Source organism: Vitis riparia, chromosome 18 (genome assembly GCF_004353265.1).
Source record: "Vitis riparia cultivar Riparia Gloire de Montpellier isolate 1030 chromosome 18, EGFV_Vit.rip_1.0, whole genome shotgun sequence".
Classification (NCBI taxonomy): Eukaryota; Viridiplantae; Streptophyta; class Magnoliopsida; order Vitales; family Vitaceae; genus Vitis; species Vitis riparia.
This window is the reverse complement of record NC_048448.1, coordinates 24,755,567-24,816,514: the sequence shown is the minus strand read 5'-3', so window position 1 is coordinate 24,816,514 and position 60,948 is coordinate 24,755,567. Positions and strand designations below refer to the sequence as shown.

Sequence of the window (60,948 nt, the reverse complement as noted above, 5' to 3'; positions counted from 1 at the left end):
ATCTAGAAGGGTTGTAATATATTCTTGGGATTAAAGTCCTTTAGGACTGTAAAAATAGGAAAATTGTGTTATATCACCTCTATTAATAAGCATTTGGTGAAGTGCATGATGCAGGACTCCAAGAAGGGTTTGGTACTCATAAGTTTGGGGTTTCCCTTTCTTTGGATAGATGTCCTTAGACATCTATGGAGAGAAATTGTATTTGGATAATAAATTATGCTTGTGTAATAGGTAACCTTATGTATGTGGTGCTATGTACTAGACCATATATTTGCTTTGTTGTAAGGATGATGAATATATATTAGTCCAATCTTAGAAGCCTTGGCTAGAGTCAAACATATACTTAAGTATCTTAGGAAAATGAGGGAATATATGCGTGTGAGTCTTTACAATGAATTAGTACTCCTCAGATGTCGGGAATTAGACTTTCAATCTGATGAATACTTTTGCAAGTCTGCTTTTAGGTATGTGTGTACTCTAAATGGTATTTGTTGATGCTTTTGAAACAATAAAGAAAGTCTTTTGACTTATGATATTTCTTTTGGAACTATGGGCAGTTTCTTTAGTTGTATCATCTATGATCCTATTTTGTGATAACAATGGGATCATGGCACAGTATAAAGAACTAAGATACCAATAGAAGAGAAAATTCATAAAGATGAATTACTACTTTTTTTATGAGATAGTTTGGAGAGGTGATCTAATTGTGGAGCAAATTTTTTCTACAATATCTAGTCCGTTTTTAGGGCTAATAGGAGTTTGTTAAGATAAAACTCTTAAAAGCAAAACATAAAGTAACAAAGTTAGACTTGAGTTTCCACTTGTCTATCTTTTGTATGCATTGATATTGAATTAAGCATTCATGACATATTACTTGCATTGTACATGACTTAGGTACATTAGGAGTTGCATGGAAGATATAAGTCATAGGTTTCTTGTAAGATGATAAGTAGTTCATAGTCAGTTCACGAATTTGGGTAATCCAATAAAGATTGTAGGTAGTGCACTACCTCCTAATTAGAGGGACGACTTGTCTTGGTCATCAAAAAAATGGTTACCATGGTTAGTGTACTAGAGTGTTTGGTTACATATTAGATAGGGCTTACGGTAAATCATGATGTAAGACTATCGAGTTGTCATGATTCACCAAGCTACCATATTGCATGGACTCTCAACCTTAAGAAGATATTGAGTATGTGTTGAAATCAATAGAAGACTTTGACCTATAGGTGAGACCATGCAGTAGTCATATACTCTCTATGAATTAGGTCATTGTTGATGGAGGTTGGTGTCAATGGGTATTCTTAATAAAGGCACCATGATATATCATAGAATTAAGATAAAGTATTTCCTTCGATGATTCAACGAACTGGGCTAATTGATTATGTAGACCCTCTATTTTGTCCATTTAACACATGTCTTTAAGTGCTCTATCAATACTCCATAGTAGTCTCTTGGTAGCCCATGGCTACTCATACAACTTACCTTTTTGAGCCACCTCGGAAACTCTGGTTGTGGGATTTATCTGACCTCTTATTGTGACTCTTGGTAATCTTGAGTTAGGCCTAGGATTTTCCTTTTTTTTTTGGACAACTCATTTATATACACTTTTAGGATAGCATATCTAGACACACTAGGCCCATTTAGATGTATTTGGCTCATTTAGGCCCATCTAAGCTCACTTGGACTCATTTTAGCACACCTTGACCCACTTAGGTTTACTTAGTCTTGTTTAGGTCACCTTTTTTAGCACATCTTGCATGTCTCACATGGCTTGAATGACTTGTATGGCTCATTTTTGTAAAATCATATGACTCAACTTTTTATTATTATATTTTTGTTTATTTTATTTATTATCTTGTCAATTTCCTCATTTATTTTATTTTTCTATTATTTTGTCACTTTTCCGTAATACTTGTCATTACTTATTTATTTTAATTTAATAGTTTTGTTTAAATGTTTTTTTGTATTTTTATTTTTATTTATTATTATTATTATTACTTTTACTCATTTTTATCATTATTATTTTACTTAATCTATTAACTTTGAAATTTTGTAAAGAATGTATGGATGGTGTACCCGATCACATTGAGATTGATATTTGGAAGGTGGGATTTCCGTTTTGGGAGGGTTTTAAGGGATAGACACAATTTAAAAAAAAAAGTAAAAAAAGAAAGACAATATTAAGGGGATTCTCAGGAGATGAAGACACGGTTTGAAATGGATTTATGAAGACTCACGGCTTTGAGAGGGCTCTTGAGGAAAAATCCATGGCTGCATGCGCTTTATATATATATATATATATAGGAGGATTTGAAGCAAAAAAGACTTTGGATGGAAGGTTAGAAAGTGGGGAGTTTCCAGGTTGTGGGAGAGCAGAAAGGAGGCTGCCATAGAGGGGGGACATAGGAGACCATGATTCTCCATTCTACACAGCACACGCAGTAATGGTTTTTTTGGAAAAATCACCCACATAACACCATCTCAAAGAAAAAATGATTGACCGACATTCTTTTAAAGGGAAATCACTTTTGGAATGACTTTTGGAAGCAGATCATCACCAGATTTGTGGACGAGGCTGCATCCATTAGGGCTTCGGACATCACCTTGCACAAACTTCTCTCCACCGACACACCATTTTGTAGCATATCCATCCCATAGACACATCATTCATTGACGATACACGAATGGAATTCATCATCAGCCACTCACCCCTTGAAGGAAAAAGACTCCGCTGCCACTTTTAGGACACGATATGCACCTTGATAAATAGCCAACCGCACCACAGAATTTCTCCACATGATGCACCATAAGATGAAAGGCAGGTTGCGCCATTAAAAAATGAAAATGGAGGTTGCATCTTGGAATGACCACACACATACAAGTTGGAGACATTGCCATAGTTTGTGCACCTATCCAAAAAGGTAAGTGAGTTTCCTTGTTCTTTAGTTTTTGATTTCTCTTTTGTTTATTAGTTTATTAGATTTTTTTTTGTTAGATTGAAAGTTAGAGTTTTGTTCATTAGTTTTTTTATTCAATTTAGTTTGTCTGCCTTTAAAATTCTAGTCGATTAATTTATTTGGTTTTATGTCATTATCATCTTGTTTTTATTTAATCTTAGTTTCCGGGTTCATCTTAATTAATTTGTGTGATGCTTTAGGATTTTGGTGGGTTAATTTATTTGATTCTATATCATTATCACTATATTTGTTGATTTTGTTTTTTTAGATTGATCATATTTGGTTTATGAGTCTTTAGAATTTTAATTAATTAATTTACCTGACCCATGGTCATCATATTCATGTTTTAAGTGTGTTAAGCTCTAGTTCTTGATTGATCCTCATTTAGTTTAGGTGTTTTAGAATTTCAAGCGCTTATGGTACCATATTTTACATAGGTTTGTGTGTTCAATTGATTTAATTTAATTATTGATCATATCCTCAGTTTATATACTTGATTAATCCTTGTTAGTTCTTGATTGATATCTGGTTGACTTTATTTTATCTAAGGTCGTTTAGTTATTTGCTTTGACGTTTGTTCGTCAAATTTAATTCTTGGAGGACATCAGAAACTTGTGAAAGTTGGCTCCTACTCTCACCATATTGGTTTCGTTGGTTGTCAAAAATTTTACTTCGAAATTTTGTCTTCCTCTAGGTTGCATTTGTTTGATCCTTGTGTATTGTTGTTTGTGGATAATGTCTTTCCTTTTAAAAAGAAATATTTTCTCAAAATGTTTTTCATTAACGTGCATTTCAAAAACTCATTTAGAGTCCTTAAAATCAAAATATCATTTTCTTAAATAATATGCAACCATGTCTTAATCGGTTCGCATCTTTCTTAGTTTTCAATAAAAAATCTGGTTTTGAGTAAGACATGAATCCAAGTTTGTGGTCCCAAATAAATGGGATAATTCTAGGCTAGATTTGTGTAATCAACTAGGGAATTGGTGGAATCCCTACATAAAATCATTTTTTCAAAACTCTTCCTTATTGCCAGTTTCCATTCAATCACTGACCCTTTCGCTTTAAAATTCGTTTCAGCAACTTCAGAATATTTTTAAAAAATATCCAAAACTTGTATGATTTTCTTCACTTCTTGAACTTGAATTTAAAATTTCGTTTGTGTTAGAAAGCAATTTTGGAATAGAAGATATAAATGAGTTTTTAGGAAGGCTTTGTTTTCACCTAGTTCTAGATATCTGAAATATTTTTATAAAAATAAAATAATAGATGACTTTTTAAATTTAAATTTATATTTTTTTTTAATTCTAGATTCTTGAAATTGATTTTAGACATATAAAATATTAAAAATATGCTCTTTTTTTTTAGGGAGATATGATTTTTCAAATTCGTACTTACTGTACATGATGGATTCTGGATATCTGATTAGCTGTAGTGTTTTAAAAATATTTTTGAGTACTACCCGATCCTGAATTTATTTTTTCATGATATAGACACTTTAAACAATGTGTGTGATTTTTTGTATGATTTTATGTGATCTCTTATAAATTTTAAAAAATTCGTTTATGCATGCCACTATTTTTTACCTAATCTGGACCTAAAACTTTTGGATGTCTTTGTTGCAATTTATCATTTGAATGAGTGTTCGGTTTTTGGTATGTTGTTCTAGATATGTAGGTGTTATTTCTTAAAAAAATTTGTAATTAAATTCCACTCCAAGACATTTTTTTTTAGAAATTGTTTTGTGATGCTCCCTTTTCTATTTGCATGCTAATGATCTTGTACATTGATTGAATTGGTTATTTATTTTTAGAGTCATTTGACTTATACCAACTCAATTTTGGCTTTGGTACTATATATTAGACATAATAAAAATGTTAATAATTTATACTTGTCCTAACCACTCTAGCATTTTTGGAGGAATCTCATAAATTATGCATATTATCCAAGTACGCTCTCTATCACTTACTTTTCGGAATTTTATGAATATGCATGTTGTTGTGAGCTTTGTCTATGTTTGATTCCATCCTTAGGTGCCTAGATATTTGTTCGATTTGCTCTGATTAAATATATGTCGTGTGCTATATTTCTGTGTTAACTTTAATGTCTTATGATAATGCTTGAGAGGCATTCCAGGTACACATCCTAACCTTCCTTTGCGATTCTGATTTGATTTCTTTTTTGACATGTTAGTTTTGAAATCACCTTAGCCTACCTAGGTACCTTCAATCAATTGATTAATTGTCACTTTTCCCTCGACTTAATCAATAGAGACCTCTTTAGGGCTTAGAGGGGTGCTACCTCTTAGAGGTACCTTCCCAATAGGTAACCTAATCCCCGGACCAAGACTCGGGTTTTTCAAGACTTGCTTTTTTAAAACTATGGAGTCACTTTTTTAGGGTTTTCTTTCTTGTTTTATTTTCCTTTTTAAAATAAAATAAAATAAGTGGAGACTCCAACTTTTCTAAAACTAATTTTTTACCAATAAAAATGAGTCTCGTCGATTGAATGGGGACGCACATGAAAAATGCAAGTCCATAGATTAATTAAAACCAAATAAGGCTAATTAATTAATTACAATTTAAGTAGAATGGATTAAGTGACACAAATCCAAAATGGGCTCAAGTCACCTAAGCCCACTAAAAGCCTATAAAAACTGAATTTTAGGGGTTAAGGCTTCAAGTTTTAGTCTTCCTATTCACTCCAAAGAAAGGAAAACCCTAGCTTTCATCCCTCTACGAGAGGCTTTCACCACCTCAATGCTGATAGAAAATGAAAGAGAGCTATTGGGTAGAAGATTATGAGGTATTCAAGATCCATATCGCTTTCTTCACTAATTGGAATTGACTTGGGAATCTTGATCTTAATTATTTTATTTTGAGCACTTAAATATAAGATTATTAATTTTTGGAATGCTTCTATTGCATAGATTTAGTATCCTTAGGATAGCTTTGCATCCACTACGTCAATCCAAGACTTGGAATGGAGTAATCCAAAGATTCCAAGGCTATTAACCTCTCAAGTTTACCTCTATCGGCCTTGAGTCTCAAATCCTTTTATTAAATGATTGATTGATGTATTATAACTCTCTAAGAGCATAAGCCAATTTCCAATTAAGGAATTAGTACAACCATAAATTCCTTGATTATATATCCTTAGAATCATCTAAGGAACATGCTATCTCAAACCCATGAAATATCATGGTGTCTGTCTTGAGTATACTTATTGTCACTAACCTTCATCAACAATGACTTAATCCATAGGGAATATATAATCACCCTAGAGTCTCACTTGTAGGTTAAAGCCAATAAAGACTTTAACATAAGCTCATTATCCTCTCAAGGTTGTGAGCTCATTGCAATAAGTAGCTTGGTGAGATCATGACTACCATAGTCAATGTCATGACTCACCATAGGTTATCTCCAATTTATCATACATATTAGTGCACTCACCATGAAACTCATCTCAATGGCCAAGAAAAGTCATCCTTTAAATTACAATGTAGTACACTACAACCTTAAATGGATTGCTTAAGTCCATGAACTAGTTGTGAACAACTCCTTTACTTATAAGGAACCCATGGCTTGGATCTTTCGTGCAACTCTTAATGCACCTAAGTTATGTATGATGCAAAAGCTATCAAACTTGAATGCTCAGAGAGTATAATGGAGTAGGATAGATCAATTGAGAAAATAAAATCATTTTATAAACAAAAAAAAATAATTATTGTTACATCATGTCATGTTTTTAAGGGTGATATTCTAATATAACTACCTTAGGGTTTCACTCGTAGGTCGTGACCACTGAAGACCTTAACATTAGCTTAATATTCTCTTAAGGTTAAGAACTCATGCAATATAATAGTTTGATGAAGTTATGACTATCTGATAGCCAATGTTATAACTCACTATAAGTCTTGTCCAATGTATAACCACACATACTAGTGTACTTATCATATGAAACTTATCTCAATGACTAAAACAAATCATCCTTCTAATTAGGAGGTAGTACACTACAACCTCAAAATAGATTGCCTAAGTTCAATTAATCAGTTGTGAACAATTCATCTACTTACAAGAAACTCATAACTTGGATATTTTATTCAACTCCTAATGCACTCAAATCATGTACAATGTAAATGCTTTAGGTTTGAATGTTCAACATAGATAGTAAATGGAAAATTAGAATCATGATATAAATAATAATGAAATTTATTTATCATGACATCATGTCATATTTTTAAGGGTTCTATCCCAACACCAACTCGGTCTAGTCTCCCTCTCCATCCTCTTGCATATAGCTTGGGGTCAGAAAGGTCACCTTATAGTAAAAAAAAGTTTGGAGAAGTTAAAACCCAAAATCCTTATCAAAAGTTAGTGCAATTTGAACTATATCAGTTGATATTATTAATGACGTACAATTTGGACTTAGCCATTCACAAACAAATATGGGATTGTGTGAAGCACATAAGTTATGAGAAATATAGAACTCAATTATCATTTAAAATCATAGTATATCCATAATTGGACCATAAAAAATATTACTAGATCTTTCAAGGTGCAAGCATGGAAGCTTATAAATTAACATTATCATAATAAGATTGTTAAGATATGGATTTGATACCATAGTGGACTTACAATTTGGATCATTTAGATATTTGATGAAATCAAATTTGTTCAAAGAATGTGCAAACACATGAAATTATGTGAATGTAAATTGCATGAATAAGCTTTGTCTGTTAAGAACATGAAAAATGTTTTTCCAAATATGCCCCATCCAAATATTTCTTATTTTATTGTGCATATCTTTAATGGCATGTCACTGCAGGTGAACTTTATCTTCAACGCAACCAACTCTTACAGCTTCACTTTTCAGATAAAACCACCCATTTTCCCTCTCTTGCAGATCAGTTGATGCTTCCCACTTCACACCACTACTCAGCAAAAACCCTAATAAAAGACATGCTTCTCCAAATCCAATCCACTATTTCATCTCCACCACCTCTCCAAAACCACCATCCCCGCCATTCTTCATCTGGGTCTCGCAATTGGAGCCTTACAGACTCGCTCTTGAGGTAAAACCCCTAGTTTGGATTCTTTTTGTCTTTTTTGTTTTGTGTTTCCTCCTTTCTGGGTTTCTGGTTCATGTGTTTTGTTGCTGCTGGGTAGTTTGGTTGGTGGGGAAATTCTGGACTAGAAAGGAAATTAGCTTTCTGGATTTTGGTTTTTTGTTTGTTAAGATAGAACCCTGCTTGGAGTTCTTCCCTACTAATTGTGTGCCAATTTTGTTTTGGTTTTAATTCTCGGTTTGGGTACTGTTAGTCTTGCTTGATTGCTGAGAAAACGAGGGAAAAGAGAATTGAGATTTTGAATCTTGATTTTTTCTATTTCCATCAGAACCCGGCTTTCAATTCTTTACTACTGCTGCTACTCTTCCAGCCGTTGCTACTATTTGAGTATTTATGTACTAATTATGTTTGTCTTTTAATTCATGGGCTGTGGCACTGTTGGGTGTATTAGGTTGCTGAGAAAATGAGGGAAAAGAAGAGATATAAGGTTTTGAATTTTAATTTTCATTACTTTCATCACAGCCCCACAGTCAAGTCTTGACTACTGCTGCTGCTACTGATGTATTTGTGCACTAATTTTTTTGGTCTTTTAATACCCAGGTGTTGATGCTGTTGTTGGTTTGGTTGTTTTCTGAGAAAATGCAGAAGAAGTAAAAAAATTTGAGTTTTATTTCATCACTTGCATCAGCACCCTGCTTTTTACCACTACTGCTACTCCTTTTGCTACTGCTGCTAATTGTGCAAGTCTCTAATTAAACAGTTTCAGTACAGTTGCATTGGTGTGGAAAGCCACAAAATGAAAAAGGAAGGAAGAATTTTAACCTTAATTTCATAATTTAGGAGCAAAGAGAACAGAAGAACACTTCCTATTAAGCTTAATGTGCCTGTTTGGATTAGCTCAGTTCTTGGGTTTTTAAGAAACAGAATTGACAAAAAACATGAGACTGAAAACTCCAATTTTCTTTTCTTTATCTTTGTTTCCCAGCAACGAAATGGAGGTTGGTAGAAAATATTATCTTGATCTGTTGGTTTGATATAGTACAATTATATTCTATTTTGTTTAATCTTATTTGAGGTGAATGCTTTAACAAGATAATAGTCAGATTGTTTTTGGTTTAGTCTTGGATTTTACCCAGATTAGTAGGATATGATGGTCCTAGAAAAAGTAGAATGGCTGAAAGAAATGACTTTGGAGTGGTCAATTTCAAGTGATTGGAGGTTAGAATTGTTCTTCAGTGTGTACTGTATTTGGATCTTTTCATCAAGAAGTATTTTGTAAAGGTTATAAATTTAATCCAAATCTATGACTTAAGTTATTTTGGCTATAAACCTTCATTTTGGTTAAACTGGGTTTGTCAAGAAGGGCATTGGAACTTAGATGTCATTAATTAAGGTATTTAAGAAGAGTTTTTTTGGTTCATGAGTTATCCTGACTGTCTTGTTTTCTGAGAGTGTAAATTTTCAAGTGGGTTGTCTTAACAGGGCTAGGACTGACTAGGTTTGTGCCCTAACAAGATGAGTCCCAATGAATTGGATGCAACTTGGCTGTTGGTCTCTGTGTATAGAATTTTTCCCTCAATTGCTGCAACCATAGGATCTCCAGCATATCACTGGGAACTTCATACCATAGGCCAAAGGATGCATGTTACTGGCTCTATATGACAAAAGAGGCTGTGTATGTCTTCCAGTGTTAGATTTAAACAATGGATAAACGAATTATATTTTTCACTCTAAGAAGGACATATATTTTTAAGGGTTGATTGGCAAACCATTGGAAGCTTCTTCTTATCATCTGTATGGGGAAAAAAATTCAAAAATTTTACAGTGGGGTTCTCTAAAAAAGAATATAGTACATTCTAAACTTCCAAAGAAGAAAGTAAAACCATAGAACAAGCAAGAAGGATTTGGAGACATCTGCTATCTATTACTATAGAACAGCGGTACTCTAGTTTCAGCATTTTGGATTTCATAATTGAAGTGAAAATTTTCCGTTAGAAGGTTAAATTTAGCAACCTAAAAAGATTCATCTTCTTTCACACTTGTGGAAGAAGCTAAAATATGAGTTAGCTTTTTACAAGGTGTATGCATGCTTTCAAGAGAAGTGATGGTATATCACAGCAGATTTGAGATGTAAATACAACGAAAACAGAAAAAGGGAAAATGATTCGTTTTAATTCGTGATGTTCAGTTACCATATTAGACTAGTAACTAGCAACTGATATTTTGGTTCTGTAATTCCATGTAAAAATTAGCAATCTAGAAATGTTCTTTTTCCCCTTTGTAATAAGTTCCTCTCCTAATAAAATCTTTTTCTGAACATTGGTGTGTAATTTCTAACATTTACATTGTACCATTGCAGCATATTCTCTATTTTCCCATCTCTATTTATTTGTTTATTTATTTTGCTTCTGATTTAATTTGGGAAATAATTTCACAATGTCAAATGCAAATACTCAAACCAAATCAAATACTTGTTCTATTCAATAGTGTAAGAATGATGGGCTTTTATGTGTTCTTAATTAGCATGGCGTTCTTAATTAACTACCAGTACCAGTGAATCTTTCTCTGGAGCTGTCATGAATTGTAAAATTTTAGTTTAAGATCTTATTTGTTTATTTATTTTTGACTGAGGAACAGAATTTATTAATGATAAGATGCAAATTTGCAGGGAAGAATGAGATTGCTTAATGAAAAAAAGAAGAAGGAATAAACACAAAACAAACAAGGGAAACAACAAATCCTAACATTCTCAAGAGTGTGAATAGCTTCCTAAAAAAAACCTCTTGCAATCTAGAGTTCTAGACTTCCTCTTGCCAATTTGTGTACCATCTGATTTATCCAACTTAGCACTCCAATGAAAGATAGGCCAAATTATCCTAGAGATGTCATGAACTCCCCTCATTCTAGCACCTTCAGCAGCATTAAACACCTCTATTTCCCATGGTTGTCGAAGATATAAAAACCATAGTCACCTTACTTATCAAAAAAAAAAAAAAACCAACCATAGTCACCTTCAACAATGAGATTTGCAACCCTCAAGAAAGCCACTTCTTTGAGGCCCTCATGCTAGAACTTTGCTTTAGTGACTTGTCTAATCTCACTTCACTTAGATAAGCGGAAGTTATATCACTTTTTGATCTGTAATAGTTTTCTCAGTTATTGAATCTTAATATTTGGTGGCTGTATTTTAGTAACTTAAAAAATATTCCTGTTTGAGATAACATGGCAAAAAGAAAATAAATAATTTGCACATACCTTGAATATGCAACTTTTGCTCATTTTGTATAGGCAGATGAAACCTTTCGGGATATCCAATATTCCTTGTCACCACATTCTTCTGAAATTGAGACTACATCTATCTCTTAATGTTGCTATTTAAACCCAGGTTACTACTCAGCGTTGTAGTGCACCCACTTCAGCAACCTCTGTGACAGATCATGGGCTGGATGTCACTGAATCTCCTATATTGCAGGTATGTGTTCTAACAGCCTCTATAAACTTCAATAAAGACCTTCAGTCAAGAAACAAGCTTTTACTGAAGAAAGCATGGTGATTAATTGTACAAAACTTGTACATATGTTTGATTCTTCTTTAATTGGTAGCAGAAGAATATATCATATTCCATGTTTGTAACTTCTTTAGTTAAAAACTTAGTCAATTCAATGGACAAAAAGAACTGCAATTGTATGATAATCACATCTTTGTATATCGTATCCGGATATTAACACCAAATCAACGTCCATAAGAATTTGGTTAAAGTTTATTTTCTTATGAAAAAGGTAACCTTTTATTCCTTTTTTTTCTTTTTGGTTGAGGTTGTTAAATTGGAAGAATTATTTAAACACCTTGGTAGATCAAAGTCATGATCAATCATAGAGACATGACTTCCTAAAGTGTGACATATTATCTTATGTAATTGGATTCTGTATAGAGGGTTGTAAGTAAATCAGAGCATGAAAATCTATTCCTTATCCTTTAGTTTCTATCCATGCATGAAGAACTTGAAAAAGCATTTTGTTCATCCTTTCTATGTCCAAATTTTTGTTGACTAGAAACTTCTTTAGAAGGTATGCCATACCTATGCTGTTACTAATTTTTTTTCTCTCCCTGTGGATGAAGGCAGATATTTGGAAGGGAAGTAGCAATAAAATCCTTGACTTCAAGAAATCTTAAAGGTAATTCCCTGTTCTGTGTTTTCACAATCTTAGTGTCAATTGAGTTTAGACTCTATTTGGGTTGGTTTCTTAAAAGCCAAAAGCTGTTTTTAAAGCTTAAAAAGAGCTTTAATACCTGTTTTAATAATTTTTTCAAAAGAGCTATGACTTATAAGAGGTTAATATGGAAGTCAAGAAAAATGTTGCCTCACCTTGAAATTTGATTTTGGCTTATGAAGTAAGTTATTTCATGTTTACTAAAACTTTTACAATGCGAATAATGCCTTGTGAAAATTATAACTTTTGTGTTGACTTTAGCTTCTAGTTAAAGCAAAAAACAAAAAACTATCTCAAATGAGGCCTTAGTTGCTTATCTTTTTTGTCTTTGTAATTTATTTCACATGTAGCAATTGTAATACATGGTCCACCGGCATATCCATCCGGATCATTCTAGTCTATAGGCATTTGGAGGCCTCATAGCCCTCAAGCCAGACATCTCTTAATCTGAAACCTACATGTAGTGTACAACACTGTACTTTTGAGAGATCTGAAAGCTTGCTCCATCTCATATTTTTATCATTCCTGTTAGTGTTGTAGCCTATATCAACTAGCTATAAATTGTTAGTCTATTATTACCTAACAACTTAAGCTTTTTGGTCAAATTGATAGGTTAACATAGTATCAGAATTTTGTTATTAGGGGAGGTCATAAGTTTGAACCTCATTGCTTATTTCTTTCTTTCATTTATTGAGTACACATGAAAGCCCAAAAATGTTGCTCATGAGGACAATTACTTAGCAATTTATGCTTTTGGGTTGATTTGGTAGCTTAACAATTCCCAAATCCCATTTTAATTTGTGGTAAATGACCTAAAGATCCAGATGCACCAGTCAGTGAGCGGCATTTGCTGATGATAGGAATGGGGGTTGGTTGATTCCCACTTGACATATTATTATACAATTAACCTTCTTCTCTTCAAGGGGAAAAAGAAATCAAACTTGCTTACTCTGCTGTTTTTGCTGCTATATAATTGTTCATGGATACTGCATCATTCCTATGAAGTAATAATGCAATTTGTGCTTCTTTGTCCAATTCTCTGTTGCTTGTGCTTTTTGTCTAATTTTATGTTACTTTCCAAGTTGTAACATGTTCACAAAAGGCGTATGAAAATGTTGATCAGTTTCAGTGAACAATTCAGCATAAGATGAAGGCAAGACCAAGTAATCAGCACAGTTTTTCCATTCTGAACTGGCTAGACTTGATAATGTTCCCTGCCAAGCACAAAATCTTTTAATTTTAAACACCTTTTTTTGTTGTTGGAACTTGGGATTACATGGATGTCTATTAGTTTCCCGCCTCAGTATTTTATTCTTTAATGTTCCTGAATTGGTGGCCTTAGCGGTTTCAAACCCAGGTTTGGTTGCGATAAAGAGGGGCATAAGCCTGCATGCTAGCAGGTGGATGTGGATGGTAAAGCTAGGGAGTCTGAAGGGCCACATGCTTGGGGTGATGTACAGCATGAAAGGATATGGGTGTCTAATGGAAAGAAATGTGGTCTGTTCCGCATTATGACTTCTCAAATGAGATCAGTCAATGCAGAGATTAGGCCAAGCACTGCACCATAGCCTCACCCCTATGGAATAGCACCTTTTCCTAATTGAGAACAACATTTAAGAAACGAGGTATAATTACCTCTCAAAAGGGTTCAGGACTGTCCTTTCTCTCCACTTTGAAAATGGTTAAGCTGTCTCTTCTTCCTCTATTTTCTCCTTTCCTTTTGTTTTATAGAACTAACCCTTACTCACCACTTTTTGAAAATGATTAAGCTGTCTCTTCTTTCCTTTATTTTCTTCTCGCTTTTAATTTTATAGGACTAACCAAGCAGACTGTAAGCATCTATCTTTACACAAAATTTCAGACCTGCAGCACTTATATAACATGTTTTTAACCTCTCTTCAGTTTTTTCACATTAGATGTTTTTAATTATAAGAGCAATCATCTTATTAATAAATATACTATTGCAGGATTCTTGACTAACATTTTGGCTTTTGAGGATGTTACAAATGCAAAAAGGCCACTGATTGCTGTATCTGCACTTTCATGTGGAGTAGCCTCGTGGTTGACTTCTGCACAAGTTGCACACTCAAGTGAAGATGTCAAAATGAATGTAGTCTACGAGGTTGGGGAGTTGTTTGAATTGGGGATTCAGCTTTCTTACCTTCTTTTACTGTTAGGTTTGATTGGAGTTGGAACCTTTTTTGTGATTCGTCAAGTCCTTGTTCGTAGAGAACTTGACCTTTCTGCTAAAGAATTGCAAGTAAGATTCTAGTCCTTCTTTATTTATTATTTTCATTTATCCTTTTCCAACCTTTTTGAGAATATTGATGAATCTTTCTTTTAGTTGCATTTATAGTTGATAGTAAACAAATTGACTACAAAAAATAAATGGGATGATGTTCAAATGATTTTTGGAATTGAGGATGGTCTTGTAGTAATTGGTGCACTTGCATTTGCAATGTCAAATTTGTCAATCCCTAGAGAAGTACTGTTTTTTTCCCAAAAAAATAAAAAAAAATTAAGTCCCTCTCTTTTTGTTATTCCATTTGCTTTTGATAATTGAGTGACAAAAGTAGCTTGTTCTCTAGGAAATTTCCACATCCTTGTACCAGAAGAGCTATTTTCCTAGTAGCATTGTTACCTGGGCTAAGGCCTCCTTTTTGTTTGGACAACAAACGGTCGCAACTGCCCAATTGAACCTTCTTAACATCATCAACTGTCAGCATGATTACTCTTTGAATTTCTCAATCCTAGAATTACTCTATCACAAAATTTGAATAGATCCCATCTGTATAAACATTTACTCAACTTTTCAACCACCAGATACCCTGAAATTTCCACACAGTAGAAGATCTTCTCAGGCCATTTATCTAGATACATGTAAAGGTAAAGCTTAATGCTTTACCAAAATGACTTAACTTGTCTCCCCTTACGTTGGCTTCAGTTTGGATGCTTTTAATTGTGTTAGTTTTAAGCTCAGAGTGCTGATTTCAGGTCCCTTTTAGTTCATGTCTCTTATGTGTGTGTTTTCACTATCCAATGATTAAAACTGAAACTGATATTGTCGTGTATTGGTGGGTGCTGTTAAATTTTAAAGGACTTCCCACTGTCATTTTCTTGCTGAAATATCTACAATACATTGGTAGGGCTGAGATATTCAATACATTTCCCTTGAAAGCCATTTTCTTTGAAGATATTGTAGAAACGTCTTCAATATCTTGCCAATATTTTGACTTGGAAAAGCTAGCTGTTTGAGATGTCTCCAACAGCTAGCTTTAGACCATTGAAGAATTCTGAAAGACGATCTAAATGAAAGCAAGTAAATAGAAGTAGATGTGCTTCAGTCAAGGTGAGGGAATGGTTGGGGTTTAAAAATCTGTTGTAAAAACTTGAATGATTTGGCTTCCCTCTACATCAATGCATTGACCACCTGACTGGATGACCTCCAAGACACAGATGACATGAACTTCCTCACTAAATTACTTCAAAATAAACATGGGATTGTTTACATTCAATCTATATGTACTCATCTGCACACATGGGGTTCATGCTACAAATCACATACTTTTCAGGGATGCATCTTTTTATTAGTGCTTCTACTTCTAATGATATATTACTGTTTGTATTAACAGTTCCTAAGTTTTGTTTCAAAATTTCATGTGTTCATAGTAGTTTCTTTCTTCTTTTTTTTTTCTATAATTTTTCCAGTATGAATATTTTTTGTACATTTCTATGTATCTTGATGGTCAATATTTTTGTCTTGTCAGAAGTTCAATCACTAACCTCATCTATGCCCTATGAATGAAATTACAATGTTTTGGACTGTGTGCTGGCCTACTAGTTTTTACTAAACCTCAAAATTGACTCATTCCTTTCTTCTGTAATATTTTTTTAAAAGTATTTCTTTTCCCGCTAATTTAGTGTTTTTTGTTCCCTGTTGATTTGGTTTCCCTTTTTTTTTTCCTAATGGTTTTTTCTGAAGGAAATTTCTTTTTCATTATAATGTATACTAAAGAGTGGCTGGCAGGAATCTGTTTCTTATATTATGCCTCTCTTTTTGGAATTTCAGGAGCAAGTAAGAAGTGGTGATGCCAGTGCAACTGAACTGTTTGAACTTGGAGCAGTGATGTTGCGGAGGAAATTTTATCCAGCTGCTACTAAATTCTTGCTTCAGGCAATTGAGAAATGGGATGGAGATGATCAAGATCTTGCCCAGGTATGCTAGTCTCTTGGACCTTGATATTCTACAAACAGACAGAAGTAATGTGGGACCATTTGCAAATGCACATGCACATGCTACTTAATGTGTTGCCTTAATATTAATAGGAAATGGATGTATTCCTAACCATAGGTCCACAAGTATGATGGTCATGTTTTCAGTAAAATGTGGATGTTGGCTGGATAAATATAGTTGAGAACTCAATTCCAATAAACAAGTTCTGCTCCTTTCTGCACCTTCAACTCGCAATAATGGGCTAGTTGGCAGTTGTCACTAATTTTGTCTATCCTCTTTTAGAAAATTCTACCTCTTGCATTGACTAAAATGCAACAGAATAGAAGCCAGAAGTGTTATTGAATGATAAGTATTCCTAACCATAGGTCCACAAGTATGACAGTCATGTTTTCAGTAAAATGTGGATGTTGTCTGGATAAATGTAGTTGAGAACTCAATTCCAATAAACAAGTTCTGCTCCTTTCTGCACCTTCAACTCGCAATAATGGGCTTGTTGGCAGTTGTCACCAATTTTGTCTGTCCTCTTTTAGAAAATTCTACCTCTTGCATTGACTAAAATGCAACAGAATAGAAGCCAGAAGTGTTATTAAATGATAAGTATTCTCCTTTCAGCCGTCAATTGTAATATCATCATTAAACTTGCATGCATGGAATAATCATCTGCAAGTACATTCACTGTTCTTTTCTGGAAAAACTGGAAGAAATTGAATTTTGTTAAAATGGAAAACAAAATTAATGTATTATGGCTTTAAAAGTGTGTTATGTACATGGACCTGGCTGCAGCTTGATTGGATTTGAGTTTTTCCCCCAAATATTACATTTTCAATTCTGTTTTATAATTTTTATTACATGTATTGATTTCTCCAAGTGTTATTATTCTTCTTCCATAGGCTAAAAGTTTGTTTTGGCCATGTAGATGATCTCAGTCCAACTGAAGACTGTTGCTGTTATAGTCATTGTGGTTGCCATCTAGCTTCCATGTTTATTGTGAACTAAAGCAAACTAGATATAAGTTGTGTAGGGAGATGAGGGGTAAACAATAAAGAAAATTAGGAGAATAAGAGTGCCTTGTATTTTTTGCTGCATCATGATGTGTGGTTTGATATATTTTCCTTCTCTTAAATATTTACCAGGTTTACAACGCACTTGGTGTCAGTTATGTTCGTGATGGGAAGCTTGAAAAGGGAATCACTCAGTTTGAGAATGCTGTGAAACTTCAACCAGGCTATGTCACAGCCTGGAACAACCTTGGTGATGCTTATGAGAAGAAGAAAGACTTAAAGTCTGCTCTTAAGGCATTTGAAGAAGTGCTTCTTTTCGATCCTAACAATAAGGTGGCACGACCTCGAAGAGATGCGTTGAAGGATCGTGTTCAATTGTACAAAGGAGTAGTTCCCACTCAACCAAAGGAGAGATGATTTATGATTTGCACAGCATTATGTGTTAGCTCTCACACAGTGATCTAGAATTTTGACCATTTATTTCTGAGGTTTTTTTTCCTTCTTGTGAGAGCACTAACTAACAGCCTTGAGAACTTGGCTCAGTTTGGCTTGACAGGGGCTCTGGATGGCAAATAAATTCTAGATGTTCCATGTGTTTTCTGAGGCTTTCATTGGATGCTGCACTGAGTCTGCTTCACCCAACACTAGACACCCTAAGGTTCCTGATAAAATGCTGAATCCTTGCCTTATCTTTCTTTACTCCTAACTCCTCTCCTCTGTTGTGCTGCCCTTAGTAAATATACCCTTGAACAACAACTACTCACACTGCTCTTTCTACTGCTTCAATTCTGATATCCTTTGATTGGCTATGTCATGGTTGACTTGGACAAGAAGTGATGATTTTTCATGGTCTAAATCTTTCAAAATTTCTGTATTCTGCCTTTTGAACCGGGTTCTTAATCTCCTGCATTGCAGGTTTCAGGTCTGAGCTAGGATTAAATCTTCTTTTGCATTTCATTCTTTATGAGTAAGGAAGCCTTTGGTGGTTTATGGTTAACAAAACTTTTGCCCGTCCGGCCGTCCTCAACATTCTGGGCTGCCTCATTTCCATCCTCACCATCGGTTGCTTATTATGTTTTTCAGTTACATATAGATGATTGAATGGTTTTAGATGTGATTACTCATCCTCTGGCTCTCAAGGTGTTGAGGATAGTAGGGATAAAATGGTGGTGGTGGTCCTGACAAGACAGCCCCGATTGTTAAAAGTATTAAGTATTGCTGATAAGAGTCAAGGACATGAAAGAATATGATTGAAGACTATTACTACTTATTCCCTTTTTTCTTCTTTGAATAATCTTATGTTTGAAAATTAATCCCCAGATGTCTAAATAGTAGAAGATCATTAGAGGTAGTGAGACACCAAAAGAGCATTTGATTCTATAGACGTTTCCCGAAAATCAAAGGAAGAGAAGAAAGTGGAAAACTCATCAAGCAATTTGAAATATTCGACAGCAAACATCGGCGCAGACACAATTAAGAAGGTAGGTGGATGGGTTGAACTCAAAATTGCCACAATGACAGGAGAAAAAGCCCCAAAAGGCATGAGTCAAGGCGTAGGGATGGCATTTGCGGGTTGGAGACAGGTCATCCAGTCCCAATCCTACTCTGTTTCTTTAAAAGAATTTTCATCCTTATCCCATTCAAAGGTCTATGTTTATTTTTAATTTTAAAAAAAAATATTTTTAAAATTTTTAATTACATTAAAATAAATATATTTTATAAATAATTAAAATAATATGATTATTTATAACTTATTTTATTGAAAAATATTTTTTTATTATTGTATATTAAAAATAAGAAAATAAAAATTAAATTAAATTAAATTAATTTTTAAATTTAATTTTATATATAATAGGGTGGGATGGAACAAAGCAATACTCAAATTCACCTCGAATCCATACTGGATTTTAAAAAAAATCTCAAACCCACTTATAATTGGTTTGTTTAAATTTCAAACCCGTCTCATTAGGTATAGGATGCAGCAGGTACTTAATATCTCAGTCCATTGTCATCCTTATCCAAGAGTGATATGTATTGGATAAAAAACACAGAAAAAGGAAAGAAAAGAAGCCCATACCCACCTCTACTTTTAACAGGGGAAAAGCCAAGAACAGCCTCAAATGTAGACGATATTTGGTATACGTTACTGTTATATATGTTTTGAATTATTGAATGGATTCTTGTATGAGGAAAAAAAAAGTTGGGTATGTTTAGAATGGACTATTCACAAAGTTTGGGGGAGGAATACAATAAAGCAAAAGAAAAGTACAAATCTAAGTATCTCATTTCAACGTAAGAGAAGGGATTGTGAGTCATAACTCATACCACACACGCTTTGATAATGACCAAACTGACGCAGACGTTGTGTTCTTTTGACCGCCTCCTTCCGGTGGCAGTGCGGCTACTCGGTTTTGTACGTCAGACATTCAAAACTTCCGGAGCGTGTAGAAGGGACTCCGCGGCATTCGATTCCAGTCGCCAAGGTAGAGAGCATGGCATGAGTCCTCTTTTATGTCAACATGTCGCAAATGATTCATTTAGAATGTTTTGTTATTTCCTTTGCGAGAGTTGCAGGTTGAAATCAAAATCCAATGATTAAGCAGTGGAATATTTTCTCCCACTGACAGTGAAAATGACTTTTCATAAAGATCATGGTATGCTCTCGCCCGAGTCGGCTATGGCCTCTTGCAAATTAGCCCATGGGGCATCCCAACAAGTGGTTTTACTTAGGCTAAGCATGCTGAGTAAATGTGTTCGATATATGGATTTTTGGCTTGACCAAACGCAGACACGACATTAAGGCAGACGGACACTAAGATGGAATAGGCCTGCTCATATGCCCAATGCACTTGATGCAAGATGATGAGAAACTATTCCTGAGTGGGCTGACTCAATGAGTCGACTCGTGAAGTTGACTCACTGAGTTCCAAAACTTTAAATTTATAAAAGAAACTTAGGGGAAAAGCTACCTTGGACATGACTGACCCTCTTTTTAGAGATGACCGACACTAAAAGGCCAACAAAAAGAAGACTTGGTTTTGCCTTCTTCCACAGCCCCTGAACAAGACAAGAAAACAAAGTCTCAATTATTCAAAAGGAAACCACCGAACTAAGCATTGAGTATATATATTTTATAGCCACACGCAAGATATTTGTATGTCTACCAAGATATCATAGCAGAACCTATCCAACTTATGAGGAATCTTTAGTTTGTGTAGTGAAAAAGGACAGTCTGCTTCAGTGTTTTTAAAAAACATTTTGTAATGTTCGTATTTTTTTACGATACGTATACTTTTAAGAGAAAAACTCGAATAGAAACACTGTTGAATGCGATCCAAATCAACCCATATGTAAATGAGATAGAGGGTTTTTTTGACAATAATTTTAAAAAATATTTTTAATTTAAAAAGTGTTTTTGAAAAAAAAATATAGGTACTTAATAAAATTTAGAAAATACTTTTAAAATTTTGAAAAATTATTTGTAATATTGAAAAATCATTATAGCGTGTTTTGGAAAAACACTTTAATTAAAAATATTTTAAATAAAAATGTTATCAAATATACTCATAGAATGCGTTTAGTAGTGATTTTATGAATCATTTTAAGTATTTTTAACATTTGAAAATTTTTACTTTTTTAAGTGTTAAAAATATTAAAAACACTTCTTAAAATTATTACCAAATGTACTTTTAAAATATGTTTGACAATATTTCTCCTCGAAATATTTTTAATGGAAGTGTTTTTATAGGAAAATCACTAGTGTTTCTTCAAAAAACTCTATAAAGTGATTTTTTTCAACACTATAGGTGAATTTTAGATTTTTAAAGGTGTTTCTTAAAATTTGTCAAACACTTAATTTTTTTGAAAAATAAAAAATAAAATAAAATCAAAGTATGTTTAATAGTGTTTATACCCGAAGTGTTTTTAATAGAAGTATTTTTTCTAAAAGTGTTTCTCTAAAAAACACTATAAGTGATTTTCTAACACTACAAATGATTTTTCAAAATTTTAAAAGTATTTCCTTAAATTTGTCAAACACCTAATTTTTTTCAAAAACATTTTTTAAATTAAAACCGCTTTCTAAAATCATAGTTTAAAAATAGACTTTAAAGACACTTCTTAAAATCACTATCAAACGAATTGTTTGTACACGAGGATATTGTAAAATGACTATGACTCTTGTATAAGAAAAAAGTAGGGATTATTTTTTCAAAACTTAAGAGTGTGTTTAAGAGTGATTTTAGAAAAAGTTTTTAGCATTTTTAACACCCAAATGATAAAAAATTTAAAATATTAAAAGTATTTTTAAAAATTATAGTCAAAAGGCCTCTTATATTATTATTATTAGGATTATTAACTTGTTCATACAATTGCGTCGTGAGTCATTTCATGGACTTTAGCTTGGAAGGAGCGATTCGGTGATCAACATCTAATTCTCGTCACTGCATATGTCATAGTTGAATGGGCGTCATAAATGAAGAGGGCTCAGGTGAATGCACGCATCACCCACACCCTTGGCCCACTCATCGCATCCTGCCAAAACCTGATCAATAATAATATTGTTTGATTCAAGCATTCAACACTTGTGAACCATATTTATTCTGTACATGGATGGTGGGGAAGGCCTGCGGGTCATGTTTGGTGCTGCGATTAAACAATATATATATTTTTAAAATTTTAAAAATTCACAATATTATTCAATCGTTTTTCTCTATTTCTAATTTTTTTTAAATAAAATGAAATAAAAAATAATTTTTAAACAATATATGAAATTTATTTTCATCGGTTTTTAAAATAAAAAGAAAATATAAAAAAAAAAGTTAAAATAAAATAAAATTGATTGTGATAATTATATTTTTATAAATTTACTCACGAGATAAATGAACTTTAATTCTAGCAAGACTTTATATTACATTCATTAATATGTTTAATAATTTTTAAAAATATTTTGGAACTCAAAAATAGATCTAATTAATCACTACAAAAAATAATATACTAAAATTGATATATATTATGAGTCATAATTTTATTTTTTATTTTTTACAAATAAAGGTATTTTTAAAAATTTTCTCACTAAGTAAATAGATTTTAAATTAAGTGAAGCGTAATTAATAATATTATTTACTAAATATTTTAATTTTTAAAAATAATTTGGAATTCAAAAAACTAATGCAATTAATTATAGATCAAATCAAAGCATTACACAATACCGTATTTGTAATTGAATATTAAATGTGTGCATGTAATGAAAAAAATGAGTTCATTTACATGTTAAAAAACTAAATTTTATTCGGTTTTAAATTTATTTTAAACAAAATATCATTAAAATTATTGTTTTTAAATTATGATTATTATAATTAAATTTTTTATAAAAAAAATTAATTATACTTTTACAAAGATGTTAATATCATATTTTCTAACATATACTAGAGTAGTATATTTTTTAATATATATATATATATATATATAATTTATGATTTTATTATAATATTAATATTCATATTTTACTAAAAACTATTTATTTTTAATTATAGAATTATTTTCATTTGTAATAAAACTTGAACTAAATTTAATTAATATTATATAAATTGAGTTTATATTGTTTTCATAAAATCAAATCGAAAAAATACTTTTAAAAACAATTTATCCAAACAATTTTTTTTTTTGTTTTTTATTATTAAAACCATTTTTCTAACTATTTTTTGTGAAACCAAGGTTTGGTTTGAAACTAATTATTATATTTCAAGTGTGTTTAGGTAAGAAGATTTCCAAAATGGCAATCATAAAGACAAAATCAAGGTAAAGGGAAATTCACAAGAAGAGAAGACTTCAAAGAGAAGTATTTTTTAAGACCTTAATTTCATAAGGATCTCTTTGTAAGGTTATTGGTGCACTAGATTTTTCATGCATTACTTTATTCATTTAGACACCAAAATCATTCAGGAATTATTTTGTTTTAAATCTTTTAAAATTATATAATTTTATGTTTTCAACTAAAACCTTGTGTCAAATGCTTTTCAATCTTGTTTAAAAGGTTTTAAGTTGAAAATGATGGTTATTGAGCTAAAAATGGCTCATCCGATTGAATTGGATGAGGAATTGGTTGATTTGTTTTAGTTCAATCGGTCAAGATGTGTAAAAACATTTTCTCTCTTCCAGAATGTTTGTTCAACCAATTGAGGGATGGTTGAGGTCTAACAGTTACATGTCAAATTTTAAATACTAACGACTAGTCAACCAATCGAACCAAAACTTGACTAGACGAACCCTCAATAGCTAGTTTGGTCTTTTTTTTCTTTATAAAAAAACTTCAATCTTTATTATTTCAAAAGCTTAACATTCTTAAATATTTCTTGAATATATTTGAGTCGTAGGAAAGTTTTTTAGTACACCATTGTTCTAAAACTTGCATATCATTAGTGTACAGTTCAATCAGGATTTTTTTGTATCATTCGAGCCTAAAGTTTTGTATTGGGATTTTGTGAAATTATTTGTAAATTTTTGAGAAAAATAATCTAAGTAAGGATTTTCAAGTATAAGTATCACTTGAGGGATTGTTCAAGAGTGAGGTATCTCTTAAAGATTATAAAGAGTGTCTAGAATCAAAAGTCTAAGAGGGTGGATTGAAATCATAATCTAAGTGTATTGTTTGAAGGTTTGATTTGAAAGTTTTGAAATAGTAGAACCTCAAACTTGGGATTGGAGCTAGAGGTAGAGGAAAGTGGACGTAGATCGGGTTACGCCGAACCACTATAAAAATCTTCTATTCACATTCTCAGTTCTCTATTCTTTTTATGTGTAATTATTTTTATACTGTTTTATTATATATTTGTATATAATTGTCTTTTACATTCATATAAGTTAAATTTATAAAAAAAGACCATCACCCTATTCACCCCTCTCTCTAGGGTGATTACCTTAAATTAGATTAATCAAATTTTTTTTAATGCTTTTTATTTTTATAAAATATTAACTAATACCTTATGATCAAAAGGACCTTATGTTTCTCTAGATTAACTTTATGATGTGATGGATATGTGGGAATAGGAATAGAAATAGAATTTGATTGTAGATGCCCATTGAGAAACTATAGTTAGGCTTAGTTGGTAATCTAAGTATACTATGGTCTCAGACTTAGATTTTGCTTGACTTAGGCTCAATTTAATTATTTTTTAAAGATTTAAGCTTTTCGTTAACTATTTTTGGAAAAAAATTCTAAAAAATAGTTTTTTAAAATCGTTCTCTAATATTTTGTAAAACAAAAGTTTGTTTGAGAATCGAAATATTTTTTTTAATATATTTAAATACGTTTTAAAAATAATTTTAAATTAGGTATTTTATTTTTAATCATTTTGCATGTTTCTATAATTATTTTTTAAAACAATCCTAAAATAACAAATAAAAAATAATTGAAAACAGACAAAAAGATGTTTTATAAAAATATTATATTTTCTATTTTTAAAAATAGAAAAAAAACAATTTTCTATTATCAAACATGTTTTTTTGTCTTTTTATTTAAAACTATTATTGAAAATAGTTATCAAATAAGTCCAATTTTAGTATTATTTATTTTTTAAATGTTTATTTTCAAGCATTTTATTAGAAGGAAAGTACAAAATTTTAGAAGGAAGTAGAGGTTTAAATAATATATTTAATTTGTTTTCTATTCGAATTTCAAACAAATTCAAATTTATTTAGATTTTATATAAAAAAAATTGGAAATATTGATCTTTCTCTTCTCCAAACTTTGGTTATATTTGGTGCCATTTTTTTTTTTGTTGTAAAAATAATTTTTTTTTATGTTACTTATCATGTGATGCAAAACCTATAGATTTACTTTATATCTTTAAAATAATTTTTTTTAAAATTTTAGAATTTGAGGTAATAAAAGTTTTTTAATACCTTATTTTTTAAAAAAAGATTTTAAAACATTATTATTTTAATATAAATATATCAAAGTTCTTTTTTATCAAATCTTTAGGATTCTCTGTAAGGACCCAAACCTCGGAGTGTTGAGGGCTCGCAACAATCACCATCGAGTAAATTCAGGGTATCATCATTGATAGAATTCGAATCCATGATCATGTGCCACTTGATGGGACCACATTTCCGAATATTAACCTTGACCAATTGTACTAGCTCGAGTCTCAAATTCTCATCATTACACTATTAAAATGATATATATAAAAATAAAAAATAAAATAAAAGTGAATGGGTGAAAGTTTGGGTATGCTTGAAATTTTCCATTTAAAAATGTTCTTGTGTTATTTAAAATAGAAAATATTTTTAAAATTTCAAAAATATGTTTGATAATTATTTGACAAATAATTATTTTTTGATTTTTTTTTAAAAAAGTTATTTTTAGGAATAAATTTTATTTTTTTAAGTATATTTTTATAATATTTGAGAAACAACAAAACATATGAAGAATATTTTAATTTTTTTTGCATTATAGATAAGTATATAATATTTAAGAGAATAAGCTAAAAAAACTAATTTTAATTTTTTTATTTTTCAAATAAAATTTTATTTTTAAAAATAATCAAACTGTCGTTAAAACTTATTTTGTAGAATTGTTTTATAAAATTACCAAATTACCCTTCCTCCCCACTTTCCTTTGTATTTCCAATCCTATTTGATATTAAAAAGAAATTATAAATAATTTTTGATAGTAAAGTCACATGCTGGTCAACAGACCACGTCATCAAATCCCTATTCTCCCCGCGTTAAAAATGATCCATGGAAGACAGGTATTTTTATTGTCATTTTAAAAAAAATACTATTAAAAAATAAATATAAAATTACTACTCTTTTCGAAAGAGGTGGTGAATTCTAATATTTAACTTATTTTTTTACAAGACGAATTGATTTTTTATATTGGATTATTTTTTTGAAAAGACGAGCTTACGGGTTTTTACTTAAAATTGAAACGTGTCATAATTTTAGAATAAATTTAGAATAGAATTATTTTTTATGTTACGGTTTTTTTTCAATATTTTCAAAAAATACAGTGTTCGTGCAGATCTTTGATTTGAATTGATTTAATGAAATTAAAAGTTGAATATTGATTAAGTATGGAAGTAGAACTTGGGTAGTTGAGAGGAGAGAACAATTTTCCTTTGGCCTCTAGGAATGGTGGGAAGAGGCTTGGAACTTAGAAGGAGTGACGTAGAGTGGGAGAGCAGCGGTGAGTCCAGCAACATTGGGTTTGGTTGGCGTCCTGGTGACTGGGTGGTGGTGGTGGCGGTTGCGTAGCTTCTTGGCAACACCCAGCTCCTCTCACTCTCTCCAAGGCGGAGACCATTTCAATGGACTTCAATAAATAAGGTCAAATGTGTGAGATATATACGATTGTTATGGTGGGCCCCTCGGGTGTTCACCAATCATATCGCACCATCCAGCTTTGGTGGCCCCCACTCTATCTCCAATCAGCCTCATTTCACATCTTTTGTTACCTTTTGAGTGAAACCAGTCTCATCAATCTGACCCACCAACGGCTGTGATTGAATCGTGTCATGATCTGGTGGGGATGGCCCACCGGATAACAGTGAAGACCAATGGAGGTTTGAGCTTTGCTTCAAATGGACGGTCAGGATTGATGGGGTCAAACCTATCATGGCCCCCACTGTATAACAGACCATTCCCCTCTTGCTTCCGGAGATGCTGATATATATTGATTCAGTTGAGCTCCCTTTTTCTTTTCAATTCCTCCCTCTCTTCTCATGGAACGGAATAGTCGCTATAGAATTATCTCTGCAATCTTGAATCTGGTGAGACTCTTCTTCTATATATCTCTCTCTCTCTCTCTCTCTTTCTCTCTCTTTTTTTCCTGCTCTTTTATAGGGTTGTTGTAAGAGAATCAAAGCTTTTGATAATAATAACATGCTTAATCTCTAGTTTTTCTATGTAAACCTCTAGTTTTTTTGCCTTTACTCAGTTTTTTTTTTTCCTGCTTGTAGAATTTTTGGAATGAGATTTTCTGATAACATCTCCGAAAATTGAAGAACATGGGAATTCTTTTTGGGTGATTTTGTGTTTACTGGAACAGTTTATGATTCCAATGATCTAAAAATAAGGTTTGGAATCTTGGGTTAATCATCAGATTGAATAAGGTGGGATTTTCCCTTCTGATTTATTTATTTTTCTACTTCTCCCCTTTTGAGAGGTATTGAAAAGTTTTTAGGGGGGTTTGACTTCCATATGGAGAAAGGGGTTTTCAGATGGTTGATTTTTGAGGTGGGGGGTTTTTGATTTCATGAGTAAATTTCTGAATCAATGATTTAAATTTTTGTTTTCTGGTCCTGATTTCTGTCAGGAAATGCTTAATTAGTTTTAATTTAATCAGAAAGGGTAAATAGGAAAAATGCTTGATACCCAGGTTAGTTTTTGGGGGAGATGAATTGGGGTTCAATGTTCCTAATGGAGTAATTTCTTGGGTGTTTTCTTCCTTTTGAATGCTTGAATGGAATTATATCTTCATGTGATTTTTAGAGTAATTTCTTGCTGTACTTCTTTTTCCTAGTTGAATTTAGTTGGAGTGCCTAATGGATGTTTTGCATGCTATGTCTCAGATTTAATTGGCATTTAATTTAGTACCTGAGAAAAGGATTTGAAAATGGATCTCAAAGATAGGCTTTCTGTAGATACCTGGACAGAATCATCTTCATCCGGGAATGAATTACCGAAAGATCAACAATCATTCACCAATTTTAGTTTGCAGCAGCAGCAGCATCAGCAGAAGTGGGAAGATCCTTCTGTGCTAGATTTCAGTGTTAGGATTGAACCAGCTTTCCAGGAATTCAACCAGACTTCTGCAACCCCATCATCTCTTCCTTGCAACCCTAATAGTCAAATCAAAAACTTGAACCGAGAAGATTGTCAGATGAATGAGATGCTAGAACCCAATAAATCCAAGACTGGGATCCAAGAGTGATGCTTAGCAATCTCTCTTTCCTGGAACAGAAGATACATCAACTCCAGGATTTAGTCCATCTGATTGTTGGTCGGAGAAGCCAAGTTTTGGGTCGAACAAATGAACTTGTAGCTCAGCAGCAGCAGCTTGTCACTGCTGATCTCACTTCTATTATTGTTCAATTGATCACGACTGCTGGTACTCTTCTCCCATCTGTGAAGAATACCCTTTCGATGGCTAGTCCTTCTGTTGGACAGCTTGGGCAGCTTGGTGGAGTACTGTTTCCTTCAGGAACAGGCATGAATGGGGGTGGTGTGGCACAAAGTAGTGGTGGAAGCAAGGTTTCTGATCAATCTAACCAGATTGATCTAACTGGTGCTTGTGTAATTGAACAAAACAATGCTACTGAAGAACATGAACTGAAAGATGAAGATGATGCTGATGAAGGGGAGAACCTTCCTCCTGGCTCCTATGAGATCTTACAGCTAGAAAAGGAAGAAATCCTTGCACCTCACACCCACTTCTGCATGATATGTGGTAAGGGATTCAAGAGGGATGCGAATTTGAGGATGCACATGAGAGGTCATGGTGATGAATACAAAACTCCAGCAGCTCTTGCAAAACCCAACAAGGAATCCAGCTCTGAGCCAATGCTTATTAAGAGGTATTCCTGCCCTTTTGCTGGTTGCAAGCGCAACAAGGATCATAAAAAGTTTCAACCTCTGAAAACCATTTTATGTGTGAAAAACCATTACAAGAGGACTCATTGCGACAAAAGCTACACTTGCAGCAGGTGCAACACCAAGAAGTTCTCAGTTATTGCTGATCTTAAAACTCATGAGAAGCATTGTGGCAAGGATAAGTGGCTTTGTTCCTGTGGAACCACTTTCTCAAGAAAAGACAAGCTTTTTGGGCATATTGCTCTCTTCCAAGGCCACACTCCTGCTATTCCCCTTGATGAAACTAAAGGATCTGTTGGGCCATCTGACCGTGGGGAAGGCAATGGAGTAGCAAATAAGGTTGGAAGTGTGGGGTTCAACTTCAGTTCAAATGCTTCAAGTGGAAGTGGAGTTCAAGATATGATGATGGATGTAAAAAGGGGTGCTGACGAGCCTACTGGTTTTTTCTCACCATTGACCTTTGATCCTTGTAGTCTCGTTGGGTTTCACGAGTTCCCTCGACCCCCATTTGAAGACTCAGAAAGTTCATTCTCTTTTCTCGTCCCAGGGTCTTGTAGCTATACAAGAAAGACTGGAGGCGAGTCTAGTTCTAATGATCTTGAGTAGCAGTCAGATTGTTATTTCAATTTTCATTAGGGGTCCTGGGGTTTATTGAAATCACATTTCAATGGTTAGGTGACCCATGTACTAGTTATTTCTTGATTTTCAATAAATATTTTTCTTTAATCACTTGTGCCTTTGTTTGTGACTGCCATTGTTGAAGTAAGGCCGCAGTTTGAAGGTCAGCCAGTACTATCCTGTATGAACGCTGAGGTACACAATCTCTGCCGTACTAGTAGCTGTAATCAGTAATATAAATTGTGTAAAAGAAGATAATCATCACCAAATTGCTCTTGTTTACCAGGATTGTGGAACCTCAGGCTGCAGCATATGTTGCCAGTACTTCCTGCAGCATGCTTGAGTGGCTGCAGATAGAGGCAGGACAGGATCATACCAGATATGAATAAGAGAAGAGGATGATAGCTACTGGCATTTTTTCTGGCTTCCCAATCAAGTTCTGGCGTTTTGTGATGCAGAAAAATGAGAATGCTTTTGGTAAAATCCAATGATGGGCTTTGCATTATTAAATTCCTCACTGGCAAGATTGCAAACCGAGTATTTTATCAGTATTACACAGCTGTCTCATGGGCTTGGAATCTGTCCATTTCATAAACCTCAACCCAAATGAGTCAAACTGACAGACTCTCTCAAGCCCCGGCCCTGCCCATGTTTTGACTGAAAGTGATGGAAACGGTTCACGAAACTAGCAAATTCAAATCATTTCTGGGATGCTATGTTTCTTGTGGAATATCTGCTGTGTGGCGGCTAAATATACATATACTGGGACCATTTGGAGAAAGAAACAAAGAAGAACTAAAGACCCTTACGTATCAATCCTGATCAATGTGAGTCATCCGAAGTGAATCTGCAACTTTTATCGACGTGGGTCATCTGAATTCTATCACAAGTGTGGTGCACAATGAAGAGAAAGCAAGAGAGGGAAGGAAAATTGGATCTATTGCAGATTGTAATTGGAAGGCGGACAGTTTCTAAAATACCTATGCACACACCCTAAAAGCTTGTGTCAATTGAAAATCTCCAACAAGCATATATCAGGAAGTGTTGGTGAAACTCCAGAAACTAATGTGGCAAATATTGATATCATAAATTCTTCCCAACAAGTTAAAAAACTCTCAGGGCTCTGTGTTCTTATTTTTGCCCATTTGTCTGTCATGTCAACCTGGATCATGAGGATGAACATTTTAGAGGTCTGGTAACTTTGCTGCACTTTGATGCCCATTTGTGTCAATTGCCCATTTGCTGCACTTTATGTGCGAGGTTTCAAGTTTGATAGAAAAACTGGACTCCATCGTGTATATGCAACTCCTAAGTGACTCAAGGAAAAAGCATCAATCTGATCTCTCAAGTGAACAGGAGCCAATGGAACCTACTCAAGGGCTGGCCTTTTACATCTGTGTATCTCTAAATAGCTACCTTATATTGAGTTAATGTGGGCAAGTAAGAATATTAGCGGAATGATATAATATTGATCTCACAACATTTCATGACCAATGAATAGCCACTGCAATCACCAAAACAGATACAGCTTCCTCATAAATGAAACAGAGCCCAAACTAGAGCCTGAAAAGATCATTTTCCATTGATATCAGAACAATTACCATTGTTGTTAGCTGATTGAACCGATCTTCCCATAATGAGAATTATGGAGGAGTATCAGCTTCAAACCCTTTGCGCTTTCTCCTCCCTTTGATGCCTTCTTCAGAGGGCAGCGGTAATATTTCTCCCTTAGAACTACATCATCTAAGTAGGACCAAGTCTGTCCTCTGGGAGAGCTGTCAGACCACATGAACCTCTCAGAAAAGGGGTTCACCAGACTCTCACGGAATTCCTCTACTGTCTCACAATTCAAACCCTGAGACAAACAGCAATGCTAAACGTTCAGATTTAGCAAGAGAGAGAGAGAGAGAGAGAGAGAGAGAGAGAGAGAGTACTTCTGCCATGGCTTTGATCTTCAGAGTGACATCATTGGTAAGAAGGACAAGCTGTCCATCATTCTTTATTCTCCTGAAGAAAAGAGCACATTCAAGGATATGGTCGTCTGCAGTTGGTGAAACTATTTCCATTAAACTCCCGCAGGCAGAAAATGGCACTGAGCTTGTCGTCCCACTGGTGAATCCCCCACTTCCTTCACTGAATCGAGGAGGAGGAGAAGCAGGAGGGGTTGGTGCAATGGGCATTCCTTCATCTATAGAGCTCTGAACGTGGATCCACCACTTTGTTTTCACCATACATTCCTCAATCCATTGCAACACCAAAGAAACTTCTGATATTCTTCTAAACAAACTACCTCGTCGCTTCAGGCAATCCAGCTCCCTAATGACTGAAATCAAAGGAGGATCATTCTCATTAATTACGAAAGGGCATGCAAATTTGTTTAAAATTTTATTTTGGGAAATGGAAGCAATAGAAGGCCTTTTGAATAATATTTTACCCATTCTTGGAATGATTAGTTGAGTTCCCTTGAGACCTTGTAAAAGCTGTAATGACTTCCTCGACTCTTTGTTCAGAAGGCAAGTAGCGTCCACTACCATGTTCCACCTTCTCTTTCCCTCTCCAGCAGAATTGTTCTGCACATGAATTTATTATGTGTAGACATACAACAAATTTAGTTGGATCAATGGTAATAAATTCTTGAAAAGAAACAAAAATATTTTTTCAACAACTTACAAAAGAAGAGTTGGTGGCATTCCCTGTGGTTCCAGTACAGTTGACAGAATTGCTGCTTCTAGTTTTAGCACCAAGGATTGAAACTTCTGACTTGCTTTTGCAAGCAGCATTCTCAAGCAGAGAATGAAATGGTACCCTTTCTGCTCCTCTCTTCATTACCATAATCTCCTGTTCCAACTTTCCACGATTTCTAGAGCTATTTTCAGGTGAGGGCCTTACTGATTTTCGTGTTTGGAGAACTTGAGGTGTCTGATTCTCTTTGTCTGAAAAGGTGGACGTATCTTCTTCTGAACATTTGTTGGGGCCAGTGGAAAACTTTGAAGATGATGATGATCTGCACAATGTGGACTGTTTAGTTTCTTCTAGAATGCCCTTCTTCTTATTCACAGACTTCAGCAGAAGGGTATTTGGTGAAAAATTCTCTTTGTTAGGAGTAAAAATTTCTGTCTCTTCCCCATCAAACATAGGGAAAAGAGCCCTTGAAATTGGTTTATTTTCCAAATCCTCCTGCTTTGGCTTTCTAATTTTAGCACCATTACCATCACCAATGCTCTTTCTTGTGCTCCTGCCTGTTTGAATCTGAAGAACACTAGCAGGCTTACCTCTTCTTGACCATATGTTAGGTAAACTAGATTTTTGCTCCAATCTTACTGGAGGACTTTCTGGATTTTCATCATCAGACAGTCCAAGGGTCACAGGAAGAGGTTTAGGGGGCTGGTTTTCATTGGAAAATTGTTGATTCCCAATATCAGAGAGAATATTCCTGTCTGGGACAGACGAATTGACAGATTCAGTTGTGATAGCTCCGGAGTGGAGGCCTGAGGCTTCTCTCTGTTCATAGCCTTTTCTTGGAGGGCTCTGGTTTTCCACTTCTTCAAGAACTTCAGCTACCAATGGGATTTCTATTTTATCATCAGCAACAGACGAATCCAGATTTCCAAGCAACTTAGATTTTTGCCAGGATTTTGTTGGGAGACCCACTGGAGTTTCTCCTTGAGAAAATACCTCTGAGACAAAAAGAGGTTGTGGGCTCTTGATTTCTTCATCCAATTGTTCATTTATTGTCTCCAAGAGAACCTCTGCAGAAGGCAACAAATTCACAGCACCCAGTATCTCCATCTGTTCATAATCTTTTCTTGATGGACTTTGATTTTCTATCTCTTCAAATGCCTCAACTACTGGAAGACCTTCTCCTTCTGGTTTTTCTTCATCAGAAGCTGAAGAATTCATGTTTTCCGGCTCTGGAGGTGCAGATGGAATTGGTTTCTCCACAAATGGTTCACAATTCTCATCAGAAAAGAAAGATTCCATGCCCTTCAGAACTGGATGCTGCGATTGAATTTCCTTACTGTCAACAGAAAATGAACTCACATCCTACACAAAAACCAAAACACAAAACAAAGGAAAATTCAGAAGCATTTTGACAAACATCTTACGATCACTCCAGATTTATAATTCTCACCTGATAAATTTCATCTTCTTTCTCTTCTTCCATCAACACATCTGACGCTGACACAAATGGGTTTTCTAAATCATAGGCCCGGCTCAAAGGAACCCAATGCAGCCTATAGATCCTGCTAGAGCTGCCCAACCTTATTGTATCGCCCTCTTTAAGTTCAACTCGAGCACGCGGTTGGATCTTCTTCTCCGAAACCCAAGTCCCATGTACTGACCAAGAACAAGAACCCATCCAGGATCAATCAAGAACCCATCAAACAATTCAAAAACAAAAACGTGAAAACGTTTTCGAAAGGGCCATTTTCATTTCCACTTTAGGTTAATTATTTTTCTTATTTGGAGGTTCAACGGCAGAACAAAGGTCCTACTGATTTTCTGTAATCTTTATGCAGTGCACAAGAACAACAACGCATCAAGAACCCATCAAAAATCACATCAAAGAAACAACAGAAACGCAATTACCAGATGATAAATCCATCACAGAGAGCTTCTGCAACGTGGGGTTTGAATATATTTGAAGGTGGAATCTGCTGATGCTTGGATGTGTCAACATGATGTTGCAATCTGGGTGTCTTCCAACCATCAAGATCTCTTCCAATACGTACTCTGGTCTTTCCGGTTGGGAGATCCCCGGCGGTGGTTGGTCGATCACGAAGATGTTCTTGAGAATGACGTTGTTCTTCAGGACTGTGAATACAGGGATTTTCTTCTCATTTTCATCAGCCATGGTGATCATTCCCTTCGATAAAGAGATAGATTGCTAGGGTTTCTGAAGAATTTGTGAAGAAACGAAACGGAGTTTTGGGGAATTTATGAAGAAATGAGGTGGGTTTTGATTTTCTTGGACCGAAAAAGAAAGGTTTTGCATTTTGATTTTGAATATCTGAAAAGGCGACCGTTGGGTAATGACCTTAACGGTACTTTTTCCCCCGAATTTCCCAAAAAAGAATTTAATATATCACACTTGGAAACTGAAATCTATTGGGGATGAGTATCTAGTACAAAATTTAAATAGTAATATTAAGGTGAATGCTAATGTGATCCACTACATTTTTCATGCGTGTTCCTATACAATTTTTCATTTATAAAAAAATATTTGATTTTTAAAAAATTAGAGTCATCACTTATTTTGTTTATTTAAAAAAAAAAATAAAACCTTAATATGACTTCCTTTTAAAGGAAAAATATGTCTGTAAATCTAGATCCAATGATCAGGTTATTTATTGGAAAAGTATCATGAGTATAACATCCTCTAAACCCTAAAAAACACATCTCTATTAAAAATGAATAAAAGAAATTATAAAAATTAATTAATTAATAGTAAATGAGAAAAGAATTTCATGAATAAATATATGCAAGTTATAGTGAAAATCATATTACAAAAATATGAAATGAATTACAAAATAATTGCACAAAGTTATTTATTAAATTGATTAAAAATGATTTGATTATTTTAACAATAATAACATTTTAAAGAAATTTAAAAAATAAATCATTTACATTAAAAAAAATTCAAATTAATGATTTCAATTTATATATTTACAAACAAAAGTTTCAAACTATTTTCAACAAATACTTTGACTCAATCCTATTTTGTATTCAAGTTTTATTTTCAAGAAAATTATTGTTACTCATTATTATTAAATAAAAAATTATTGAATGTAATTTTAGTAAATTTCAATTTCATTTTATTTACAAGAAAGATTATTTTTATTTATTTTTCTAGAAAATGAATGAATTATTACAATTCAATTTTATTTGTGATTTTTATTACTTTTGTTGGAAATAAGACTTTTACTAATTTATTTACAAGTAATAAAATTCAATTCAATTTTATTAGTACAATGAATTTTTATAGTAAAATGGATTTTACAAAATATACTTTAATTCCTTTTTTATTTGCCAAAAAAGATTTATTATTTGATTTTATAAAAAAAATTATTAAAAAAAGATTTTATCTTTTTTGGGTTTAAGGAAAGGTTGTCATAATATTAACATCTTGCTTCTATAAAATGAGATTTAAAAAGGATTTCTTTACAATTTTATCTATCAAAGATATTTTATTCCAAATTTTATTTTTTAAAAAGAATTTTATAAATTTTATGAATAGAAAAGATCTTTCACAAATGGTTTAGAAAAAAATATATATATTTAAAAAGATAGCATGTTTCCAATCACTTTTTATTTAAAAAATATTTTTACAATTTAATTTATAAAATAATTCCCATCCAAAAATATTTTTACAATTATTTACAAAGATATTTAAGTTCAAAGTGACTTTTATTTGAATTACGAAAGATTTATTAAAAAAAAAATGATTTTATCTTTATTTTCTTTGAGAAGAAGTTTAACAATTTCATTAATTTTTTTTTTACCAATTTTATATTAGAAGGGGTTTACAAGTTTGGGTTTTATTAAAAAGTTGGGAAAAAATTGTTATAAAATAAGAAACAAACTAATGAAATGTAAGCTATGAAAGGGAATTGAGAGGAAAGAGTGAGAGAAAGACCTTAAGAAGACTTTCTTTCTTAAGATGGATCTTATACATAGGATGAGAAACTTTTGTATAGGTGTAGACCTTCCATTTTGTCCCCTTGGCATATACCTTGATTAAGTACTCTTTCAATACTTTATAGCAGTTCTTGGAAGCCTATTGTTACTCACATATCTCACCCATTTGAGTCATTCGGTATACTAAATACATATTTATGACAATTTGTTTAGACTTATTTAGGGCCCATTAGGCACACCTAGCCCATTTAGGTATGCCTAGTCCTTTAGGGATTGTTCCAGCACTCCTAAGTCATTTGTATGGCTTATGTGGCTTGCATGGCCTACGTAGCTTGCATGTTTTCTTTATAAATATGTGTTGCGCACTTATATCTAGTTATTTATTTATTTATTTGTTCATTTTCATATCTACTTATATATATATATATAGTCATTGTACATTTTTTTTATTATTGTCATTTTATTTTTTATAATTATCATCATTAGATTTGTTTTTGTTACCATTGTTTCTATGATCATTATTATTATTAAGATTATTATTATTTTATTGATATTATTCTTACTATTATATTATATTATATATTTTTTTATTTTCATTTCTACTTCCAAAATACCTTTTTATTTATTTTTATTTTATTTACTCTTTTATTTAGGTAAAAATAAAAAATAAAATTAGTGGGGAAGTGGAAAGAAGCCTCCATTGAGAAGGGGAGGCTAGGGGATTACGAGGCATGAGAATTGAGAAGAAATGGGAAGAGGAAGGTCAACACAATAGGGGAGATTTTTTGAGGAGACGTTCTTGGAACTTTCAAGAGAAGGAACATATTTTGTTATGGGGATGAACACTATTAAAAATAGGGGTTGCTGCATGGGAGAAGGGGAAGATAGAGGAGGAAGAGGGCAACCATCTGAGGATTTTTCGAAGCATCAACACATGCCATGGGAGGTGAGAGAATGCCATTGGATTTGTCCTTGAAGAACAATGTGCATCAAATTTGAGAACCAGATTTTCTCTTGAAGATTGAAGACATGATTTTGGAAGATAAAGATCATTAGATTATATTTTTTAGGAGAGAACACAAGCACCAGAATTTTATGGGTGGAGATTAACACTAGAATTTTTTAAGGAGAGGCTGAAGAGATCACAAAGATTTGTGGCAAAATTTTGGAGCAGCATAAGGGGGGTCTTAAACGAAGGAAGGGAGGAGCACCTTAGATAAGGGGAATCATGGACTGGTGAAAAATGGAGGAGACTGCTACTTAGAGATGATAATAAAAAGAGAAGTCTTCAGAGATATGAAGATTTAAACAATTTGTGAAGTGGGTCAACACCACAATCCTCGATCACCATTATCATATTCACCCTTGATTGCAATAGTTGGAAAATGGGTTTTTGTGGGTTTGATTCAAATGTTGATATGTAAATTCCGGAGGGGTCCCACATGATTTCTAACATCCACTTTGAGAAGACTAGGGATAGTTCTTGAGTTTTGGAGGGAAGATCAGTTCAGGCTACAGGAGGAATTCCACTATCACATAAAATTTGGAACTCCACTTTGGGGTATGTGTAGGTCTCAGTTTTGAGAACATAAACTATACCTGTATCACATGATTAACAAGATCGTGAGTTCATGGGGAGGAAATCTTATCATCATCCTGCATGATCTTTGGAGGATGGCACCATTTTGCTCACAATCAGCTCCGTTGAGAGATCTTCATCAAGGCTGCATTAGTGGATTTTACACAGCAGGCTACCACTCAAAAAGCCCCTCCATACATTGATTTTTCTACCACCAGATTTTGTGAGAGGTATCTGAAAAAATAAAGGTTATGCTTAATTAAGTAAAACACCCAAAAGGAGAGAGGGGGGGGGGGGGGGGGGGTGTGAATTGGGTTTTTTAAAATTCTTTTCAATCAAAACAAGTTCAAGCACAATATGAACAAAATAAAGAGATAGAGTTAGAGAATTCAAACTCGGGTTTTATAGTGGTTCAACACTTCCTTGCCTGCGTCCATTCTCCTCAATTTCCTAACTGAGTGAGGGTTCCACTAACTTGAAGTTTCAACCAAGCTTCCAATCTTCTTACACTTGGATTCCGGCTCCAATAGGCTCTTACACAATCTCTTCAAGATTCAAACCTCTTGAAGGCTTTAACACTCGAATTTTACAAGAAATAATCCCTCAACCTAGCTTAAGGATAGCTCAAATACAAGACAAAGCTAGGATGATACACAAGAGTGCACTAAAGGATATGCAAGTGATGATTTAATGCACTAAGAAATAAATGAGAGCTTTTTGGTCAAGAACATGTAGGTAGACAATTGATTGCAAGTGTTCTCTTGTCAATAAATGAAGTAGAGCTCTCAATTTATAGGTTTCTAAACTTGGGACCCAAAAACAGCAATAGGTAACCTCGACTGGTTGAGCTAGGGATCGACCTGTTCACTAGCTGTTGGAGTATTTAATGCTTGACAAGTTATCATTGCCTCGACCGGACATCGACCATGAAGAGAATCGCCTTGATCGGGAAGAGAAGGCTATTGGGAAAGAGAAAAAATTTTGTGTATCCCTCGATCGGTCCTCGATTGGACAAGGGCAACCGGTCGACCAGTTCCCCAACCGGTTGAGCCGGTTGGCCATAGCCTCGACCGGTTGAGCCTTTTGGCTTCGAAAACCTATCTTTTTCAATTCCTTTCTTTTCTAACACTTAGGCAAGGTTTTTAGGTGAATGATTATGCCAATTTTAAAACATTTTGCCTAAGGTACATTTGTTAAAACTCGGGTTTTAATGAAATCGAAGTTTTAAAGAATAAACCGAGTTTTCTAAGTTGCATGAAATGGTATGAAAATCCTAAGTGCACTCATGCATTCATCTTACATTAGTTTCCTATGATCACAAGTCTTCCAAACATCTTGATCTTGTATCCATTTGGTCATTTGATGAATTTTCGAGTTTATGCCTAAGATTCTTAACCATTAAACCAATTAGTCATTTAACCATGGTTTGTTATCATCAAAACCCGATTAGGAGAACCCTTGGGCTAACAATCTCCCCATTTTTTATGATGACAAACCTTGGTTATCAAGGAGAGAAAAAAAATCTCCCCCTCAAACCAATCATGGATCAATCAATCAATTTTCAATATGAAACAATGTAAAGGCTATGCTTAATTAAGAAAAACACCCAATTACTTAATTAAGAAAAAAACCCAATTCACACCCTCCATTTTTTGGGTGTTTTTCTTAATTAAGTATAGCATTTATTTTCTCAATTAGTATTAGAGCTAGACCTTTTTTTTTTTTTAAAGACTTAATCATCTAAGAGGAAATTGTTATTCCATCAAGCTCATCCCAAGGTGAAAATTTTTCAAAACATAGAGCTCCATTCTTTACGAGAACCGACAATCCCTATTGGAAAACTAGAATGACTTGGTACTTGCAATCTACTGATTTAGATGTATGGGACGTCATTGAAGATGACCCAACTTTTCCCACTAAACTAGTTGATGGAGTTTTGGTTCCAAAACCCAAGCAAGAATGGAATGAGCTTGATAAAAGAAACTTTCAATTAAATGCTAAAGCCATTTTTACTTTGCAATGTGTTATGGATAGAAATGAATGCAATAGAATATGTCAATGCAAATCGGCTAAAGAAATTTGGAGGTTGCTTGAAATAACTCATGAAGGAACTAATTAAGTGAAAGAGTCAAAAATTAATTTACTTGTTCATAACTATGAATTGTTTTCAATGAAAGAAAATGAGACTATTGTTGAGATGATTACTAGGTTCATCGACATTGTCAATGGTCTTGAAGCTTTAGGAAAAACCTATAAGGAATTCGAGAAGGTGATGAAGATATTGAGGTCTCTCCCATCAAAGTGGCATACCAAGGTCACCGTAATTCAAGAAACAAAAGACTTGACTAAGCTACCTATGGAAGAGCTCATAGGGTCATTAATAACATATGAGATCAATTTGACAAAGAAACTACAAGAGGGTGAAGACAAAAAGAAGAAGAGCATAGCCCTCAAAGCTACAACCAATGAAGAAGAAGATGTTGAAGAAGAAAAACCAAGTGATGAAGATGATGATTTAGCCCTCATCACAAGAAAGCTCAACAAATACATGAGATGTGAAATGTTTAGAGGAAGAAAGTTCACCTTTAGAAGAGATCCTTCTAAAAAGGAATCTTCATCCCATGGTGACAAGGAGAAATGAGAAGAGAAAAGAGATTTGATATGCTTCAAATGCAAAACATTAGGACACATTAAATATGATTGTCCTCTCTACAAGAGTGAAGCCAATAAAAGAATGAAGAAGACAATGATGGCCACTTGGAGTGAAAGTGAAGAATCCTCCGAAGAAGAAAATGAGAAGGAAGTGGCAAACATGTACTTCATGACAATAGATGATCTTGATGAGGTAAACTCTAACTTTAGTGATGAAGATATGCATGATGTTTTTGAAGAATTATATGAGGATTTTGAAAAACTTACTTTGAAAAATAATTCTCTTAAAAAGAAAATTCAAGAATTTGAAAAAGAATTTGAAGAAGTAAAAGAAAAATTTTCAATTGTTGAAATATCTAAAACTCATCTTGAAAAAGAAAATGAGATTTTGAGAAGTGAAAATGAGATTTTGAAAAAGAAAAATGAATGGTTGACTTCCTCTCTTTCAATTTTCTGTCGTGGACAAAAATCTTTTGAAATGATCATAGCTAGCCAAAAATTTGTTTTTGACAAACAAGGGCTAGGATTCAAATCTTCAAAAAATCAAAAGTATTTTAAAAACTACTTTGTAAAAGAATCTGCAAGTGCAAGTCCTTCTACCACTTGCAACTTTTGTGAAAGAGGAGGACACATTAGTAGTACATGTCCATTAAGAAATGGTTCTCAAAAGAATTCAAATGCTAAAGCTAAAAAGATTTGGGTTGAGAAATCCAAGGTCACTAACCCTCAAGGACCCAAAAAGATATGAGTACCTAAATCAACTTAAATTTTATTTTGTAGGAATCAAAGAAGTATAAGTGGTTCTTGGATAGTGGATGCTCAAGACACATAACCGGGGATGAATCCAATTTTTCTTTCCTTGCAAAGAGAAAGGAAGGATATGTTACCTTTGGAAACAATGCAAAAGGAAGGATCATTGGTCAAGTCAACATTGGTAATGACACATCCTCTCTTATTGAAAGTGTTTTATTAGTGGATGGTTTAAAACATAATCTTTTGAACATAAGTCAAATTTGTGACAAAGGTTTTAACGTGATTTTTGAAGTATCTCATTGCATCATCAAAGATATTCAAAGTGATAAAACCATCTTCATGGGCCATAGATGTGATAATGTTTATGCTATTAATATTTCAAAATATGTTGGCTATGATAGATGCTTTTCAAGCATGCATGATCAAAGTTGGTTGTGGCATAGGAGGTTGGGACATGCTAACATGGACCTCATTTCCCAACTCAACAAAGATGAACTTGTTAGAGGCCTTCCCAAAATAAATTTTCAAAAAGACAAAGTTTGTGAAGCTTGTCAAATGGGAAAGCAAGTCAAAAACTCTTTTAAAAACAAAAATTTCATTTCAACAACTAGGCCTCTTGAATTGTTGCATATGGATTTATTTGGTCCTTCTAGGACACCAAGCATTAGAGGAAAATCTAATGCATTTGTAATTGTGAATGACTTCTCTAGATATACTTTGGTCTTATTTTTAAGTCAAAAGAATGAAGTCTTTTATGAGTTTTCAAAGTTTTGCAACAAGGTTCAAAATGAAAAAGGTTTTACAATTACTTATATAAGAAGTGATCATGGGAGAGAGTTTGAAAATATTGATTTTGAAGACTATTGCAATGAGTATGGTATTAACCACAATTTTTCGGATCCTAGAACCCCTCAACAAAATGGGGTAGTTGAAAAGAAAAATAAAATTGTTCAAGAAATGGCTAGAACCATGCTAAATGAAAACAATTTACCAAAATACTTTTGGGCCGAAGCGGTTAATATTTCTTGTTATGTTTTAAATAGAATTTTATTGAGGACTATTCTTAAGAAAACTCTCTATGAGCTTTGGAAAAACAAGAAATCCAACATTAGCTATTTCAAAGTCTTTGGGTGCAAATGCTCTATATTAAACACCAAAGACAATCTTGGAAAATTTGATGCAAAATCGGATGTTGGAATTTTTCTTGGTTACTCAACTTCAAGTAAAGCCTTCAGAGTTTTTAACAAAAGAACCATGGTTGTTGAGGAGTCCATCCATGTTATTTTTTATGAATATAACAATTCTCTCCAAGAAAGAGAGAGTTTTGATGATGATTTAGGCTTGGAGACCTCCATGGGAAAATTAAAAATTGAAGATAGAAGACAACAAAAAGAAATTGTAGAGGATCCTAAGAAAGAAGAATCACCTTTGACAGTACCTCCTCCTCAACAAGTGCAAGGTGAATCAAGCCAAAACCTTCCTAAAGATTGGAAGTTTGTCATCAACCATCCACAAGATCATATTATAGGTAATCCGTCTAGTGGGGTAAGAACTAGATTATCTCTTAGAAATATTTGCAATAATCTTGCTTTTATCTCTCAAATTGAACCTAAAAATATAAAAGATGTTCTAGTTGACGAAAATTGGATGATTGTTATGCAAGAAGAGTTAAACCAATTTGAAAGAAGTGAAATATGGGAATTAGTGTCAAGACCTCAAAATCAAAGTGTTATTGGAACTAGATGAGTCTTTAGAAATAAAATGAATGAAAATGACATAATTATAAGGAATAAAGCAAGATTGGTAGCCCAAGGTTTTAATAAAGAAGAAATGATAGATTATGAAGAAACCTTTGCTCCCGTAACTAGATTGGAAGCCATTAGGATGCTACTTGTCTTTGCATGTTTTAAAAACTTTGTTTTATATCAAATGGATGTGAAAAGTGCTTTCTTAAATGGCTTTATAAATGAAGAGGTATATGTTGAACAACCACCCGATTTTCAAAGTTTTAACTTTCCTAATCATGTTTTTAAACTTAAAAAGGCACTTTATGGTTTGAAACAAGCACTTAGAGCATGGTATGAAACATTGAGTAAATTTCTTTTGAAGAAGGGTTTTAAAATGGGAAAAATCAACACAACTCTTTTCATAAAAACCAAAGAAAATGACATGCTCGTAGTGCAAATATACGTTGATGATATCATTTTTAGAGCTACTAATGTCTCTCTTTGTGAAGAATTTTCTAAATGCATGCATAGTGAGTTCGAAATGAGCATGATGGGAGAACTTAACTTCTTCATTGAACTTCAAATCAAGCAACTAAAGGAAGGAACCTTCATCAATCAAGCAAAGTATATAAGAGATCTCCTCAAAAGGTTTAATATGGAGGAAGCCAAAACAATGAAGACTCCAATGAGTTCATCCATCAAGCTTGACAAGGATGAAAAAGGTAAGTCCATCAACTCAACTATGTATAGAGGCATAATAGGTTCTTTGCTATATTTGACAGCTAGTAGACCCGACATCATGTATAGTGTATGCTTGTGTGGTAGATTTCAATCTTGTCCTAAAGAATCTCACTTAAGTGTCATAAAACGAATTCTTAGATATTTAAAAGGGACAATGGACATAGGCCTATGACATCCTAAGGGTGATAACTTTGAATTAATTGGATTCTCGGATACCGACTTTGCCGGTTGTAAAGTTGAAAGGAAAAACACTAGTGGCACTTGTCATTTCCTAGGACACTCACTTGTTTCATGGCATAGTATGAAGCAAAATTCGGTAGCTTTGTCAACGGCGGAAACCGAATACATAGCAACCAGTTTATGTTGTGCACAAATCATGTGGATGAAACAAACACTTAGTGATTTCAATTTGTTTTTTGAGCATGTTCCTATTAAATGTGATAACACTAGTGCCATAAACATTTCAAAAAATCTGGTGCAACACTCTAGACTAAGCATATAGAGATTAGACACCATTTTCTTAGAGACCATGCACAAAAAGGTGACATTACACTTGAATTTGTAAGCACAAAAGATCAACTTACCGATATTTTTACAAAACCTCTAAGTGAAGAACAATTTGTTGATATTAGAAGACAACTAAGGGTGATTTCTTTATGATCAAATGATTGCTTGATGAATTCTTGATTGAATATACCTTATGATTGTGTGAATTTCATATCATATGCATCATATAGAAATAATCTTAGGAAAAAGGTCAAATTTTGACCAAAAATCAAAATTCCCTTGACATTGGACATAAAAAATTGGGGATTTCAACTGAAAAGGGCAGGGGAAGGATCATAAGACAAGAAAATGCCAAAAAAATGGAGCATTGACCGTTAACCAAGTGGTCGACCGGTTCGTTGGGGCTGGGAATTTAAAGAGGCCTCTACGCTTAATTTTTTCCATTGTTTTCCTCCATTCCTTGAAAACTCTTCACATACCTGCTTCCAGATATCATTTTGGGTTGGATCTTAGACCATTTGATGGCCTTGGAGTTGATTTTGGGACGTTTTGAGGCTAGGGTTTCGATTTGAAACCTAGGGTTTTCAGTTTTGGGAGCAATTTCTCTCTGACCGCCTACCTCAAGCTAAGTTCAGCTTCATCTCCATGCATTTAGGGCTTCTAGTTGGATTTCCCTCTCTTCAGACCTCATTTTCTCCCTTTTTCCGTTCTTTAGATGGCGCCTAGGAAAAAGACAGCTACCTCTAGGGCTCAAGGCAAGCGTCCTGCTGAGCCATCTCAGCCTAGGCATATGGAGGCTCGCCAAAAGGCGAGGTATGACACGACCCTCTTTAGTTCCGTCGAATATTATCAGAGATACAAACAAAAATTCACCCAAAGGAAAGTCGTTCCAGGGAGAAGTATCAATTTCTCCCAACTTCAGTACTTCGGGTTTGAGAGACTCTTCAACCGGATGAGATGGCTGCCAATTGTGACGATTTTTGAGTCGATCTTTCCGACTCTGGTGCGGGCATTTTATTCACGGGTGACCTATGAACTTAGAGAACCAATCATGTCCACGGTTAGATATGTTGAGATCAGACTGAGCCTAGAGAGTATTTGTCGCATTCTCAACATTCCTTCAATTGGACTCTGGGTGTATGAGTCCAAGGTTTGGTCCACTGTGTCGGGATTCGAGCCTAGAGAGGCTATTCAGAGGTTGTGCGGACTTGCAGATGCCTAAGGGATGGGCAAACCATCGGCACACAGCCTGACCGTGTCCAATCGAGTCCTTCATCACAGGATCTGCTCCATCTTATTGCCACAAGGTGGACATCGAGACGAGGTCTCCTACCTTGAGGCATTCATTGTGACTCGATCCTGACAGGGAGACTGATTCACGTGGGGTATCTAATGATGATGCATATGATATCCTGCTGTGAGAACACGACCCGAGTACTCCCCTACAACCGCTTCCTTACTCAAGTATTCAAGGATATCGGGGTCGATTTGAGCATAGAGACGGACTTTGAGGCCCCTACTAGCTATGACACTTACGATGAGCAGTCCTTGGGATGAATGAAGTTCGAGAAGGGACCCGATGGCTCCTGGATTAGGAGAGCTGAGCAACCTCTAGCACAGGCCCGGGGACAGGGACAGATGCATCCTGGAGTAGAGGAGGAGACTGAGATAAGAAAGATGGAGGATGGGTTAGACTCTCAAAGGGATTTTGAGCAAAGAGGGCCCGAGCTTGACATTCCTCCTCCACCTCAATCAGAGGGTATTCATGTTGAGGCCACTTTCTCATAGCCTATGATGACTGAGCCGTCTTACACAGTGGGACCATCATCTCAGCCATCATTCACCAAGCTTCCTTACACAAATATACCATCTCAGGCACCTCACGCTCCTAATCATGCCCCTTGGATGGATGTATCAGCTTAGATAAGCTCCTTTGGGACCCGTATGGAGGAGCTTGCTTCAGTCCATGATACTCGATTCTACTCTATGGAGGAGCGCATAGATCAAACTGGCTTCATTTCTTGATTTGAGTACTTCCAGTAGAGATTTGAGCGTATAGAGGAGCGTATGGATCAGCAGCAGGCTACAGTTGAGCATCTCCAGCAAAGTATTGAGCGCATTGAGAGTCGCCAAGCGAGTCAGCATGAGAAGATGATGGCCTACCTCCGCTCCGCTTCATGTTTCCACTTCCACCCCCTCAACCTTGAGTTTATCTAGAGTTCCCCCTCAGTTTCTTTTTTATGTTGCCAAAAGGGGAGAAATATCTAGGATCTAGGAGACCCTCATGCATATCATTGTCATATCTATCTTGATTAGCATATATGTTATGTTTTCGTGTACATGTGAGGTTACCATATATATATATATATGATATGCTATGTTTCCTATCCAATTTTTCATGCTTTACATTGTTTTCTATTGATCACAAGTCTTCCAAACGTCTCGATCTTGTATCCATGCATTTGGTCATTTGATAAATTTTCGAGTTTATGCCTGAGATTCTTAACCATTAAACCAATTAGTCATTTAACCAGGGTTTTTTATCATCAAAACCCGATTAGGAGAACCTTTGGGCTAATAGTATCCACCACGCACTACTAGGATGAGAATAAGGCTGCCACTTTGAATCTCCACTACACATCATTATATTTTTTGTAAAAAAAAATATATAAAAAAATGCCACTTTAAGAAAATGGCACCACCAAATTTTGTGAAAGGCGTCAACACATTTTGATGAATTTGGAGAGCAACCATACCATGCAAAGAAGATGACAACAAGCTGCCACTTTGAGGACGTCTCTGGATTTTCTTTTATAACATGCAACATATAAAGCATCAGATTGGAAGGATTAAGAGCGTTCTAACAGCAGCCCCTCTTACACGTTGGAAAGTAAGTTCTCTTTTTTAAATTCTTGTTTTAGTTTAGTTTCATTTGTTCAATTAGTTTAGGTTCATTTATGATTTTTCATCATTAATTTAATCGATCCTTGGTGTTATAGTTCATGCTTTGATTTGGTTTGATCCCATTCTTTTAGTTTGAGTATTTCTTATATTTTTGGTAAATTGGCTTCTAGGTGATGCAGTTTTTATTTTAAAATTTATTTTGATTTATCTTAATTCGTTTTAGTTACTTTAGAATTTTCCATATTTGTGCACTTTACTTTTGTATCTGTAAATTGAAATATGATAACTTAGATACTCTTTTAAAATTTTCAAACTATTCTATGGTATTCTAGACTCCTTGAAATTTATTTTAGAATCTTTCTTAGGTCAAATATGGTTTTCCAATTAGGTGATATAAATCAGTTTTTCAGAAAGTTTAGTTTTCACTCTATTTTGACACTCAATATTGTTTTACAAAATTAAATTACTAAACAATCTCTTTAATTTCTTTAATATTTTTATTTTAAACTAGACTTCTTAAATTTAATTTTTGATGTATAAAATATTAAGAAATAATTTTTGAAATAAAAGATATAATTTTTTATTCTTGTATCCACTGCATGAGTGCTCTTCTAGAGTTGAGATATATTTATTTATTTTTAAATAGATTATGAATGTGTTATCTCTTGAGATTATTTTTAATATAACATAAACACATTAATATAGTTGTAAATTTTTTTTTATGATTTTAATACATCTATAAGTTAATTTTAAAAATCAATTGTTGAATACCTTTAAAATATGCTCTATTATGGACCTATTATCATCATCATGAAATCTGGTACTAAATGAGGGCTGGTTAATTAATTTGGCACTTAGATGATAAACTAGATATATAGGAGATATTATCTAAAAATTTTCTTGATAAAACTTAACTTCTAGGTATTTGTTTTAGATTTATGTTGTATAGTCTTCTATTCTAATCGTTTGCTGACTTTTTTCTGTAAAGTAACCACTTTGTGAATAGATTTGTTATTGATTGGAACATAATCGATTAATTTGGCCTATTGGGTGTTTATCTAGACATGTTAAAGATGTTACATAATTTTTATTTTGATGAGATAACCTTTCTTGATATTTATTTGGAGTTTATTTTTTTAACCGATATTCTACCATTTTAATGATATTTCCTTGGCTTTTGATAATTTAGTAATTTTTTTATCATACTTGTGAATTTCCTTGACTTGAGACATGCTAAGTGTATATATAGGTTTAGTCATTTTTCTTATTTATTATTCTTTATTCTTATCATTATTATTGGTGAATTAACCTCATTTTTATAGAATCACTGACGCTTGCTACACAGGTACGCTTTTTATCTTCCCATTTTAAAGTTCCATGAATATGTATGTCATTAAGAACTATATCCTTGTTTGATATTGACTTTGGGTGCCTTGATATTCATTTGATTTCCTTTGATAAAATTCATGTTGAGTAATATAATACCTAAACTAACTTTGGTGTTTTATGATAGTATTGAAGATATAGATCTAGGTATGCATATTATCATTTCTTTATAATAGTGGTTTGAATCCTTGTTTGGCATGTTAGAATTAGTAGAGTTTTTTTAAATCACCTTAACTTATCTAGATATTCATAATCAACTAATTAATGGTCATATTTCCCTCAACTAAGTTAGTAGAGACCATTTAGAGCTTAGAGGGGTGCTACCTCTTTAGAGGTACCTTCCTGATAGGTAATCTAATCCCCAAACCCAGACTCTGGTTTTTCGGATACAACTTTTCCAAAAAAAATAAATAATCAGGAGTCCTTTTAGGGGTTTTGTTCTTACTTGTTTTCCCCTCTAAAAATAAATAAATAAAAGTAAGTGGCGACTCTAACTTTTATAAAAATCAGTTTTTCACTTTAATCAAAAGTAAGTCTCGCCAATCAAGTGGGAACGCATCGTGAAAAATGTGGGTCCACACCCTACAAGTTTGGTAAACGACAAAAGGATTGCTACACGTGTTCTTCGCCATTCAACGAGTTCATTCGGGAATTAGCCACTTGTGGCCCTCGATTGATTTTCTAAATCAAGAAAATGTCATCATCGTTCTTCAAGTTATGGTCAAAGTGAAAAAAATCAGAGGGAAAATATTCTTTTATAAATAATATTATATTTGAGATTGTGCCTCCAATATTTTTAATTTTAATAAATATTTTGTTTGTATTGTTTTTCTATTTGTTTTTTTGCTAATTTTGCAGGACCATTTACGAAATTTGTGCGTACAAATTTCTGGCACGCCAGGTGGGACTTCTCTGTCTCTCATGTCTTTTATTAGAAGATTGATCTCTAGTACGTTAACGACACCTAAAAGAACTCAAGTTGTGCATGTCAACAAGGGCAATGACAAGATCGTCATTGGGCAATCGGCACACAACATTGCTACGGGCCCCATGAATCGTAGCAAAGCAAAATCGACATCTTTACTCACAACAAAACAAACAAGTGAGTATGCTTGTTTGCTAAAACCAGTAAGAACGCATGATGAGCACCAACCACTCATCACCTTGGTCTCTCTTGGGGCAAAGAGTCATAGTCCTCATAGTAGGGGAAAAATCCCTTCAACACTAAAGGACTTTGGGGATAAATCTCCTTACTTTATTACTGATGCTAACTCCAGCACCAGCTCACACTCTGGATCACCAACTAGAATGTCAAAGGAGAAAAACTACTCTAATTGTTCTGACCCTTTTGCTTCTCCATTCTCAATTACTATGTCGGTAATAGCAACCTACACTACATCTGTAGAGGAACAATTAGCAGAGATGGCCCGCGCCATTGCCAAACTCACCAAAACAGTTGAGGAGAAGGATATGCGGATAACCCCCCTCATAAACAATGTTAAGGCACAAGTACAAAATATAGGTGAGTCAAGTTAAGGATTCAACCACCTTCTGAATGTTGCATCTTCTCTCGATGATGCACCACATGCGTATAGGACAATGCAAGTTGAGAGACAAATAGTTGAATCTGCCTCAGTGGAGTCATTATTTGTCCAACAACTTAAGGACACGATAACTAACACCATTAGAGGGTAGTACTGTAGACCCTCACAGAATACGTTCATGTACTCTAAACCTTATACTAAGAGGATTGATAACCTACATATGCTTGTGGGTTATCAACTTCCAAAGTTTCAATCATTTGACGGGAAAGGAAATCTAAAACATGTTGCCCATTTCGTTGAAACTTGTAACAATGCAGGTATAGATGGTGACTTATTAGTTAAAAAATTCGTTCATCCTTTTCGAGAGAATGTTTTTTATTGATACATAGATCTTGCACCTGATTGTATCAATAGTTGAGACCAAATGGAACGTGAATTCCTCACTCGTTTCTATAGCACCCGACGAACTGTAAGCATGATGGAGCTTACTAATACTAAGCAATGGAAAAATGAGTTGATTGTAGACTATATCAATCGTTGGTGTTCCTTAAGCCTTGACTGTAAAGATTGATTATATGAGGTATCAGCCATGGAGATGTGCATACAAGGAATGCATTGGGATCTCTTATACATCCTCTAAGGGATACGACCCCATACCTTTGAAGAATTAGCTACTCGAGCACATGACATGGAGCTCAGCATAGCCAACCATGGGGCTAAAAATGACCTTATCGTTGACTGGCAAAGAGAAAGACGCAATGGGAAAACAAGTGATAAGACTTAAACTCATCCAGGAGTCAATGACGGTAAATACAACTCCTATCAGAATTTCAGCATGAGATAAAAAAAAAAGTAAAAAATGTGGGACCAACCCAAGAAAATGAGAGGTGTCGGTTCACCATGAAGAAATTAAAGAAGAAGAAATATCATTTTCCTTACTCTAATGTGCCTAGTATGGTGGAAGACTTGCTCCAGAAAAAAGGTTATTGAGCTACCTGAGTGCAAGCATTCAGAAGAAATGGGTCGTGTTAATAATCCAAACTATTTTCATTACCACGAAATCGTCAATCACTTGGTGGAGAAATGTTTCATCTTAAAAGATCTCATAATGAAACTTTCAAAACAAAAAATAATTCATCTCGATTTAGATGAAGTAGTAGACATTAGGGGCATGCGCCAATACTATCCAATGCGAGTCACCAAAACCAAAGCAAACACAAGTGTCATGTCAAGACACTCTTCTTCACTTCTATTTTGAAAATGAATCAAATGTCATATAACGAAGAAGGTTGGACATTGGTGACACGAAGAAGAGCTCACAAGAAGCAAGAATCTCATCCATACCCAAAGAACAACATAAGCAAAATATTCGTCGATATCCAAATAAGAAATAAGAAAATAAACCCAAAAGAAAACAAGATATTGTACAAGTTGATAACCTTTTAGTATGGAAGCTCATCACCCCTATCACTTTAGGAGAATACTTTCCTCTAGAGTACTTCAATAGAAGGATGATGACATCAACCCATATGGTCTCTTGTCATGAAAATTCAGAAGAAGATGAACCAAGTGAAGATGAAAAAAACACTCTTGGTATAGAGTCGAGCAAAACCAAGGAAAATGATGAGGTAGTAGCAAATCTACAATGCTTACTCTCATTCTTTGGTATCTATGAAATGCTGCAACTTTCTGAGGAAACACAAATTGTATTGATATAGATACATAGAAATCCATCACTCTATGCTACAAAAATAAAGGGAGCAAAACAATTTGAGAACAAATGCCACAATTGTGCAACATGTTGTGCAACCATCACTTTCACTAGTGATGATGAAAAAAACATGACATCAAATTTTACCACAATTGTTTTCAAACCTCAGCATTCCAATGATGCTCCTTAAAGCATGAACCTAAAATGCATATTGTTTCTTATAAGAGCTTAAATTGTAGTATTAAAAAAAAATCAAACTTATGGCAAAAAAAAAAAAAAAAAAAAAAAAAATCTTTCTTGACAATATTTTTAAACTGAGGAACAAACTCTTTGTATTAAAGAAGTCAAATTCATAGATTCTAAACTAAAATCTCCAACTTCTCTAAATAAAAGTGTTATTTTCTTTTAACATGACGAGTTCTCAAAACGGCAATGCAACCTAGAAGCTAAATCCAAAAATGAAGCTTCAAAAGTCATGATCAAACTCCAAACATTTTTCAACAAGCTCGTGGAAGAATATCAAGCACCATACAAAATTGTCATTCATCCACTTTCAAAGCTAAAGAAGACAAGGTTAGGTTCTTCAAAACACTTTAGGAAATTATTGATAAGTTTACTTGAGATTAGGTCATCATTGACCCTCAATTAAACTTTGCTCCAAAAACACGTGTTTACTACCCTTGGATTAAAGTCAAGTCTAAGCTCGACACATTTTTCAACAATCCTATGGAAGAATATCAAACACAATACAAAAGTGTCATTCATCCATCTTCAAGGATGAAAATCAAGATGAATTCAAAGGACCTTATTTTGTTCTCCAAAATGCTTAAGAAAGGTCTTCACAAGTTTAGTTGAGAATAAGTCATCTTTGACCATCAATTAAACTTTGTTCCAAGGACATGATTTATCACCCTTCGATCAACCTCAAGACAAGTGGTATATATATATATATATATATATATATATATATATATATATATATATATATATATATATATATATATATATATATATATATAATAAAAATAAAAATAAGTCCGCTAAGTTGAAAACCTGAAAATGCGGCTTAGGCAAAAGTTAGGACATATGCTCACAAGATTAATTTTTTTTTAGTCTTGGAAAAAATTGGAGCGTGAAAAAAAGAAGAAAAGAAAACTACGTTTGACTTTATCCCCTCTATTTGAAGGGTACGTAGGCAACTCAGGGAATCTACCTGAGTTCAGTCACTACAAAAAAAAAAACAAAAAACAAAAAGTCTTATTTTTATTAATAAATAAATCTAGCTAACAAAAGCTAGATTTTATTACATCTTAATAAAAAAATGAATGAAGTGAAAGAATGAGAGCTAAAACTAAGTAAGAAAGTACAACAGTCACATCCACACTGAGCAAGCAAGCTCATCACGTTGAGTTCTTAAGGCTTCTTAAAGTGTCTCTAAAGTATTCACATCAACGTCAGTAAGCACATGAGTTTGGGCGATAATGACGTGTTCTTTCCTCAAGCAAGAAACATCATTTTGTTTATTGGTTATAATCTTATCGATCTCCAAGATTGAGTTATGAATGTGCTCTTTTTGTATACCTAGTTGCTTCAATTCCTTCTTAAGTGCTTCTTGTTTAGCATTAAGAGTAGCTAAGCCAACCTTTAATGATTGACAACAGTTCGCCTGTACACCTTCAGAGTTTAGAGCATCCACAATCTAAGACATAATAATAGTTAAACGTTCACTTTGTACTTCTGGAGATATTTTCATAGAATGGGTGCGTCACACTGCATTGAGGTGATCTACATTTTCCATGTACTTCTCAATCTAAGACTTTAATGGTGAAGGGTCCACTCCAATCTTCGTGAGAGCATCGAAAAGCTCATCATTTTTTCCTCTCAATAATGGGAGACACTCATTGGAAGTTTTGATAATCATCTCCTTAATGTCTTCTCCTATCATAAGTGTTGCTTGGCATTAGGAATTAAGGATGATTTGTTCAACGTCGAATGTGTTAATGGAAGTAAAAGGAGCCATCACAATAGGGCATTGAGATTATTGTTCAGCAATTAAACCTACAAATGCTAAAGGTGTTAATTCATCATATGTTGTATCTCCAATTGTGGTTTTTTTACCTTGAGATTCAACCAGAACATCACTTAAGATGTTAGTAATAGCTTCATCACCCAAATGAAAATGAGGCAAAGGTAATGGAACGATAGAGTGATCATCTCATTATATAGTCAAGTAAATAGCATTGACTCCCTAGTAGCAACAACACTTTTGAACTGATCCTTAGGAGATAACTTATCCCCTTCATCAACAAATTGGTTGTCACCCGCCACCTAAGGCAAATATTTATTTTTTTAGTATCAATGCAAATATATATATATATATATATATATATTCTTTCACTATCAAGTTCCATCAATTGAGTAGAAGTTGGGATGTCAGCAAAGATGATATATGCATCAAGATATGAGAGTTAGTCTCATCATAGTACACAAGGTTAGGTCCAATCTTTCAGTGTTTGAAGAGACATTCACTTGTGTCTTCAAAGTCGTCATCTGATACATAAAAACCTTATGCATTGTTATGTTGCTTAAAAATCTTGTGACAATGAGCACTACCACAATTGAAAATAGTTTCCTCATGCTCCGAGTGTGTGAAGATATTAGTTTGATGACCACCCATTGAGCGCTTAGAAGAAGTTCTTGAATCATCAGGTAAATCATCAAAATCCTTCTCAACATTGTCTCCAACATTCCCCTTAGTAAAACACTTGAGTCAACCTTGCGCGTTCTACTCTCTAAAGATTTTGAGGGTATTTGCCGAGAAGAATCAAGAAAAGACTTCATACAAGCAGCAGTAATAATTTCCTTATCAAGATTGCGCACTGTAATCCACCAATCCGCATAAGCCCTCGTGATTGAAAACTCTTCAAGACTATGATAATTTGGTATAGTAACTTTGGAGTAGGTACCAAGCCCAGTGCATGACTCCTAATGTTGATACACTGCCTTTAAAGTTCCAATGCTAAAATTCTCTAGCAAATATCCTAGAAGGTCTTAAGAATACCCAAACTGCTTGGAAAATTGATTAGGATAATACGATTGAATCACCTGATGGTTGTCTTATCACAAAAATAAATAGCTAGAGCGAAGACTTGTGAGATAAGAAATTTTGGTAAAACTAATAGATTCATTATCAGTCCAATGCACACGCTCCTTATGGCACAATGCCAAGTGGTCCAGTTTTACGTCTTTGCAAGATATTATCAAAGTCTGAGCTTGCAAATCATCAAAACACTTAGCAGAAAACTCATCGGCGTAATAAGTCATCCGTGGGGGATGGTTCCAAGAAAGAGAAATGAAATGGGTATCGAAATATTCACCTAACCATCCGTATAAATGATGAATAGGGAAAATAGATGCATTAGTCCCAGACTTCGAAGAACAAGCGATTTCATTTAAGTCATTATAAATGTTTGCTAACACCGGAACAACAAGACTAAATGTCTCACCTTGAGTCATTCTACTAGCTACCTTAAAGACTCCAGGACGAATCAAATTGACACTCCCTAAGGAATAATGAGCTTACATAACCAACACGTTAAGAAAACGGCCAAGTAAGTTTCCTTAACATCTGCCTCAACTACGCTAAGGTCGTCAAAAACTTTCATTCCAACTGAGTACAAGATTCAGTATGATCAATTTCCCCATAGGGGTTATGAGTCTCATTAGGCCTCTGCGCCTTATTCCTTGTACTTTTCTTTGGGGTTTTTGCATACTTCATGGAGCCTTTGTACCAAAATGATGCCTAAGAGGCTAACTTGACTGAAGACTTCCCTTTCGTCTCAGAGCAAATTCGATGATATGCAAAGAATAACTTTCGAAAACTTGGTGGGAGTAAGGACTTTGTTGCATCATTAGATAACTATTCCACGCTCGGTACCATCTCATCATAAAAAGATCCAATGATGGGTAGTCCAATAATACAATACAAGTCCCAAAGAGAGATAGAAACCTCTCCAATGGAAGTATGCAAGGTGTTAATGGTAGGAGACTAACGTTCGAAAAAGGTCCTAATCACAAAGGCATGACGATCATAGCTGAATAAGGATGTAAAAATAGCTTCATAAAGCTTGCATCCTTTAAGAAATGGTTCATGTCAACCCAATACCTCATCTACCCATTCCCAATATCCTTTGGTAAAGAAGGATTCCACAAGTACTTTGAATGAGATTCTCCATTTGGCTTCTCCTCACGAACACGAGAACCCAACAATCCAAATTCATCATGAACTTCAATAGTAGTTGGGTGAGAAAATTTCAGCAACAGAACATCAAAACAACTTTCACCTTATTGAGTTTTGAATTGCTGATATTTGTAAGTTTGCAAGATGCAACTCGGGACCAGGAAGAAATGTGTAATGGGTCCTTTGTCACTGACACTAACAAAGATTGAAGGTTAATAAGTGACTTATGCACTAACAAGGTAGTCCCCTCCTCAAAATCTTCACTATCATCTTCAAGAATAATTATAGTCTTCTCCTTGTAACATTTGAAGAACGTCATCCTACACAAAAAAAAAAAAAAAAAGGTAGAAAAAGAGATGAATAAAATATGGGTCTAAGTTTTTAGATAACACTATGCATTCAAGTCAAACCAATTTGTATAGGTGAAGACTTTATCACATAAGTGCCGAAAATACAATACTGCATAGCATCAGGGCCATAACTTGTTTGCATAGATACCAAATATTATTCTGGTTTTAATTAAATGTTAAAACTTTAACACTACTATGCATTCAAGTCAAGCCAATTTGCATGGGTGAAGACTTTAGCATATAAGTGTCGAAAATACGACACCGCTTCGCATCAAGGCTACGACTTGATTACAAGAGGGTCAAATTTTAAACATTCATATATTTTTTATGGATATTTAATTTTATTAAAAATTCCCCCTCAAGTATTAAGGTGATTTAAAAAAAATTAAATTACCTAAAATCAAATTCGTCTTTACAAATGATGAAGGTCGACACATGTTCGAAAAAGGTAAATCTCTTTCTTCCTTCAAAAAAATAAATAAATAAATAAATAAAAGGTTAGCAAAAAAAAAAAGGAATAAATAAGGAGAACACGTGTCAATATGAAATCACTTATGGAAGGTTTGACTTTTTCATGCATATTATATATATTAAAAAAAAAAATCTCTACCACTTTTCCAGGAGATCATATATATGCAGCTAATCATGTCTTCAAGGCAACCACCATTGTGGCTCGCGTCTCCACTAACTTTGGCATATCTCCACTAAATTCGGCATGCCCACCACAAACGGCCTCTTATACTCAGCCACTGTGGATGCTTCCCCACAGCTTGATGTTGAATGACACAACATAATCTCTAATGCATATATAACAACAACAAAAAAAAACACACTTACAGATTTGAAGAGGTGAAGATTTATCATGATGAATTCAAGCTGAGTTTCTTAAAATTGGGTTGGAGACCACCCAAAAATAAAAATAAAAAAATAAAAAAATAAAAAATTGAAAGAATTTTTTTTAAAAGAATTCAAGTCGGGTTTCTCAAGTTGGGTTGAAGAACACCCAAAGATCAAAAGAGCTCTCTGAAAAAGTTCAAGTCAAGTTTCTCAACTATTGTCCCCTTTATATATATATATATATATATGTAGGGATGACAAATTGGAAGAGGATTGAAAGTGTAAAGTAAGAAGGAAAACGAAATGGAAGATGATTCAAAGTGTAAAGCAAGAAGGCAAACAAAATGGAATTTGAAAAAAAATGGGAAAGAAATATCTTTTTTGAAAAAAAATATATATAGGAAACTTCATATTAAAATATTTCTTTGGCACAAAAAAAAATTACTTCAGGACTCACCTCATCCACATGACAATGCATGTACATGATACGTCTTGAAGTGGGGACATTTATAGACATTGAAAAAAAATAGTGGATTAAATTACCACTAATTTGGTCTTCAAAATGAATAAACAATAATAATAATAATGATAATAATAATAATAGATATCCTCTTATGGATAAGTTTACCTAATCTCCAACTATAAAAAGGATAATAATAATAATAATAATAATAATACGAAAATTATTATTATTATTATTATCTTGTTGGTAAAATCTCTCAGGAGAAGAAAAATTGCTAAAATCAAGGAACTAAATCCCTTGAATTAAGCAACTAAAAATTTTTGCCTATAAATAGAGGGGTGTCTTCTTTCAAGAAAGTGAGAGAAATTGAAAAATCAGAAAAATCCAGAAATAAATATCTTAAAGAGAAAATCCAAAGGCAACTTCGTACGGAAAAATTTACAATAAAATAAAAAGTTTCATCAAATCTCCCTACAAGTTCGATAAACGGAAAAAGGACTTCGCCATTCAACGAGTTCATTTAGGAATAAGTCACTTATGACCCTCGATTGATCTTCGAAATCAAGAAAACGTCATCATCGTTCTTCAAGTTGTGGTCAAAACGAAAGAATCAGAGGGAAAATATTCTTTTGTAAAGAATATTATATTTGAGATTGTACCCACAATATTTTTAATTTCAATAAATATTTTGTTCGCATTATTTTCTTATTTATTTTTTTGCTAATTTTGCAGGGCCATTTACGAAATTTGTGCGTACAAACATATAGGGTTATTCACATACCCTTCTTTTAGCAAGTATTCACAAAGGTGATTGTAACTTGATTGAGTACATGCTACAAAGCTTTGTACTATTTGCTTCAAGCAATTTAAATCTTTCAATTATTTTCATGTATATATCATTATATATGGATACATATAAACATGTTATAATAACATCCATGAGACACATATGCAATCTTTCTAAGACTGTAAAAGTAATTAAAAAGTGAAATGTGATTACATCTATAACAGGAAAGTATATTTCCTCATAGTCAATATCAAGTCTTTGTGAGAAACCTTATGCTACTAATTATGATCTCATTATTCTCATTGTTTTTTTGTACAAATACCCATTTGTACCCAACAAGCTTTACATCTTTAGGTGTTTGGACTACAAGTCTAAAAGCTTCTTGTTTTGATAACGAGTTTAACTCTACTTGCACAACTTCTTTCATTTTTGGCCAATCATTTCTATGTAGGCATTCTTCTACATTTCGTGGGTTGGGATCTTCATCATTTATTATGATGTCAAAGACCACTTAGAAAGCTAAAAAAATTGTTAATAACAATATTATTTTGATCTCATTTTTCTTTCGTATGTATATAACTTACTGAAATCTCACAATTCTCAAGTACTTGTGTCTCTTTAGGGGCTACTTGTTCAATTCTCAAGTTAAGTCGAGTGAATACCTTTATATTTACATAATACATTTCCTATAAGTGCCATTGGAGCACAAATTATTACTCTAATTAGTCACATCATGAGTTTATGGGGATGTTAAAGTTATTTATTTGTTAGGAGTTATTTATTTCCTATACTAGAATTATTATCTTTCCTTTTTTGTTTCTTTTAATCGTATTATTTGTATTATTCCTATTTAGGAAATTTTTGAAAATTTCTTTTTCTATCTTCTCTTTGATTCTTTTGGATTTCATAAGATTAAGAATAAGCATTTTTCAAACTCTTTGGATCCTTATTGATTCCTCATAATTCTAGAATACTCTAAAGATTACTACATACAATTCATGTCTAAGAATTCTTTAAAATAGTTTGCATAACTCCAAGGACTCTTACTCATTTATGGAGATGTGCACATCTTTAGGTACTTCTAGATGCTTCATGCCCATTATATAAGCTCAAGTCTAAGGTTACTTGGGTAGACTATGTCACTTTCCTACCATGGTACATTAACATTGCATGCTACCTCGTTTAATTATATCCACATTTACTTCATCTCCATCAACATGAGGAGTTGCCTATGTGGCAACCAAACAATAATTTTTCCAAAGAAAATAAAATTTAGAGTCATTGAACATCACTTCTTACTTTAGTATTCTCTTTTATCTCATATGTAAAATTTAGCCACAACTTGGATGTGTTCAAGTTAATGACTAACTTGTACCCACCTCAAATTAAGAAACAATCAATTCGAATTCAACCCAAGCTGACCTCTAACATGAGATTACTCAATCGAAACTCAACCTAACCTCGTTTCACTAAGCTTTGATGGAGTTCAAGTTGATTAGATTAGACTTGGGTTAGTCGGATTGTATAATTTAAAATTCATTTATAATGGTTTTTGAAAAACTTTTTTTTATATATTTATATGAAAATTTAAATAATAAATAAGACAAATTTTCAATATAGCAGTTTATATATCTTTCTAAAAAAAATAAAAAAAAATGTGTATATGATATAATATAATTTGATTTTTTTCTTAAAAATCTAAAACTAAATAAATATTATTATATAGGATAACATACACTAAAATTATTATTAAAACATTAAATTAGGTTCGAGTTAAGTTTGAGTTGTCCAAACCTTGGTTTAAGTCTAACTCAAATTAAATTCAAGTTGAAAAAACCTAATCCAAGCCCAACCAAGTATTGAAAATAATCGTCCAAACTCAATCAAATATCGAATTGGGTGTGGGTTAGTTCGGATCAACCTGCCCAAGTAGCAACTGAATGAACAATTGTAATATTTTCAGTTAATATTTTAAATTGTCAACATTCAATTCTAAAAATGCAGAAGGACTACAGTTTAAAAAGCTAATAAATCTTCTATTTCATCATTGTTTTTACCTTTCAATAAAGTATAGCATTGACTGCATTGATGCTAAACATCAACATAGCATTGTTTTATTATTATCATTTAAAAGATATCAAACCCACTAATGGATCTTAGAAAAAAAAAGGAAAAGGAAAAAATTCACTTGCACTCATCTATCATCCATTATTATAGATGGGTCCTCCTGAAACATTGTTCAAAGTTGACACATTTAATATGGATAATTTGAACCAAAATTAAAAGATAATAATAATAATAATGCTCCCTTGGGAATGGGCAGTGGGCAGAGGGCAGAAGCAGCAGCTAATCCCAAAAATAAGAAGCCACGTGCGCCTCAGCATGTGTGGGATTTATAATTACAGTAATGGGGGAGGGTGGAAAAGTTGTCCCCAACAATAACA

At 33.6% G+C, this 60,948-nt stretch overlaps 3 protein-coding genes across 5 annotated transcripts; 2 read left to right on the top strand and 1 right to left on the bottom strand.

Annotated features, from left to right (window-relative positions):
* The first annotated feature begins 7,996 nt into the window (after positions 1-7,996).
* On the top strand, positions 7,997-18,348 carry LOC117905740 (tetratricopeptide repeat domain-containing protein PYG7, chloroplastic-like). Of its 3 annotated transcripts, none has more exons than XM_034818620.1 (6): positions 7,997-8,034; positions 11,414-11,500; positions 12,148-12,203; positions 14,207-14,499; positions 16,309-16,455; positions 17,607-18,348. In XM_034818620.1, exons 2-6 carry the CDS (start codon positions 11,466-11,468, stop codon positions 17,889-17,891), a joined length of 816 nt encoding a protein of 271 aa, XP_034674511.1. In that variant the 5' UTR covers positions 7,997-8,034; positions 11,414-11,465; the 3' UTR covers positions 17,892-18,348. The 3 variants fall into 3 exon arrangements, with proteins under 3 accessions (XP_034674511.1, XP_034674509.1, XP_034674512.1); XM_034818618.1 differs by lacking the exon at positions 7,997-8,034 and adding an exon at positions 8,312-8,515 and having other exon boundaries at positions 12,152-12,203; XM_034818621.1 differs by lacking the exon at positions 7,997-8,034 and adding an exon at positions 8,486-8,515.
* An 8,746-nt stretch (positions 18,349-27,094) lies between these two features.
* Positions 27,095-29,795, top strand: LOC117906772 (protein SENSITIVE TO PROTON RHIZOTOXICITY 1-like). The gene is given in 3 exon segments (XM_034819957.1): positions 27,095-27,244; positions 28,046-28,378; positions 28,381-29,795. Coding segments are annotated over 2 exon segments (1,581 nt in total). The 5' UTR covers positions 27,095-27,244; positions 28,046-28,089; the 3' UTR covers positions 29,673-29,795.
* Positions 29,796-31,125: 1,330 nt separating this feature from the next.
* Positions 31,126-34,709, bottom strand: LOC117906771 (FHA domain-containing protein PS1-like). The gene is made up of 6 exons (XM_034819956.1): positions 34,275-34,709; positions 33,817-34,022; positions 32,355-33,728; positions 32,119-32,254; positions 31,619-32,007; positions 31,126-31,539 (listed from the first exon to the last, which is right to left on the bottom strand). The coding sequence occupies exons 1-6, from the start codon at positions 34,546-34,548 to the stop codon at positions 31,294-31,296; spliced, it is 2,625 nt and encodes an 874-aa protein (XP_034675847.1). The 5' UTR covers positions 34,549-34,709; the 3' UTR covers positions 31,126-31,293.
* Positions 34,710-60,948: the final 26,239 nt, after the last annotated feature.

Excerpts from the sequence above, each read along its gene's own strand:
- LOC117905740 (XM_034818618.1), top strand. The coding sequence starts at position 8,492 with ATGAGGGAAAAGAAGAGATATAAG. Across the intron at positions 11,501-12,151 it reads CTGAATCTCCTATATTGCAG|ATATTTGGAAGGGAAGTAGC; the intron begins GTATGTGTTCTA and ends GGATGAAGGCAG. Across the intron at positions 12,204-14,206 it reads GACTTCAAGAAATCTTAAAG|GATTCTTGACTAACATTTTG; the intron begins GTAATTCCCTGT and ends ATACTATTGCAG.
- LOC117906771 (XM_034819956.1), bottom strand. The coding sequence starts at position 34,548 with ATGATCACCATGGCTGATGAAAATGAGAAGAAAATCCCTGTATTCACA. Across the intron at positions 34,023-34,274 it reads TGTGATGGATTTATCATCTG|TACATGGGACTTGGGTTTCG; the intron begins GTAATTGCGTTT and ends GTTCTTGGTCAG. Across the intron at positions 32,008-32,118 it reads ACTAATCATTCCAAGAATGG|TCATTAGGGAGCTGGATTGC; the intron begins GTAAAATATTAT and ends CTTTGATTTCAG.